This window comes from Elephantulus edwardii, unplaced genomic scaffold (assembly GCF_000299155.1).
Source record: "Elephantulus edwardii isolate Elephantulus edwardi_28Jun2011 unplaced genomic scaffold, EleEdw1.0 scaffold00016, whole genome shotgun sequence".
In the NCBI taxonomy this organism is placed as follows: Eukaryota; Metazoa; Chordata; class Mammalia; order Macroscelidea; family Macroscelididae; genus Elephantulus; species Elephantulus edwardii.
The window spans coordinates 17,454,437-17,526,525 of NW_006399766.1; the positions used below are offsets into that span (position 1 = coordinate 17,454,437).

The 72,089-nt window shown below is 41.0% G+C and overlaps 2 protein-coding genes across 2 annotated transcripts; one reads left to right on the forward strand and one right to left on the reverse strand.

The window, feature by feature from the left end:
* Positions 1–17,992: 17,992 nt before the first annotated feature.
* Positions 17,993–35,497, reverse strand: FAM122B (family with sequence similarity 122B). The gene is made up of 9 exons (XM_006881882.1): positions 35,400–35,497; positions 32,987–33,065; positions 28,196–28,239; positions 28,053–28,107; positions 27,695–27,796; positions 27,291–27,352; positions 26,562–26,623; positions 23,449–23,545; positions 17,993–18,137 (listed from the first exon to the last, which is right to left on the reverse strand). The coding sequence occupies exons 1-9, from the start codon at positions 35,495–35,497 to the stop codon at positions 17,993–17,995; spliced, it is 744 nt and encodes a 247-aa protein (XP_006881944.1).
* A 7,578-nt stretch (positions 35,498–43,075) lies between these two features.
* Positions 43,076–44,830, forward strand: FAM122C (family with sequence similarity 122C). The gene is made up of 2 exons (XM_006881883.1): positions 43,076–43,185; positions 44,821–44,830. Exons 1-2 carry the CDS (start codon positions 43,076–43,078, stop codon positions 44,828–44,830), a joined length of 120 nt encoding a protein of 39 aa, XP_006881945.1.
* The last annotated feature ends 27,259 nt before the right edge of the window (positions 44,831–72,089 follow it).

Sequence of the window (72,089 nt, forward strand, 5' to 3'; positions counted from 1 at the left end):
ATTTTTACATGTTGTTGTTTGCCTTCAAGTTGGAATCAACCCATAGCTGACTCTTCAGTGGGTATTCAGAAGCTGTAAATAAATCAATTGCACAGGAGGAAGTTGTCTATCCTTCTCCAGAGCAGCTGGTGGATTCCAGCTCTGTGCCTTTGGGATTGCAGTGCAGCTTGTTATCACTAGGCCATCAGAGTTCCCTTTTATATTGGGAACATTAATTTTTAATTTAGGATATATATGTATTTTCCTCCAGTTTGATTGACTGTCTTTCAACTTTGCTTATGTGCTTTCCACCATGCAAAATATTTTTTCTTAATTTTTATGTAATTAACATTATCTATTTGGAGTCATCCTTTCAAAAGACTCTCCCTATATCCAAATTATGTTGTTGTTTGTTGTTAAATGCCATTGAGTTGTCTGCAACTCATAGTGACCCAATATACAAAAGCCTTGAAGTTTGCCTTGTCCTGAGCCAGTCTCACTGACTCTAACACACCTACCCCCATTGCCCCAGTTACTTTATCAATCCATCTCATCGGGGTCTTCCTCTCCTGTGCTGTCCCTCCACCCTTTCAAGCATGATGTCCTTCCATAAGAATCAGTATCTTCTGGCCACGTGCCCAGAGTATGTAAGACAGAGCTTCAAAATCCTAGTCTCTAAGGAGAAACTTGGTTTTACCCTCTCCAAGACAGACCCATAAGAATCAGTATCTTCTGGCCACGTGCCCAGAGTATGTAAGACAGAGCTTCAAAATCCTAGTCTCTAAGGAGAAACTTGGTTTTACCCTCTCCAAGACAGACCTATTTGTTTTCTTGGTGGTCCATGGTATGTTCAAGACTTTTATCCAGCATCACAACTCAAAGGCATTGATTCTTCTTCTGTCATCCTTAGTCATTGTCAGGCTTTGTAATGTATAGTAAGGAATAGCAAAGACTATGCCTGGATCATATTGTTGCTTCTCAGTACTGTGGAGAGGATTCATGAAATGTTTTCTTCTAGTGCAGTTTCATCTTTTTACATTTAGATTAATTTGGAATTTATCCCTGTATAATGTGATGTATGGATCCTAGCTATTTTTTTACACAAACGGATATCAAGTTATCACAACAGCAATTTCTTTTTTAAATCTATCTCCTCTCCTACCACAGTGACTTTGATAGATCAAGTTTACTATATATATTAAATTTTCCTATATGCTAGGGTTTCTGAGCTTTCTGCTTTGTTCCATTATTTGTCTTGTCTATTCATACACCAACAGAAAAAAGATAATATTTATGCTACATTGAATGCAAAAAATAATTTGGAGTGGTATGGGAAGGATCTGGGTGAAAAGATAGGGTAATGAGGGGCAAGGTCCAATGGTGGTTGATTTTATAAAACATGATGTATGAGAATGACTGTATGAAACACAATGTGAATGAAGAATCATGTGAAACACAATGTATATAGACTTTGTAAAGCAAACCAATTTTTAAAAATTATATAATAAAAAGAAGGGTGTCATAAATTGTATTCCCCCCCCCAAATGCACTGTAAATACTAGCCCCCAAAATATGCCTGTAGTTATAGTTCCATTTGGGATTGTATTCTCTCTGCTATGTTCATGAAACAGGATTAGTGTAGGGTGTGCCCTTTGAGATATAAAAGACATTAAACAAACACTGAAGAGGAATAAAGATGACAAGCCACATGAAGATCACGTAAGAGTAGAAACTCAAACAAAAAAAAGGACCTTCCTCTTACTGACCGAGAGAGAAAACCTTCCCCTAGAGTCAGCACCCTGTATTTAGAATTCTAACATCCTAATCTATATGAGAAAATACATTTGTTTACTAAAGCCACCCACATGGTATTTCTGTGATAGTAGCATGGGATAACTAAGACAAAGAGAAGCTATTTTGAGGGGTTCTTCCCCAGAAAAAAAAAAGCTAACTAATAAATATAGAAAGAATGTTAATATTAGGAAAATATTATTTTACAGGCATCATCTTAAAAGCTAAGAAACACTGGTGGCACTGTGGTTGAGACTTTCAGCTACTAACTGAAAGGTCTTCTACTTGAACTCACCAGCTGACTAAAATGAATATTTTACAAATGGAGGGGGGTGAAGGAGGAAGTTGTTCTGTATTAGAGAGATCTCCATAGAAGAATCAACTAAATGAGTTGTATGACCATTAAGCTTTAATTTTGGATTCTGGATTTAAAGAAGAAAAACAAAAAGAAAAGGTCTAAAAGAAACTATTAGGACAATTTGGGAAGTTGGAATATGACCTGAGTGAAACAGATTATTTTGTTGTTGGTGTTATCAAGTGCTGTCAAGTTGAGTATGACTCATAGCAACCCTATGTACAAAAGATCTGAACCAAGATATGATCTTGAATCAATTCCATCTGAATTTCAAAATCATCTTAGGAATAGGTTTGAGGCACTGAACACCAAAGATTGAAGACCAGATGAGTTGTGGAATGATATTAACCATGAAGAAAGCAAAAGGTTATTACAAAAACAGAGGAGAAAAAAAAAATAGAAACAGATGTAAGAAGAGACTCTAAAGATTGTACCGGAACATCGAGAAGCCAAATCTAAAGGAAAACACGTCGAAGTGAAAGAGCTGAACAGACAGACAGTTTCAAAGGGTATCACGGGAGGGCAAAGCTAAGTATTATAATGGAATGTGCAAAGAGCTGGAATTGGAGAATAAAAAGGGAAGGAATCGCTCTGCATTTCTCAAGCTGAGAGGACTGAAACACAAATTTAAGCCTTGAGTCTCAATATTGAAAGATGTTATGGGCAAGATGTTGAATGACCCAGAAAGCATTAAAAATACATGGAACCACTATACCAAAAAGAGCAGGAGCCAATGGTAATGAAGAAGGAAGCAGAATCTGCATTGAAGGCACTGACCAAAAAATAAGGCCTCAGGAATTGATAGGATACCAACTGACTTGTTTCAATTCACAGATGCAGCCTTGGTTGCGCTCAACAGTCTATGGAGGGCAGCTTTCTGGCCAATGCATTGAAAGAGGTCCATATTTTGTTTTCATTCCCAAGAAAGGTGATCCTGATGTTCAATTTCTAGGTTGTGATAATTGTGGTGATGTAAACAAATGTCCTTGTTCTTAGTTGAGTAACTGTCTTGATATTAGCAACTTATTTTCAAATAATTCCTAAATATACAGAAAATTTAGAAAATGTACTGCCATCAAGTTGGTTCCCACTCGTACTGCCCTCCACCAGGCTTCCCAGGCTGTAAACCTCTATGTGGAGGAGACTTCCCATCTTTCTCCCTCGGAGCAGCTGATGGGCTTGAACTGATAAGCTCTGAGTTAGCAACCACCAGGACCCATATGTGTCTATATCTATATATTCAAACAACTCACTTGCTGCACATGCAGCTCTTCCATCATTGAAAAGGCTTTGAACTCTTTAATGCACTAAAGTAAGGCTGAGTAAGAATCTGTCTTGATTTACCTATAAATTCAACTTGAAACACACTGGGGAAGCACTCTCATTCATAACTCGAAGGCCGTCTTATTTAAAAATAGATAATTGTGTATATATGCATATACAAAGGAGCACTGTTGGCCTAGTGACAAGAAACTGCATCGCAATTGCAAAGGCACATGGTTCGAGGCCACCAGCTGCTCTGTGGGAGAAGGACAGGCAATCTCTTCTCATGCATTAACTGCCTCTGAAAACCTGCCAGAGGGTCAGCTATGGGTCAGCTCCAACTCGATGGTACACAACAATGAGAACATGCATATATACATGTATAAGGAACCCTAGTGGCACAGTAGAGAATTCTGGTGGCTTAGCGGTAAGGGGCTGTGCTGCCAACCCAGAGGCATGAGTTTCAAATGCACCAGCAGCCTTGAGGAAGAAAGATGGGCGATCTACTTCCATGTGAGTTAATGCCTCTGAAAACCCACAGGAGGGTCAACTATGCTTCTTTTCCAACTTGACAGTACATAACAACAACAGTGATACAGTGATGAAACACTTGGTTGCTAACTGAAAGGTGGGCAATTTGAACCTACCAGTTACTCTGCACGAAAAAGATGTGACAGTCAGCTTCCATAAAGATGACAGCTTTGGAAACCCAGAGAGGCAAGTCACTCTGAATTGGCATGGACCCTACAGCAAGGGCTTTGGGTTCTTTATAGATAAGATGGTGTCCACTGTGCAATTTATTTTTTTTTAACAGTTTGGTAGGCTTGAACCTTCCCAAAAGAAAAAGTTGGGGATGCATGAGAATGATTGTGTGAAACACAACGTGAGTAAAGAATAGTGTGAAACACAGTGTATATGAATGAAATATAATGTAAAGGAATTATATGAAAATCAATAAAAAGAATTTTTTTAAAAAAAGGTTGGGGAAATGTCATTACATTTGAAAGGATCTATCAAATTTATATTTAGACATACCCTTTGGCCCAACAGTCCTACATCTAGGAGTTGATCTGATGCATGCTTAATAGTATCCATTGTAGCACTGTTAGACAATACCAAAATATTACACACTATTTAAGAGAAGTAGCTGGCAGTACAAAAGGTGACATACTTCGCTCCTTAGTGAAAGGCTGAGGTCGGAGTCTACTCAGAGATGGTTCAGATGGAAGGTCTGATGACCTACCTCTGATAAGGGAACCCTGGAAAACTTTATGGAGCACAGTTTTACCCTAAAGCACACAAGGTCACCATGAGTCAGAAAAGACTCCATAGAGATTGGAAACAATAAAAATAAACAATGAATTTTTTCAAAATCCACATAATAATAAAAATTAAAAATTGCCTATACAATATGCAAAGTAGCTCTGGAAGAATGCCCAAAGTTGATAAACTTGGTTGCTTCTAAAGACGGCCCTGTGAGACTGAAAGTCAGAGATGGAAAGACTTACTTTTCCCAATGTAACTTTGCTATTATTTGAATTTTTTCACACTGAGCATGTATTATTTTTTCCAAAAGAAATATAATCAATAAAATGTGCATATCTGTTGACTCAGCAACTCGTCACTTCTGAGAATGTTTCTTGCATAAATACTTACAGAAACAAAGTACAAGAATGTTACTTATGAACACTAATAAATTATGAAGTACCTAAATGACCATTAATTGACCACTAGACAAAGACATTATGGTCCGATCATACAAAAGGAGATACATATAAATGCAAATATACAACTGTATCTGTATATATCTTTACAGTTGCTAACAGGAACCAAAATTTAATGTGAAGCTCAACAAGGGCGGTCTATGGTATTGTTGTTGTTGTTATGTGCCATCGAGTTGCTTGCGACTCATAGCGACCCTATGTACAAGAGCTCTATACGCTCTTCTACCCTGTGCCAACCTAGCCATCTCAAACGCACTTATTCCCACCTCTCTAGTCACAGAATCGATCCATCTCATCAAAGGTCTTCCTCTCCTTCGCCACCCTTCCATTCTGCCAAACATGATGTCCCTCCCCAAGGACCAGTCCCTCCATGCAACATGCCCAAAATATGTCAGACGAAGCTTCAGAATCCTTGACTCCTGGGAACACTCTGGCTTCACCCTCTCCAGAACAAACCTGTTTGTTCTCCTAGCAGTGCATGGTATATTCAACACTCTTCTCCAGCACCACAGCTCAAAGGCATCAATCCTCTTTCTATCAACCCTAGTCACTGTCCAACTCTCTGATGCATAGCACGTAATTGCAAAGACTATAGCCCAGATTAGGCGCACTTTAGTCTCCAGTCTGACATCATTGCTCTTTAGTACTCTTGAGAGTACTAAACCTAACCCTAACCCTAACCCTCACAGCCAACTTTCCCAATGCAATTCGTCTCTTGATTTCCTGGCTGCTGTTACCAAGAGTGTTGAGCGCGGAGCCAAGTAAACTAAAACTGTTAACTATCTCAATCTCTTCACCATTCATACTGATGCTGCCAATTGGTCCTTGATGTTGAGCTTCAGTCCATATAGGAGGCTGTAGTCCTTGATCTTCTGCAGCAAGTGCTTCAGGTCCTCCTCAGTTTCAGCAAGCAGGGTTGTGTCATCTGCATAATGCAGGTTGTTGATGATTCTTCCACCAATCCTGATGCCACATTCCTCTTCGTATAGCCCAGCGTCTCGGATTATCTGTTCTGCATACAGATTGAAAAGGTATGGAGACAAAATACATTCCTGACGAACCCCCTTCTTGATTTTGAACCATGTAGTGTCTCCTTGCTCAGTTCTGACAACTGCCTCTTGGTCCGAGTATAAGTTTCTCATTAGTACAATCAAATGTTCTGGGATTCCCATATGTTTTTATTTGAAAAGCAGGATTCAAACAAGATTCTTGAAGCATATTCTCATTTTGGTTTACATATATAATATGCATATGTGTATCCTGAACCAACTTCATCATCTCTGATACACCTGACCCCATTGCCCCAGATACTATGTCAATCCATCTCCTCCACTGACCCTCCGCCCTTCCAAGCATGATGTCCTTCTCCAAGGATTGATTCCTTCTGGAAACATGCCCAAAGTATGTGAAACCGAGCTTCAAAATCATTGTCTCTAAGGAGCAACCAGGTTTCAGGCTCTCCATGATAGATCTGTTCTCTTGGCAGTTCATGTTATGTTCAAGACTCTTCTCCAGCTCCACAACACAAAGTCATCAATTCTTCTTCTGTCATCCTTAGTCATTGTCCAGCTCTCTGATGCATAGCAAGAAACTGAGAAGATTATGGCCTGGATCAGTTGCACCTTAGTCTCTAGACTGACATAGTTGCTCTTTGACATAGTTGCTCTTTAGCACTCTAGAGAGGTCCCTGATTGTGAGCTTATTTCATGTCTGCTGATTTAGTGAACGAATTCAAATGGACACTAAGGGGCAATTCTAAAGTTCTAAACTCAAACTTGCTGACCTCTCAACTCATCATTATCAGGTTTCTGAGGCTGTTATTGCAAAATGAGGAGACTGTCCACCTTTATCCTGCTGGTGGATTTGAACTGCTGGAGAACTTCAGTCTTTGGATTAGCTGTTCAGCTTCATACAGTCTATCCTACCAGAGCTCCCCTCAGGAGTTCTGGCATGTTCTCTTCTGTCCTGGATGATGTTCATATAGGCATTATATTGAAGAGGATTGTTTCTGAAATGTTCTATGTAGACTTTAGTAGTGGTGTATGAGTATTTGTGATAATTCATAAAGCTACACACTTTCCTGTGTGCATATTATTCTTCAATTTATAAAAAGTTTAAAAATATGCCTATCTCTAATTTGGGAGGGACTGGAGAGCATTATGCTAAGTAAACTAACTCAGTCCCATAAGGACAAATACTGTGTAAGACCATTGTTGTAGAAATAGATAAATAGTAAAAGGAGTAGAGGATCCAAGGGGGAGTGGGGGGGGCATAATCATAGGGTTGCACAGTTTGATGGGTGGAAGGAAGGGTGGGTTAAGGAAATGGGAAAGATCCAGTGTGGGAAAACAATGTATATGAATTTTTTAGGTAAATCAGTATAAAATGAAAAGTTTATATTAAAAAAAATAAATATGCCTGTCTCCCCATTTGACATCTTGCATTTACAGTTGTTGTTGTTGTTGTTTTGCCATCTAATCAGAAGCAATTCACAGCTGAGCCTTCAGTGAGTGAGTTTTCAGAGGTAGTAAATTGCACAGGAGGCGATTGCCCACCCTGCTCCCACAGAACAACTGGTAGATTCAAACCTAGTGCCTTTGGGATTGCAGTGCAGCTTCTTACCACAAGTGAAAAAAAAATCTATACTTGGCTGTTTTACATATTAACGACATACAGTAAGGAATAGCGCGGTGAGAGGAAAGGGGATCCTTGACTGAGATGATTAAGGGTATGCATCCACTTGGCTGGGCTGTGATTCTCAGGGGTTTGGTGGTTGCCACCTATTTTGGAATCTAAGAGATGGTCATGCTCCATTTCTGCATGTTGCTGGTTTTCACCTAACCACCTGGTCTTTAGAAACTAATCATATCAGTAAGTGTGCAGTGGGCATGAATGTTTGCACAGGTATAGAAAAAAAAAGATAATTAGATAAACACCCCCAAACTATTACTTTATGGATGGGAATACTGTGGGGACATGCTTCCACAAAAGGTCAAACTTTTTAATAATGAGCAATCTTTTTGCTTCGTAATTACAAAAGGAATGAGGAAGAAAGCACGTTTTAAACATCGCTATGGAGCGCTATATTTTATCTCTGAGGAGAACGCACTTGGTTGCTAGAATCCTTGACTCATCGCCTACAGTAACCACAAACAATACAATATCCGTTCCTGGCACTGAAGGCGAGAGATGCCTCGAGCACGGAGTCCATTTGCTGCCTTGACTTTTTACCTCAAATTTCAGTGGAGTCACCTGATGAGTTAGACCACAGGCCCCCAGTGACCAGCCCAGGAGCTGCTCTACCTCAGGTCTACATTCCAGCCTCAGCTGAGGAGATCTTGGCCAAAAGTTTACACAGAAACACAAAAGAAAGGGAAGTGAGAACCCCCTCCTCGGGTCTCCGGGTTTGCCCGGGACGCCAACTGTCCGGTGAAGAGTCCAAGTGGGGCAGTGGTTGAACAGTTCACCTGCTGACCCAAAGCCAATGGCAGGGTCAAGGGGAGGCAATCTGCTTCTGTAAAGTTTTACAGCCTTGCAGACCCTCAGGGGCAGCCCTACTCTGTCCTGTGGGGATCAACTCATGACAATGGGTTTGCTTTTTTCCCATTTTTCCTTGTTTGTGCATGAAAGCTCCATGGAAACACCTCAGTTCGGAGCAAACTGGGACAGGATGGTCACGCTCACGCTGCCTTTAAGTTGTAGCCCTGTGGCCCAGCCCCGTCCAAGATCCCCCCTTCGGCCTTCAAGGGGTCATCCAAGACACTAAAAAGAGAGGTGCTAGACTTCAGAATAGTGAGATTCCAGGAAACCATCACACAAAAAAGCCACCAACACAACCCACCAAATCGGAACCCAGAACAGAACGTCCTTCACACACTGCGCAGCTCGTACGCTTCCCCACAAACAGGTCCACAGCCCCCTTGGTCATTAATAACTCTGCAAGACCACAATTCTTCTTCAAAGTCAACGTTTACGATTTTTAGCCCCTATCTGGACCATCTATTACCCAGACAGTTGTCCACTTAGGCTGTTGCTTTCAACCAATCCCCTTTGCCCCCCTCCCCTAGTCTCTCAGAAAAATTGTACCTGTAATCGGGATCAAGGCAAATAGACTTTACACAGAACATTGCATAGCAATCTCACAAATGCAATACAAAATCTGAGGCACAAAGAGATAGTCGTAGGTATATTGGGTACATATTAATAAATATTACCTAGAGGTGGTACTTCTCTCCACAAAGTTAACCTCCGGAAAGGCTGGACGGCAAGAAGCTTGACGGTCCTCCTGGAGGTTAGAGCATGTGGCTTGAGTGAGTGTGTTGCTCTCACTGGTTTTTTAAGTTCTCACTATAGGCTAACACTCCCCCAGATTTTCTTTCAGCTCCTTCTATAGGTTAGTAGTCTGTGTGCTTTTTCTTTCCGCTTCTCCTATAGGTTCACTCTGCAGCGGTGCTTTCCACCCTCCCTTCAGCTCCCTCTAGCTCTAGGGGATGGAGTTACGCTGCTCACCTAAAGGTGGCGCCCCTCCGTGGTTGAAATCCACCAGGCGCTCTTTTGGGATAAAGATGAGCTTGTCTCCTCCCCTGCAATTTACAACCTCCGGAAGTGAGCTGAGGAGGGTCAGCTAAGAGTTGGTTCTGTAATATGCTGGTTTTTTTCCCCTTCAAAGGGGTTAGAGTATGAAGTTAACATTCAATTTTATTGAGTGATTATTCTATTTTCAGGGAAGCCCTGAGCAGTGTAAAAGGTTAACACACTGGGGTAAAAAAAAAATAAATAAATAAAATTAAATATGGTGGCTTGAGTCAGCCAGAGGCACCCCAGAAGAACAAAAAAATCTATTTCTTAAAGATCAGCCACTGAAACTCCTCAGGACACGTGGGGTAGCCACGAGTCGGAGTCACTAAGAAACTGGACTGACTGGATTTACTTTCAGATACGATGTTCACTGCTGAGGATACTGAAAGAGAACTGGGAACGGTTCTGTGGTTTGTCTTCTGAGGAAGGACTGGGAAAGTAGGGATTCAAAGGATTCTGGACAGAGGCTGCCCTGCTCATCCCCCATTTCCTCGATTCCTGGTTACTGGAGCCCACGCAGTTCACTGTCTACTGCTCCCACCGTGTTAAAAAGAAACAGAAGTCTCCAGAAGCATCAGATCCTATGGGAAAGGCCCAACCCTCACCTTATTTAGAGACCACACCCTCCATGGCTTCACAGCAACGGTTCCGCTCCCGCCTCGGCGTTCTCGCTTTGCCCACCCCTTCTCTTCCACCTCACAAACGTTGATCCTTCTCAGAACTCTGGCTCCAGAACCGTTCTTCACGCTGTCTCCCAGTTCTAATATGTACCCATCGCTTCCACCTCCATAAGCCAAAGGCTGTCAAATCCTAAAAGCAGCCCATTTCCTCTCCACCCTCATTTCCTGTTTTCTGTGATAGTGCCCAGGGCTCTCGTTTGGGCCTTATTCTCCTCTGCCTGATTCTCGCCCTCGCCTCAAGTTTGTTCTTTTCAGATTCCACGTCAGCAACTTCCCTTCTGAAGAGCATTCCAGAACCCAGCCGAAGCAACGCCCCAGGTGTTCTCTTTTTATGTCTCTCCCCTCGCCCCGCCCCCCTTGCTCATCAATGCGCACAGTGGTCAATGTGCTTGTTGACTCCCTTCAGCTGCATTTGCTGTTCCCAGTTCAACAAATATTTGTTAATGTGGTGGATATTAGACATTCTTATGCTGTGGACAATTAAACAGAGGAAATGGAGCTGGGGGGCGGCGGGGTCAGGGTGGATGTGAGCCATAGATGTTTAAAGCGTGTTTTGTAGAGGCAGCCTGGACCAGCAAGGCTGGAGGGAGGTCTAGGGTCAAACCTAAGATGGCTGAGACTGAGGGTGCAGCCAATTGATGGCTAGAATGAGCACTGTGGGTTTGAGCTGGAATTGGGGGCACTAATTTAAACAGAGGGAGCTCTAGTGGCCTAGTGGTAAGAAGCTGTGCTGCAATCCCAAAGGGACTTGGTTTGAATTTGCCAGCTTCTTGGAGGGAGAAGGATCTCTTCCCCATGGAAGAGATTTACTAACTCTGAAAACTTGCCAGAGAGTCAGCTACAAGTCATTTCAGACTCTACAACACACACCAATAACACCAACTGTTTAAACACACAGGAAACACTGGTGGTCTAGTGGGAAGGAGCCACACTGCCAACCCAGAGGAATGCCGGTTTGAATCCACCAACTGCTCCACAGAAGAAAGATGGGCAGTCTCCTCCCTTGGGATTTACTGCCTTTGAAAACTTGCTGAAGAGTCAGCTATGAGCAGATTCTGACTTGCTGGCACATAACAACAACAGTCTAAAACAATTTTTCATGTAGCTCTACAGTTCCGAGTGTATATATATATGTCTTTGTATGGTGTCTACTTTCTCCTGTCTCTGAGAAAGCCTTTAAACTATGATGCTTAAAGTACCAGTGACCACGCTTAGTTCCTAGATCTTGGTTTTGAAATACCGTGCTCCTTAGAAGAAAACACAACAAATTATAGGGATTTATCAAAAAGAAAACAGAGGCTAACTTGAAGGGGTTTCTCTTGTTTCAGTCTTAGGCAATTTTAATATCCATATAATCCTGGGATTAATCACTCAGGAGCCACTACACTACCATCAGGCAAGAAAGATAGCTCAGTGGGGCTTAAAGTTAATGGGTGAAAGTTTGGTGAGGAAATGAAGAGGTTTCAGAGGCTACAAATTACATAGGAGAGGTTGCTTTCTCCCTCGGAGCAGCTACTGGATTCAAACTGGGTGCCTTTGGGTTGGCAACACAACTCCTTACCACTAAGCCACCAGAGCTCAAAAGATAGCCATCTAAAAAGAATTTCTTTCTAAGGGGAACAGTGGAGGAACATGGTGGATACCACCTTAACCAGGCGATCACCAGCAAAAGGACAGAGTGTTGTCACATGCCTCCTGAAATGACATGCTGACACACGTCAGTTCTGTGGTATTTCTGCCCCACAGGCATAACCTGAATATAACCATGGCCAAATATACAAACCAAACTTGAGGGGCATTTTCCCAAAGAACTGCCTATAATTGATATAAAAAATAATAAGGGCACAAATGACAAGGGATTTTCTTTTTGTCTTTTGCTTAAAGGGAGCTCTCCTGGCATAAGGTGCTAAGGAGTTGTGCTCCTAATGCTCTGGCGGCATGAATTCAGCAGTGGCTCCAAGTGAGGAAGAGAATCGCCCGTGTGATTTACAGCGTTCTGAAAATCTGCCAGAGGATCAGCTCTGAGTCAGTTTCAACTTCCATGAGTTCAATAAAAGACAAAATCTGAGTGCAACACATAGGTGAGTTGCTGGGAGTTTTGTATCGAAATCAGTCTCTTGATTTTGATAGGCACAAATGGTGTGCAACTGTTTGCTGACCTAAGGTTAAGGGTTCAGTGCCATCCAGCCAGCCTTCGGAAGAAAGGCCTAGCAAACTACTTTCATGAAGATTATAGCCAAGAAAACTCCAAGGGCACTTGCATGGAATCATCATGAATCAGAATCAATTCAACAGCAATGGAGTGTTTAAAAAATTTTGTTTTGCCTATAGAATTAGTATGCATCATGTTTCATTCATGTACATTGTGTTGAATGTGTGAATTCCTTCATATGATCCGCCTTTGAGTTGTGGTGCTGGAGAAGAGTTTTGAACATATCATGGACTTCCAAGAAAACAAATATGTCTGTCTTAGAGAGGGTGAAACCAAGTTTCTTTTCAGAAGCTGGGTTTTTGAAGCTCTGTCTCACATACTTTGGGCATATTGGCCAGGAGGGACCAGTCCTTACAGAAGGACATCATGCTCAGAAGGGTAGATGGACAGCACAAGAGAGAAAGACCCCAGATGAAATGGATTGATACAGTAACTGGGGCAATGGGGGTAGGAGTGTCTGAGTCAGTGACACTGGCTCAGGATAGGGCTGGCTTCAGAGCTATTGTACATAGGGTGATGATGGCACATAACAACAACAGCATTGATCGATGCCCACTATCCCCCCCCCATCGTTTCAAGTCCCCAGTAGATCTATCCTAATTCTTTCTCTCCCTGCCTCCGTCCACTAAACACTGTGATTATCCACCTTTCTCCTTCAGAGCTTCTGGCAGATTCAAACCACCACAGAGGAATGGCCTTTGGCTTAGCATTGCAGCTCTCTATGGACCATGCCACACGAGGGCTCCCTTTAGTTTTCATTTATTGATTGATTTATCATTAGATAAGAATGTCTGTCTTGGGGAGCTCTGGTGGCCTAGTGGCAAGAAGCTGCACTGCAATCCTAGAGGCGCACGGTTCGAATCCACCAGATGCTCTGCCGGGGAAGGAGGGACAATCTCCTCCTGTACCAGTCAGATCTGATTTGACGGTACACGCACACACACAAATAATAAAAAATTTTAAAAAAAAAGAATGTCTGTCTTGAAGACGTTTATACTGAAGCATCTAGGGGTAATGGGAAATCATGTCTGCAATTTATTTTCAGATGTTTTAGAGAAAGAAAAGATAAATACGCGTGTGTTATTGTTTTTATGTGTCACCAAGTAGGAACTTACGTATAGCTGACGCGTCAATGGATTTTCAGAGAATTTAAATGGATTTGAACCACTTGCCTTTGAGTTGGCAGCAACAGAGTGCCCACTGGAGGCAAAAATGATGAAGCTTCATCTGACATACTTTGGGCATATTGCTAGGATAGGCTGTTCATTGGAAAGGGACATCATGCTTGGAAAGACGGAGGATCAGCGAAGGAGAGGAATGGTCCTCAACTGGGGGGATTGACAAAGTGACTACAGCAATGGGCTCGTGTGAGGATGGCACAGGACGGGGAAAGGTTCAGATCCATTGTTCACGGGGTTGCTACAAGTTGTCATGGATTCAATGACACCTAACAACAATAGCAACAGGCCACCAGAACTCCCTATGCATACATGTGTTGTTGTTGTTGCTAAGTACTGTCAAGTCAGAACCAACCCACAGCTGATCCTCTCACAGGTTGCTGAGGCAGTAAATTGTTCAGGACGAGAGTACCCATCTTTCTTCCACCGAGCACCTGGTGGATTCAAATCACATACCTTTGGGTTGGCAGTGCAACTCCTTACCACTAAAGCTACCAGTGCTCTCTTGTATACCTATTTTGTTGTTTTGTACTGTCAAGTTGGAACCAACTCATACCTGACCGTCCAACAGGGTTTCAGAGACATTTTATTTGCACAGGAGGAGATTGCCTATCGTTTTCCCATGGAGATAGGGATACTAGAGAAAATGATCATGTAAAAATGCTAGTGTTCACTACAGGGAACCTGGGTGAAAGATGTATAAGGAATCCTTTGGGCTATTGTTGTAACTTTGAAATTTGAAATTTAGCAGACTGAAAATTATTTTAAAATCAAATATTTTCAATCTAGTCTTTTAGTAAAAGAACTGAGTTATGTATATTCTGAATCCTGTACAAATGGCTTTTTTTAAAAAAAAATTGGCATACCATCTTTCTCTAAAACTAATTTATAATGGTGTATTAAAAATCCCCAAATCAACACAGAACTCATGGCTGTCAGAACCCACCAACAGGTTTTTGGGAGGCTGTAAAGTCACAGCTGACCTTCCAATGGCTGTAAATGGCATGGGCATAAATGGCCCATGTTTCTTCCAAGGAGAAGCTGGTGGATCCAAACTGTGGCCAGAAAGGTGCCACATTGGAGCTCACAAATATGTAAAAAAAAGGAGCAGGATGGCAAGTTGAAATCAAGTGTGAACTATGTGTGAGCTTGCACAGTCATAACCTTCCAAAGAGCTGGCCTGCCATGATGCTCTAGAAAAGGTGCCAAAATCGGGGGAACAAAATCTGTCTCTTTGGAAGAACATCTCAATCAATATAGCTATTAGTTCTTTCGTGTTTCTGGTATCCTTTGATTGTAAATTTGACCTATAATCTAGACATGGCGAGTATAATATTGGGATTGGGAAGGAGAATGTAATTATCAAGAAGAAAAAAAGAGATGAGGAGGGAGGAAATTGTGCAGCAAGAAATGAACTTTTTAAAGAGAAAAGTGGACTGCGAGGGGTAGGGAGGAGAATGTGCAACAATGAATGAGTGGGAATCCAAGTTTTCTGTAAACTTTCGTTAAAATCACAATACGACTATTATTTTCAAAAGAGAGAGACTCAAAACCATTTACTGCATTTTCAGCATGTGTACATACTTTATTAAATTTGTGTTGTGAGAGATACAGAAGGGCAGCATTTCACAAAAGGTCCAAGTATTCAAAAATCAGTCATGGTGAGACACGTTATAAATCAGTAAAGCAAAAACACTATCTATAGATTTCTCTCTTATCAGCGTTTATACTTATTTTCTAAAAGTAGCCTTACATAGGTGATAGAACATCAGAATAAGAAGAAAGATTTTTATTTAGAATACTCTTCATTTTTCAAATATCAGATCTTATATAAAAATGGGGTATTGTCAGCAAAGCTCATCTAAGGTGAATATATCCTCATTTAAAAACAATCCCTGCACAAGCAAAATTTTCCAATCAATGTAGACAATAAAAATGAACGAGAGTCTAAACAATAAAGGTCATCTTCCTTCCTAGTTTGTATCCCAACTGAACAGCTTCAATTTCCCCCCCTCCCAACTATTAGTCCACACTAACTTACTACAATTTTAAAAAAGAAACAGAGCTAACATTACATTTCAAAGGCTATTTCATAATAGTCCTAAATTAGAGCCCAAAAAAACGTTGGCCACAAGTGTCCCTTTAAGGCAAAGACGACAGTAGAGTGAAGGTAAATTAATATCGTGCAAGAAGAAACCACCTTTTCTGATAGAAACAGTCTAACATGGTTCTTACAGAAACAGAATAGATACATCACCACCACCAGAGTCATTTCCCTTTAAACGGGCATAACTGGGACAAACCTCATCATTTTGCATGCACAAGTTGGTTAAGTTTAAAGGGTTATGGAACTCTGCTTAGGTAAAAGCAACACAACAGAGCATGGTATCAAAGGGCCTGATGGCGCCATGACAGCTTCAAATGACGAACACGCCTGAGGCTGGAATCGAACTGCCACTAGCTGAGTGAAGCTCTCCGATACCTTAAAGAGACTAGGTCTCCCTTCAGGCTATACAATGGTTCCTGCCCCTGAGCACCTCCAAAGCTTACCACCTTCCTTTAATGTTCAAAGAGCTTTCTCTTCAAATGATTCAGATGTAGTTGCTTTTGCTTCCTGTGATCACTGAAGAGTGGATGAGAAGCCTAGCAGGCACGTTTGTATATTAAATACAGACAATCTAATCACTCTGGCGGCCCTTCAACCGCCTCTGGCCTTATTCCACAGTTAAAAAGAACAAACAAGGCCATAAGAAATTATAGCTTTTTAAATAGCTCAGTTGTGATTTTCCTCTTTGGCAATTTAAATGGCTTCTGATATATCTCTTATCTGCACTCTTCACAGTCTAAACGAAAAACCCCAAGCCTGCTGCCACTGAGGGGATTCCGAATCAAAGCAGCCCTGTGGGACAGAGTAGAACCGTCCCAGAGGGTTTTCAAGGCCTCACCTTTTGTCCACAGAGCTGCAGGTGGGTTTGAACTGCCTGCCCTTCAGTGAACGGCCTACCCTGGTGAGCAGCCTGTGCACTCCCAGGTTCAAAACAGCTTGTTGGAAGCATAGTGGGGCCCTTCCAGGATTCCTCCTAGATGTCAAACTGCTTGCTGCCTGTTAGGTAACATGAGCAAGAACTAGGCTTCCATTCTCACGGCCACACCCTGACTAACTCGGATGGCTTCAGAGCAGTGTCAGTCACTGCAGGACAAGACAGACAAAACCAGGGACAAATGGGAACTGAGAAAAGAAAAGAGCCCTCAAAATCCAGCAATAGACACACTGCGTCAATCACACACAGGAAGGCCCCCTTTCCGTCCCACCCTCTGACATGCATGCCTTTCAGCTTAACAGTGCTCCCTTGTACCTAGGGTCTCCTAACACCCCCCCGCCCCGAACACTGAGGGTCATTAACATCACTCATTCATTTGGAGATGCTCCACACATCTGGTCAAGGCAGGGATTTCTTCTCCTTGATAACACCACCTAGAAATATTTTATATATATTTTAGAGACACGTTTTTGCTTTTGATTCCTCTGGAGAGAAAAAGCTAAGCAGCTGAGTCGCGAGAACCGGTGGCAAGTGGGAGTCCAGTGACACTGTGAACGCTAAAAAAAGCTGATCCTCACATCAGACACCCCAACAGTGAAGAAGCAAAGTCGAGAGTGAAGGAAGCAACTGTGCACTCCTTCCCTTGGTGAGAGATGGCAAGTGGCTCACACAGGACAGGAAAGGAGACAACGTAATGGACTTGAAGCTGATGCAGTAAAAGGAAAAAACAAACACACTCAACATAATCAAAAGCACGTCTTCCGGCTTGATGAAAAGAAAAGATTGCAAACCATGTCGTCAACAGGACACAAGGAGAAAAACTCTCCACTCTACTTGTCAGATCACAATTGAAAGAAATATCTCAATAGTTGGTTTAAACTTATAGGCTCTAAAATAGGTTCCCTTGAGGCCTCAAGGGGGGAGGTGGATAGAGATACTAAGCTTTTTTTTTTTTTTCTTAAAAAAGGAGTATTTGCAATTTAATTGTTAAATTCAAAAAGTTCAGTAAAACCAGTCATCAGGAAATCAGATTTAGAGAAAGGAGATGTCGAAAAGGCAGTGGCATCCTGGGCAACTATTTAAAGCTGTGAAACTTTAATCCTTACTGTGGCTCAAAGCCCCTTTCTGTGTTCCTTACGAAATGAAAGCTAGGAAACAGCAATTGGAAGCCTGCATCAGAAAACGGTCAAGTCACTTGCGTGACAGATCATCCATCAAGATGAAGGAGGCGCCTGGTTTGGAGCACGCTCCGGGAGCCTCTGCAGGAGCGCTGCCTTTAGCCTGGGATTCTGAGGACAAGCCACTGCTGCTACTAGTGTCATCCAAAATATCTGAACTGAGGACAAAGCAAAAAGAATTATGAGCAAATGCATCTCTCAGGGTCAGAACCATCATATGCGACGACATAGCTTCAAGAACTCACAAATCAGTAAAGCGGTTGTAAATCATAAAAAGCGACAAAGCAACACAATGAACAGCATAACATGCTACTTTACAACACCTGTGAAAGTTGAACGTGATGGGAAACCAAATGACACGGAGCACTGCTCTGGGCCCGGCCTGGTCTTCCCTGGGGCCTTCATTCCCTTTCCCTTGAGCTCGAGGAATTTCAAGCTTTATGGTTTCTTTTCTCTTCCCTTCCCACCAGGCTTGGAGTCAGAGGGATGGTTACTTCCTGGGGCACCTCGGACTGTCTGGAGCAAGCTATCAAGTATATTACTTCACAGATCCTAGATGTCACCACTTCCCTACTCCTAAGAGGCCGTCACTTCCAGTTGCAGTCCTGAGAGTCTTCTGGTTCTATAACTTTCTTACACTGTTTCTTTTCATTTTACTTTCAAAATCCAAAAGATACCCCCTCTACTTGCTCTAAAGTCTTCTTCTATCTCCTCAGTTACCATCCAGTTCAGCTTCTAAAATGAATTCTCTCCTCTCCCACTCCCACTACCTCATCTTCCACTGCCGTATTAATCCTGACAATTGGCTTCTGCTTCCAACTCTTCCCCTAACACTCCTGATCTGAGCATCAGGAGGGAATGAATTCTATAATGTACGTGCCGGCCCAGGACTTGACCTCCCTCACATGCCCAGATGGAAGTAAGAGCCTTCACAAGTTGACATCAGGCTGGTTTTGATTCCCACAAACCTATATAAAAGCTCTACACACGATGTTTTCCCTGAATCCTGTTGTCCATTTATTCTAATATTTACTGTGTGCCAGCCAAGTGCAGGAATCTTGCTTGAGATTAAGAAAACCAATCGTGTGTAAGGCAGACAAGATCCTGGCCCTCACCAAATCTACGGTGCAGTGCAAGAGACAGACACGAAATCATTAAGCTAATAAACGGATATTACAAATGGTGGCAGTGATGAAGAGAAGATGCAGTGGGCCATGAGGATATATGACATGGGTAAAGTGATGTTAGTTGGAAGAACATGGAAAGGCTTGCCAGAAATGGTAAGGAGGCACCTGCCAGTTGGGAGGTGCTGGAGGAAGCCAGGGTAGACTTAGAAACCCAAAGTAGGGAGAGTGGAGTGCAGTGCTCCGATAAAGAGGTCATGGTGTCCCAGAAACCTGGAGAGACAGTCAGGCAGTTTCAGGATTTACACATATATACTTTTTTTTTTTAAATTTCTGAAAAGGAAAACCCACAACATTTGGAGAAAGAATCATGAGGAAAGAAACCTAGTGATTAGTTTAAGCTTGTCGTTAAGCTCCCTTGTAAAAGCCCCTTCTGAGCTCTGATTTAAGTGTCTTTAATATTATCATTTCATAAATTGCCAAGTGAATCCCCCCCCCAGTGTTAAGCATCCTATGGTACATTGGAAGTTTCTGGGCCCTACATTACTTTTTTGGGGGGGGGGGAAAGAGAGTATTTCCCCTTACCCTACCCCCTGCATTTCTGCACTTCTAATTTTCTTCTTAGTTCTCGCAGAATTTTTCATTTTCTTTAAGGTGGGAACAGGATACAAATAGGCTTCGGAAAAGTAAAAATAAAACTGGAACCAAGTATATTCCACAGTAATCCTACTGTATACTCACTGCCGTCAAATGCATCGTTAATCACTCTGCTTTTAAGTAAGAAGTTTGGAAAATTAAGGTGGCTCTTGTATTTATTTTTTTTAATCAAATGGTAAAGCAGGTCTAAAGTATAAATTATTCAGACTACTGAAAGAAAGTTGCACAGATAATCTAAGACATTGGAAAAATCAAAAGACCTCTATATTTGCCTTTGGAACATACATGATTTCCCCCCCCCTCCTGCAGCTTTTTTGCCTAAACTAATATGAAAATGAATTTACTTTCCTAAAGAACATACTGGCTGGGCAGCAGCAACACACGATCTGTATCCACTTGACAGGAAGAAAGGGGCTTAGATTAAAACTTGGCCACCATGTAGATAATCTGAGTATTAATAAAGACCTTCTTATTCTGACCACCAGACTTTTGGTGAACTCTGAGTTAAAAGATCTCATTTGTAATAAGATCCTTCGCTTAGGTCATCCGTAGTCATTTGAAAACACAAAATTTGATTTGTGCAAGGAAATCTCTCTCCTAACAGTCTCGCTGGCCTTAAGAGAAATAAGCTAATGGAGAAGTTACTAAGAAATTGTAAAAAAATCAGTAAGAACCCGAACATTTCGTTTCATCTCGCTTCAAAAATGTCTTTTCCACAGCTGAATGCAAATATACACAATTTTCTTCACTAGCGGTAGGGGGGGGACCCCAGTGCACTTCAGTCTCTATTGCAATTTAGATTCAGAACTTGGTAAACCTTTAACCAGACATTTCCCCTAAACTAACTTACTATAATGATTTTTAAAGATTATTATCTAGAGAATAAACTTTAAAAGTTAAACCCTGTCTCTTCTTTGTCTTTGAGGAAGGGCACAAACTTCAACTATTTGAAAGCTGAGATAACATCTACTAATGAAATTATTAGTTTTCCTGCTTACTAAGAGGTCCTATAAAAACGGCTTCCTTGGTTGAATCACCAAGTAGTCTGGTATCCTTAGCAATAAAAACGAGAAGGCATCTGGTTCCTGTTTCTAACTCTATGTCTACAAATATGGATGCATAATCAAGTAGAGTGAGCTAAAGAGAAAGAAGAAAAAAGTTTCTGCAAAGGCGAGATCCAATTTTTGTACGAAGGGGGAGACACATTTTCATTTCTTCACTGGGAACGGCACTGCCAGCAATATTAGGGCAGAGGACTCCATGTCTTGGGCCAATTTTCAGCTTTAATCACCTTTAATCAGATATATTATAAACTTACCCCTAAGTCTCCATTATGTGAACTTCAAACTGTAAATTTCTTGGGTTTTTGAGATTTTTTATTTGTAACAACAATTCTTTTTTAAAAATTATTTTTTTTTTTAAGAATTCAGGATTTTTTATTTAAATAAAACTCAATACACACCTAAATTTTTTAAAACGAAATTTTTTTAATGACATTTTAGAAAGAATTTAGTGTGAGGGAGCTCTGGTGGCCTAGTGTCAAGAAGCGGCTCTGTAATCCCAAAGTCACACGGTTCGAATTCACCAGATGCTCTGCTGGAGAAGGGGGGCAATCTTCTCCTGTGCCAGTCGGATCCGATTCAATGGCACACAACAAAATTTTTTTTTTAAAAAAATAAAGCTTAAAAAGTAATTTAGTGTGAGTAAAACATATACTACCAACATTTTGTTATTTTACCCATTTATAAGGGTGTGCCTCAGGCCTAAGGAATACGTGAGCAGCAGACTCCAACCACAGGCAGTATTACAGACAGCCGAGGTCCTGCTGCTCAGGGGAGGAGACGGCTAAGGAAGGGGAGAAAATCCTTTCCTTTCTCACTTCTTCAGTTGAGCCAGGTTATGGCATCCTGGACAGCCACTCAGCCTGAGACAACATGAAAAGAAAAAGGCCCTCACTCTGTGTGCTGTAGGCAAAGTGCTCTCCTATCTTTGACCTAACTTGGTTACTTGGTTAGTAACTCGGGAAGCAGCCCTATTTATAGTCACATGCCTACGTTGAAAAACACTTTACCATAAAAGTGACATGTCGTTTCAACTACGTCTACAGTTTCATCCACTAGTCCTCTTGACAAGCTTCAGAAGTTTCCCTCTGCAATCATCGACATACCTGGACAGGCACTCGGTACCAAATTTAGCACACGAGGCTACCAAGGCCGGGCAGAGTGGAGAGGGAAAGTGATCGTGGGGCTGAAAATAGACGGAACAATCTCAAAGGCATCTGTGCCACGCTTAGAGCAGTGCTTAACAAACTCAGATAGCCTGTGACTTCGTATCAACTCTGTGGATTATTTCACACAGAATGATGGGTGAGTGATTGGGGAGGGAGGAATCGTCTGTCAAGCCTCACCCCTTTACATGTAGCCTATATGCATCTTTCACTCAGGGGGGACCATCCTCTTATTTTTCAAATGAGTGCTTTGGTGGACTTTTCAAAGACTCTCATGGTAAAACTCAGGGAACAAAGAAAGTTCTAAAAACTAGTGCACAATTGCACCTAAGAACATGGGTACTTGGGTTAGTGGATTTCAAAATTCTAGTCAGCCAAGGTTACTCCCTTGTTGTCTCTTCCCGTCCAAGTGCACTAGATCTAAGTGCTCAACTTCAGGGACGGGAAAAGATGTTTCTCATAAAAACCTAGCAGTGCTTTAATCAAAGACCTAAACTAGGAGAAGACTTTAAAAAGCATGTATGTGACTAGGGCATAAGAATCAGGAAGTGGTTCTAGCGGGGGGAAAATTTAAAGCCCTATGACGGAATATGCTCGGATTTTCTAACAAGAGGTAATGCAATGTAAAGAATACCAAGCTTAAAAGATTCTGGTAATCTCTGCTGGGTTAAAAGGGTTAAAATATAGAATGTATTATAGCAGGCAGAGCAGCTATGATCAATGAGCATATATAAATGAGCAATGACCAAAAAAACTTCCTCACACCATCCAGCGTCTGACATTCTACCACCCCAATAACCTCAACTGAGGCTGGCTTAAAACATTCTCTGTATAACAGGTTATGGATATACTCCTATTAGGAATGAAAGTGAAGGTGCCAAAGATGAACACACTTCCAAAAGAAGCACTCAGGACTTTCTCCAATTGTTTTGGGGTGTTTTTTTTTTTTCTTTTCTCCTTCTAGATACATCTTCATGGAGATTTGCCCCCTATGTTGTTATTCTGTGCCACTGAGTCAGTCCCAACTAAAGAGTGTCCCTATCTATGTACATTCATTGTTACAGTCACTGTGTCTGCCTGCCCTGTTGAGTCTTCTGCTCTTCCTCTGACCCTTTACCTTTCTCAGCAAGATAACTTCTTCCAGGGACTGGGCCATCCTGACAACATGCACCAGGTATGTGAGACATCCTTGCCTCTAAGGAGCACAGTGGTTTGGGCAAGGTTCAGATCTGCTCTTCACAGGGTTGCTATGAATCATAGTCGACTCAACAGCACCTAACAACAGTAACAGTAATACACAACAGAGCAAAACCCTGCCGGTCCTATTCTGGCCTCACAATCCCCTCCACGAGCACAGATGGAAAGGTGAATAGATTTCAAATGATCACAATCTATGCTTGACTTGACACTTTTCAAAGAGAAGGTAACCTAATGCCCTCTTGAATTTGTTCTTTTATTTACCCAGAAGTGAGGTCAGTCACATGGGTGGCCTCGGCAGGCGGCTCGTTGGTCGCACCCTGGAAGAGTCTCTTGGGCTGGCTTTCTGTCTCCATCTCACCTAAACCGAGAGAGATGATGTTGAATGTCAAATGGTACAGATACTGGCTCGGTGCTAAAATGGATCTTCATTTACCCAAAGCTTCGAAGCCTCTTCAAGCCATCACATAAATGCTGTTTTCCCTTTAAGCACTACACTACTGCAAAGCCTCAGTCAAACTTCACAGCGTGGGTTTCTAGTTTTGAAAATATTTGTCTTTTTTTTTTTTAATTTTACATTGGTTTGCATACAAAATTTGGGTACATCGTGTTTCACACTATCCTTCATTCACATTGTGTTTCATACAATCATTCTCATCCATTATGTTTTATAAAATCAATCACCATTGAACCATGCTATGAAGTTTATTAAAAGTAGATACAGATAATATAAAAATGGGGGGAAGCTGTGAGCCCTAAAAAAGTCCTACACATAGCATGCTACAGATAGATTAATGTTGCTTTAAGAGTACAACATGGACTGTGTCCTTCCAAATTAATCAAGATAGATAATATACCGCATTTAAAAGAAGAGGTAATATACCTCCCTAGGATTTTCATGTCTACTGCTCAACTATAAACTGAGGGGAGACAGAGAAAAAATAAAACCAGGAAAGCTTTCCCATGACCGGTGAGGGTAGTCAAAGATGTAACAAGTCACAAATAACACTAATGATAAAACTGATTTAAGAAGCCACAAATGAACCAAGATTAATCACACTAACAAAGAATTCACAAATAGTTGATGTTCTCTGTGAATACCATCTTATGGTAGATGACTGGCAAAAACGACTGATTCTGTACAGTTGAAGCATTTTCTGAGTTGAAGTTAAATAGGTTTCCAAAAAAATGCAGTCTGATAAGCAGAACACAAACAAAAGATCACTTTGGACTTGTTAAGGAGCCCCAGTGGCACAGTGGTTAAAGTGCTGGACTGCCAACCAAAAAGGTTAGGACCTACTGGTCACTCTGCAGAAGGCAGACGTGCCAGTCAGCTTCCAGAACGGTGACTGTGTTCCGTGCCGTGCTCTTGAGTCGGGACTGACTCCTAGCTGACCCTCCAGTGGGTGTGGGGCCCACGAAGATTATAGCCTTGGAAACTCTGCAGGAAGTTCTGGGCTGTCCTATGGGGTTCCTATGAGTCAGAATCTACGTGATGGTAATCGATTTGGCTTTAGGCTCTTTAGTGAAAGTGAATGAATTAAAAGGATAATTTTGCAAGCATATGTGTGATTTAGAGCAATTATTTATTCCCAAAAGTGGCATTTTATTAGCTTCGTCAATGCCCAAGGACTGTCTGGGAACCGGTCATAGAAAGTCTCCACACTAATAGGAATAAAGTAAACATTTTGCCACCAGAGGTACATACACAACGCTAAGTTTGAAAGGAAAAGTTCCGTTGGAAATAAGCTATGATCTGACTTAAAACATACACACTCCTTAGTTTTTAAGCTATTTAACTGGCCTTCAGAATGGAATGTTAAAGACAATTTAATGCGGGAGCCGATGTGGACTCCAGTAGAAAATTAGTGACTTCAAACACAAAACCGCATGAGATTCTCATGATAAAAGAAGAATTAAAAAGAACAAACGCAACATTCTTTTTTTTTCATCTATTACTTATTAATTCATAGTCTCTTTTCTCTGGAGCTATTCCAAAAAGTCCAGAAACTCAGAAACAGCTACTCTGTTATTTGCTTTTTCAATGCTTTTACATGTAGCTTCTAAAAACAGCTGCCAGACTTTCAACTCAACCTTGTTAGCAAAAGACTTTAGCCTTTTTTAGCAAAGAACCTCTCCATCTGCTGGTATGTTCTGGAATAGCTATGGAACGGAATATTCTACTAATTTACTTCCTCCGACACGTTTGATAATAACATGAACAAGAAGAGTTTTCGTTTCCAAGTGTGATTTTCACATAATGGCTGTGAAGGTGTTTTGGATTGTAAATATTTCCTTGTGACATTAAGGAAACACACTAGGTTTATTTCTTCAACTTAATTTATTCACTCACTACAAACATTACTGCCCTCAGTATCTAGGGTACATCAGTTTCGGGCTTCAGCCCTTTTAAGGATCTGCAGATGAAGCTGCTGCTGGAAGCCACAGGAACTCATTCTTTTACCATTAGGAGTATTAGTTTAACAGCCCCAAAGGTGATCTTAGTGAAATGCTTTAAAAAAAATCTTTTTCAAAGTCTGGTCTAAAATGGCATCCAGCACTCGCAGCGGTGTGGCCATATCCCCAGGGATAATGACAACCTTTGCTAGCTTGCACTGCCTTTTTTAAAAAACAGATTCTGGCAGGTGGATATAAGCATGTAAAACTAGTATTGATTGCGATCCTTTTTGCTTACTGCTTTGTGAATCTAAAGAAGGTAATTAAGACAGTGCCCTGCTGTATCAAAAACACCTTTAGAGGCCTGATTATTAAAGGAATTTCCTCTTTGCCAAGGAGTACTGTGGTGGCGGCGGCAGTGGGGCTCAACCTCACTGTGTGAGCATTTATGGATTTATTTGCAAGGACAAAATGTATATGTGCTTCTGTAACATATCAACTACACATTTCACATTTGAACCATTTAGAGGCAATATTTTAGGGACATATGCTAACAAAATGAATTTTTAAATAAGATTTTGTTGTGGAATATAAAAATGATATGCTGTTATTCTAAGGTACCATCGAGTCGAGTATGACTCACAGCGACCTTATGAACAGCCAACCTGAAATCTGCCCTCTCCTTGCCATCCTCATCATCTCTGAGACACTAGAACTCACTGCTGAAGCCTCAGTGTCAATCCACCTCGCTTCCTCTCCTTTGCCGACCCTCCATCTCTCCAAGCACAATATCCCTTTCCAAGGAATAGACTTGCCTAGCTACATGTCCAAAGTATGAAAGACGAAGCTTCTATCAAAGAAACAATTCATAATATAGAGAATTGATAAAACATACATTCACATTCAGAAACAAGGACAGTAAGACTTCTAGTTTTTCTTTCAAGCTCTACTCAGCTTATAATCAGAAATGTAAAACATACCTTTTCTCTTAAGAGGACCAATGGCACTGGGCTTAATGCACTTTCCGGGGATTTGACTGCACCTGCTTGAATGAATAAGCAAACAGGATAACTTGTAGCACTGACAAGCTATGTTATGGCCCACCAAATAGATAAGGATAAATAAACGCAAATGAATGAATAAGGAAGCTTGACATTTCTGTAGGGAAAGAAGGAAAACGCTTGTGTTACTAAGTGAAATACCAGTGTACAATCTGACCTGGCAATCTGGATTAACAAAGTGCTGTAAGCAATTTCTACGTTGCTATCGTGCACCATCAAGTCAGAATTGACCCATAGCTTCAGTGGGTTTTCAGAGGCCGTAAGTCACGTAGCAAGAGACTGTCCATCTTTGTCCCGCAGAGCAGCTGGGAGATAAGATCCTTTTGAGATGGCAGCAGAACTTTTCCCCCCGTAAGCTACCAGAGCTCCTTATCTTCAGGATAATGAAACAAAATTCCTGTGATGGTTTTAAAAATAATGTTCCCTAATTAAAAAGTTGTTTGGATTTTGACTGAGATACGACCCTTAAAAGTTTCTTCTTAATCCCTAAGACAGATAAATGATCTCGTGCGCGTGTGCGCGTTTCCTCTCTGGATATAAGTCAGCTTTAGGTTTCAGTAATAAAACGTTGAGGAAGAGTGAGGAGAAAGTGACACACGTAATGAGGGGCATTTAACTAATCCACATGTAGAATTCCGGTTCACATACCTCGAATAGCGTCTTGGACTGGAAGTAGGGCTGGATGACAGTCCACCACCGCTGACAAACATCTGCAGGGATGGTGAAAGGCTCTGCCAGACAACAGCATAGTATATCAAATACTTCTACTTCGTCAGGTTTTACAAGGCTTTTTATACATCCTTCTTTGTTATCTCAGGGATGGACAGATATCCTTGAGATGATAATCTCTATAACCATGCATATAAAATGATATATAAACACACATATTTTCAAATTACTGTCAAAGATTTTCATGAATTCTCTTTCAGCTCACTGGATTCTTTACGGGGGGGGCGTGTGCAGGGGTAGAGGGGTGGAGGGGTAGGGGAGTGTTTTCAAAAGAAAACAGTTCAGTGAGTGAAAGAGAGTCACTATCTTGTCCATGGTCCTACCTTTCCAAATCCTCTGGTGGGTGATGGTGCTGGAGACACGGGTGTGAAATCAATTCTCTTAGGAGAATACAGCTTCTGGGGCTTGTTGAAATCAGCTTCAGTCTGCAAACATAAAGTGTTATCTCTTCATGACAATTCAGGGCTTACTGCTTAGAACACCCCCAAATTCTTAAGTGCATAAATGTGTAGATCTTAAGAGGGGCTCTCCACTACTCTGCTGGAAGAGCGGAGATCAGAAAGGAAGGGGAGTTTGGAAGCAGGAGGTACGGGAGGAAGCATGTGGAAAAGTTAAGGAAGCCAGGGAGCAATGTATAGCTTTCTAGAAAATCAAAAGCAAGCGGGCATGGGAAAATGTTACCAGGCTCAAGCTCTCTTCCCATGGTTGGCTTATCTGCATTGCTGTTTGAAGTTCCCTAAAGCAAATAAAATGGAATTCTGCTATCAGTACTTGCAAACAAGACACATTGGGCAAGCTCTGTTCCACTCTCGTGAAGCACTCACCTGTCATATGCAAGATCGCTGCTCGTCTCATCCACCCCTTCTTCCTGCAAGGAAAACATGTGCTGAAAACCAAAATATTGGCCCATACAGTTCTCTAGGGAAAATCAAATGAAGCCTGCTTTCACCCTCATTTGGCAAATTGCAATGTGGCCGCAGGGATGTTCTAAGATGGCCACATGTGTCATGTCTCTGTTTGATCTCCCAGCCGAGAAGAATTGGCATCAGTCTGGCACAGACCAGCTCTGTGACCTGCCTCCTTTCTCACCTCCCAAGAGATTTGTTGTTATGTGCCATCGTGCTGACCACAATTCATAGTGACCCGATGAACAATGGATCTGAACCGTGTCCTGGCCTGCGCCATCCTCATCAGCTCTGACATACTGGAGTCCATTGTTAACAGTAAATCTATCTTATCGAGAGTCTTCCTCTCTTTTGCTGACCCTCCAACTTTCCAGGCAAAGTGACCTTTTCTGAGGACTGGCCACTGCTAACAACGTGTCCAAAGTATGAGAGATGAAGCTTCCCAAAGAGAAGACACTCAAAATGGAGTAAAATGCAGACAGTGCCCAGCTCTGAGCTACACAGAAAGCCTGCCCTTTTTTGGATGCAGTCTATTGATAGGAATACAATTAGGTCCGAATGACAGGAACTGGAAAACAAAAGCACCTGTTTACGATTTTTCTGGAACACACAGCAACAGTCTGCTGTCAGCATTAATGTCCAAACTGTTCCTAGATACCCCTTCTTACTCCTCTTAGAAATGTAACTTTTTAGTTCACTAATGCATGAAGAGGCAATACATTCAGTCATTAGAAAGTGCGCCAGGTGTCCAATCGCCAAGCGCCATCTGTCACTAACAAGGCACCGACTTGAGCACTTCTCCCTCAAATGAATGCAGAGATGAATTTACGTAAAAAGACCCCCCACTCTCTGAAATATCCATAACCCTACTTGTTTCCAATAAGGAGCTCTATGTGTAAAGGGTAAGGAAACAACACTGATTTTTTTGAAATTATTGTTATGCACTCATTTTAAAGTTCCTTCAAATATACCAGTTAACTTCTAGGTGACGTGACTATTATATCCTTCCATTTTTTAAAAATTGGTTTGCAAAAAAAAAAAGGGGGGGAGGAAAAAGAAAAAAAATAAAAATTGGTTTGCAAAAAAAATTGGTTTGCATACACTCATGCATATACAATGTGTTTCACTGGCGTACATTTTATTTCATACACTCATGTACACTGTGTTTTATACAATTAATTGCTATTGATCTATGACTTTCACCCCCTCCACCATCTCATTAAGTGCTTACTGGACTTTACCTTTTCCTTCACACACACCCCCATCCGCCCACTAAGCTCTGCTAACTTAGTGATTTCCCCTCCCTTCTGCTGCCCTCTCTTCCTCTCGTCTCCCCTTGATTTTATATCCATTTCTACTACCAGTGAGGGAAGAGAGGCTAAAAAGCTGAGGATAAAATTTGGGTCCAAATAAGATTGCTGTTTCCTTCAAACATCTTAAAAATTGCAATTAAAGGGAGCTTGGACAGCCTAGTGGCAAGAAGCTGTGTTGCAATCCCAAAGGTGTGTGGTTCGAATCCACCAGATGCTCCACTGGAGAAGGAGGGGCAAGATCCTCCTGTGCCAGTTGGATCCAACTTGACGGTACACAACAAGAAAAAAAAAATTGCTGTCAAAAGGTTTTCCTTCTGCAATCTAAATCTTTTCTGAAAATGCATCCCTAATGCCATCACCACAAATCTTGCTTGGTAAAAAGAAAACCTGGGCAAATGCACGGTTTTTAAAAATAGCTGCTTCTACCCCTTTGATTGTCAGACTTAAAAACGAATCCTTAACAGTATTTTTAAATGGCCAATCTATATTTTTTTAAAAGGATCATGAGCTGATCCCTAAAAATAAGGTATATTTCCTAGCAATAGATCTTCTGAATTGTAATAAAATGTAAATACCTACAATTTATTCCCAAATGAGATATGAGTGAGTTTGTAACACTCAAAGTAGACAATTGCCCTGTTGCAAGTGATAGTGGTCTTCTTATTTTTCTTGTTGATTTGCCTTGAGTTGGAACCAACCCATAGCTGATCCTCTACCAGGTCTTCAGGGTGGTCCCATTAGGTGCAATAACTCAGCTCTGACTCACTCCCCCTATGTACCACAGAACAAAATTCTGTCCAATCCTGTGCCAGCCTCACAACCCTGTAGCTACACCCATTGTTGTAGTCATTGTCAGCCCATCTCATTAAGGGTCTTTGGCTTTTTCACTGACCTTCTACTTTTCCAAGCATAATGTCCTTCCCTAAGGACTGGCCCCTCCCAAAGTATTTGAGATGAAGGCTCATTCTTGTTTTTCTAATGAGCACTCTGGCTGTACTTTCTTCCAAGACAGATTTGTTTTTTAACAAATTTATTACACCAAGAGTGTAGAAAATCAAAGATACATAGAAGTAATTCAAAACTAATGGGCCACACAAACTTCAACTCCCACCACTATCGTGAGGCTACAGGAAACTGTGGAACAAAATGCAAAACCACATCTTTCATGGTGGCCATAGTTCAGGGATGATTAATTTTATAAAACATAACGAATAGAAAAGATTGTATGAAACACAATGTGAGTGAAGGATAGTGGGAGACACAATGTATACAAACTTTGTAAGCAAATCAATATAAAATAAAAATTTATTTTTAAAAAATAAATAAAAAGTAAAAAAAATAGACGAAGCTAGAATACTAAAACTAGCACGAGAAAAAATAAGGGTAAGCAAACAAACAAACACACAACAAACTCAAAACCACAAAATTGATTAGGCTTGCAGGTAGAGATTGGTAGTATCCCAAGACCTGGGTAACTCTTTGAGGCTAGAATTCAATTCAAACCTGTGGTTCAACTTTCAGCTAAACAACAGTCAGGCCTATAAGATGATAGCATCCTATCATCTTGTTGTTGTTGTTATTGTGTACCATCGGGTTGGAACTGACCCACAGCCCACGCTCCAGTGGGTTTTCAGAGGCTGCAAATTGTGTGGGAGGAAACTACCCCGCACAGCAACTGATGGATTTGAACCATGTGTGTTTGGGTTGACAGTGCAACTTCTTACCACTGAGCCACCAGAGCTCCGAGTTATTATCTTATAGGCCTGGCTGTTGTTTGGCATGGGCAAATGATGGACAGTCTCCTCTCGTACAATTTACAGCCTTTGAAAGTTAATACAGTCAGCTAGGAGTCGAAACGGACTCAAAGGCAAAGAGTTTAAGTCACAGGATAGAGACTCATGCGAATTTATGCGAAGATTTATGCGATGAACACTGTGATCTAACGTGTACAGATGACTGTTGCCGTTGGTTGCAGTCAAGTTTATTCTGACTCATGGTGACCCCATGCCATGTGCAGAGTGGAGCTGCTCCTTAGAGTTTTCAAAGCTGTGACCATTTGGAAATAAACTGACAAGTCTTTTTTTTGAGGAGTATATCACTATGAACTTTGAGAAATGAAGATGGTTATAGAAAGGTTTCAGGTCGTTTGTTCACAGGGTCGCTATGAGTTGTGCACGACTGGAGGGCAATCAACAATAACATATCACTAACTGCAATATGGGTACAGGCTGGCTGTGGCCCTCACCATTGGACAGAGAGGAAAGGCTTCACCTTGGCCAGTGGGAGAGGGGCGTGGCCTGGAGGGCGTGGCCTCCTTGACCAGGAGTGGGAGGGGTAGGAGCTGTCCACTCCCACCCACAAGGAGGTGGGGTTACAGACAGGCCCCTCCCACAGGGCAGTGACACATCTGATTGTACTAACTCCTTTAGGAGACTAGTAGAAAAGGGACTAAAGACAAAAGGATACACCCTTTCTAGGTAACTAAGAAACAAACTCACAGCATTCAAGAGCTAAGTGGTGACCTTAGGCAAATAACTTTTGTCAAAACTCAAGAGCCCAGAGTAGAGGAGCCCTGCTAAGAAAAAGATGGGCGATGTCTTTCAAAAAAGATTTAGCCTTGGAAACCCAACTGGGGAGGGGTCATTATGAACTGGAATAGACACATCAGTCAGTGGGTATGGGATGCCCGGTTACAATTACATGTTACTTTTCACTTACCTCACAACCCTCCTGTAAACAGCAACTAACAATTTTTTTAAAAAAATTTTAAAATTTGTAAAAAATTGTTCTACGGGGGGAAAAATTTCACCAAGTCATCCTTTTGCACTCTAAGTGTACACAAGAATATGCAGCCAATAAAAGGCAAAAATATATGTTTTACATTTTTAAAAGCCCTCCATGCCCAGTATATTATTTTCAAAGGCACTCTGGCAACAAAGTGCATAACTGATAGCCAAAAGACTAGTGGTTCAAATTTTTTTTTTATTTTAATTATTTGTTAGACTGAGAACTCTTTGAATGCTGGGGTAAGGCCACATTCTTTTTTAAAAATTTTTTATTATTTTTTATGTGTGTACCATCAAATAGGATCTGACTGGTACAGGAAGAGATTGTCCCTCCTTCTTCAGCAGAGCATCTGGTGGATTCAAACCATGCACCTCTGGGATGGCAGTGCAGCTTCTTGCCACTAGGCCACCAGAGCCCGCCTAGTGGTTCAAATTTACCAGCTGCTCTTCAGGGAGAAAGTCAGGCCGTCTTTTCCCATAAAGATTTACAGCCCAGAAACTCTCACCAGCGGGTCACTAAGAATTGGATTGGACTCAGCATCATTGGGGGTTATGATTTGCAGGAAATCTTGTGACTGTCTCCTAGCCAAACCACTTACTTCTTTTCTTACCAAGCTCTGGTGGCTCATCATCATGTTACTATTCCTCCGAGTCCTCAGGTTGAGCGGTTGAAAAATCTGCTCCATGTCGCTGGAAAAATCAGAATAAATTTGTGAACGTCTGCACCCCTCTTCCCCTTTCCTGTTAGCATGGATTCTCCACCACTCAATGGCTCCACCTTTCCTATCATGTCATGAGTAAACTGACTTTTCTCATCACAGACTTCTCAGCTACGCTGAAGATTACAAGTTTGCCCAGATACAATCTCGTCCTGCAAGTGGGGAACTGGGAAAGGTATGGGGTGGAGCTCTTAACTAGTCACGTCCAGCTACCTCTGGTCAGAGCACAAAGCCCTAAAGGCTTCTCACTAGATAAGGCTGTCTTATCTGTTTACCCCTCAGGACCTACAAACACGTGTGTGAGTGTGAGTGTGTGTGTGTCCCTGTATGTCTGGACCTCAACCAGCACATCTCCAGGAGTGCTTCAAATGTGTATTCTGCCTTTGAAGCCCACTGGCTAGCTGAGTAAACATGCCTGAGTGTTTCTCCTGTTGCCCCTTCTGTTTCAGCTGCCCTCCTTCTACCACCATTTGTCAAAAGCCTTACTCTCTTTCCATGTCCAGCTTAAATGCCATGGCCCCCATAATGCCTCTCTGCACCCTACAAGCCTAATTTGGTCTTTCAGCTCTAACACTAGAGTCAGAGATGAGATGCTGCTTGAGATGCCTACTAAACCTAGCCTTTTTTTTCATGTGAGTATGCATCTTAAGTCCCTTAGGAAAGAGACTTAAGTCCCACAGGATAGAGACTTAAGTTCCTTAGGATAGAGACTTAAATCCCTTAGTATAGAGACTTAAGTTCCTTAAGATAGAGGCACTTTGCTCCTCTTTGTATAGTGGTCCTGCAGGGCTTAGCAAAGTGCTAAGTCTATGATACATGTTCAAGAAGGATTTTCAGAATTGAATTGGGCTTCAAGGGAGTGTTGAGATCACCTAATTCAGCCCTCTTGGTTTTTTAATGAGAAAAACTGAGACTCAGAAAGGTCAAGTAAGTCGCTCAGGAGCATAGGGAATTAGTGTGAAAACTGGGATGAGGTCTGGCTTGTCATCAAATAATTACTTAAATCATCACTTAAAAAATAATATTTTTAGAATTGCCTAAGTAACAATTGCTTTCTTGCCAGATTTCAAAAGACAACAACAAAACCCCCTATAGCCTCAGGAAAGCAAAGTTTGAGATTGTTAACAACAATAAAAACCACACCAAGTAGGTCAGGAGTTCAAATCCTGCAGTTGTTCCATGGAAGAATGATGTGGCAATCTGCTTCCATGAAGACCTACAACCTTGGAAACCCTTTACTCAGTTCTACCCTACCCTACAGGGTCTCCACAAGCCAAAATTAACTTGATCACACTGGGTTTGAGTCCGTAAGAAAAGAAAAAAGTCATTCAATCACTCCTTCTGCTTGAAAACATTATTTAACAAAAGAAAAATGTAAATCAGCTTCCCCCCCAAAAACACAGATTTTATAATCAGTGCAATAGCCCAGGATTGCCTTTTCCCTTGCCTTCACTATGCGTGATTAATCTGGTTTTGGCTAATTCTCTTCCTACCACTTTCTCTGGATGAATTCCATTTCAACAGGCTTCCCCAAACTGGCTCTCTCCATACGATTTCCACAAGGAGGTGAGTTCGCCTACCTAAAAGATTCTACCTCAGAATTGACCCTCTGGTGAACTGCTCCCAGAACTATCCAAGACCCTGTCCCTAGAAATCATGGGTGAATGATTTCCACTGTTTTCCAAAACCTGTGTTTTCAAGGATCTAAACCACATGCCCTTAATTAGCCCGCCCTCCTTTGTATTTTTATTCACAGACATGCATTTCAGGGACTTATAGAATCTGAATATAGAAGAACAAACCCAAACCGTTGAGTACGACAAGAGCACACCGCTTAATGACACGCGATTGGAGAAACTGTGATTTATTAAAGAAGACCTCTGTTAGGGGCAGTGTTCCTAACCTAAGCTTAGAAATAGCAGCTCTTGGGGCCAGGTATCAGGTTGCAAGCCCAACTCTAGGGGCTTCCTTCTGGTGATCTGGTGATCAGTGGTATCCATAAGAAAGAGCGAGCAACCTGCGGGAAGAGCCAACAGCTTTCTGGCCGTCCGGTCCGGTCCGTTCAGCGCGGGACCTCAGGTAGAGGGTTCCTTCTCCACTCCCTCGTCCCTCTCAATTACCCCGAGTTTAGGGCCAACTTTCACGCCACCTCGAGATCCAAGTCACATTGGGAAGCAAGTAAACCCCTCAACCCCTCCGTGTGACGAACCCAGTGGAACTCCAGCTCTTACTTGAGGTAAAGAAGAATGCTTGCCTGGGGAGCCCCAGGACCCCTTACTCCATCCTCCCCAACCCCGCTGCTCACCTGAGCCCAAGGATCAGGGGAGCGCTGCTTGCTCGTCTCAGGGAAGCCGCCTCGGCTGTTTCAGCCTCCAAGTCCATATCCAGGGTCTTACGAGCCATGTCCAAAACTTGCAAGCAGGCAGAGCGGACAGTGTTCAGCTCTAGGGGCTTAGCTGTGGACTCCCAAGACGCTCGCTGCAGGACTGGGCTGCTGGGGACTGGCAGCTGGAGGTAGAGGCTATAGGGGTGGAGGCTTGGGGGCGGGAGGGGGCGGGGGCGGAGGCGGAGAAAAGTGGAAAGGAGGAGGGAAAGAGGAGGAAGATGAGGATGAGGAGGGAGGGGGGAAGGATGCCTAGATGGTGGTGGAGGCTGGGAAAGAAGAGGATGGAGCAGAAAAGGGGTGGAGGAGAAGGATGGAGGGAAGAGAGAGAGAGTGGGAGAGAGAAAGGGAAAGAGAGGGAAAAACAGTAGATGGGGAAGCAGGGGTCAGAAAGAGTAAGAGGAGAAGAGGAGGACAAGGGGGAGGTAAAGGACTAGGTGTGGGGAGGAAGGAGAGGGATAACAGAGAAAGAAGAGCGGGGGAGGGGGAGATGAAACTAGATCGTGGGGAATTCATTCTGTTTTATTACTGGCCATTGACCTCCAGCGGGGTCTGGCTACGCGCGCCGTGGCCGCCCGCGCAGCCTGAGCACCAAGGGGCTGGTAGCCCGAAAGCGTGGGTGACTCCAGCCCCCATGTTCCAGGTCTCGGTCCCAGTGACTCTGCAGCGTAGGATCAGTGTTTTCTCCCTCCTCTCGCCTGGAGGACAAGTGGAAGCTCAACCCCGCAGCTGCTGCCAGGGTGCCCTTCTAATTATCTGGGTCTTAATGGCTCCAGGGAACCTATGGGGCCCAACCAAAGCCTACAACCTGGCTGACGCCCCCTCCGCTTTCTAGGCTAGGGAAGCGTGAGCCTCAGTAGCACCAGGATTCTTCCGCATCCAGGCACCCAGTGGCTCGTGCGCAAGCGCTCGGCGGCTGCTCCAATAGGCCCGAGGGCAGGGAACGTGCGTGCAAGTCCCGCCCATCTATCCGTCACCTCAAAGGGGCGGGGCGTTTCCAGGGATTTGCCGCCACGGCATTGGCCAGATGACCCTGGCGCTCGATTTCGAAAAGAGCCAATAGGTCGGAGAGTGGCTGCATCATTTTTTAGGAGGAGTTTGGTCCAATACTGAAGGGAAACCAAAGCATGGGACTATCGCAAGGCTTTTCTTTCCCAGTCTGTGTGTTACTGAGCCCCTTGAATTTCTTAACAGTGGCGTCACTGTAAGAGAGGGTGACCCCAAAATGCTCTCCAGTTCGCTGCACCCTGCCCACCACATTCAGCGTACCAAGGCTGCAAGCTCCAAATGAATAATAAAGCAATGAATAACAAAGCGAGCTTTTCATTGCCGCTGCTCTCTCCAGGGCTAATTAGGTGCGTTTGTAAAGCACTTCAAAGACAAAACCCTCCTCAAGTGTTTATTATCATTATTGTTGTTAGGTACCCTCCAGGTGGTTCCTAATCATAGCTACAACAGAAAGAAACAATGCCTGCTCTCGCTCCATTCTCCCATTCATTGCCGCATTTGAGCTCATTGTTGCAGCCAATGTATCGTTCCATCTTTTTGCTGACCCTCTTACTAAGCATGAAGTCCTTCTCTATTCCTAACCCCCTCCTGAAAACCAGCCAAAAGTACGTGAGACAGTCTCACCATCCTTGCTTTATAAGGAGCAGTCTGGCTGCACTTCAGCCTAGATAGATTCATCGTTCTTTTGGCAGTCTACATTATATTCAATACTTTTTGCCAACGCCACAACTCAAAGGCTCTTGAGTCTTTCTTATTCATCGTCCAGCTTTCAAATACATGTGAGACGGCGGGGGGGGGGGGCGGGACTTAATCCTCAAAGTGACATCTCTGCTCTTTATCTACCCTTTAAGCAGATTTGTGAGAAGTCATTTGAATTCTTGGGTTATTCTACGGGTGTTGGTTGTGGAACCACGTAAAATGAAATCCTTCATGACTTCAGTCCTCTCTCACTATCCCAATGTGCTTCCCCAACAGCCCAGGAATGGTGATGCCCCCTCACCAGTCACTCTTGCAGAGGCCTGGTAGGACCGGGAATAATCCAGCCACCAAGGACCACCCCCGTTTTCCTGGCTGCCGGCCCTGTGCGGATCGGATAGGAGTCCAGGACAAGAGTGAAGAGAGTGGAGGAATACAAGACAACCAAATGTATGCAGGGTTTTCTCATGGAAGGTAAAGTTTAACATTTAAATGCACACAACACAATGTTCATGTTGTTCTTAAATGTATTTTTATTTCCAATTCGATTGTTTTCTTACCGAATTTTCATCTGAACCACATGAAACTATGTAAATACATGATGTAAGTTCTGCATACAATATTGGACTTTAAAGGTGTAAATTTAATTTTGGTACTCAGGAACTACAATTTACAAGAAACAATGGTACAAAAAATACTGACAGAAGGGTGTGTGTGTGTGTGTGTGTGTGTGTGTGTGTGTGTGAGAGAGAGAGAGACAGAGACAGAGAGAGAGACAGAGACAGAGAGGGAGACAGAGAGAGAATATGACTACTATTTCTTTAAGGCCTTGATTTTGTTGGTCTTTGTCTGATGGGGTTGATTTCTTTTTCAGATCATCCATATGGATGCAGTAGACAGAAGGGAACTGAGAAAACAAAAGCAGTGGAATAAAAGGAAAGCAAATCTAATGAGAGTGCATTTAAGCTTGTGAAAAGCACTCATCTCTGTTATTTGCGCTGTTACCTTCAACGATACTAGGAGTATACATAAAGGCTTGGAGGACAAGTAGCTGAACCAGAAATTTCTTCTTTTTTCTTTTTCTAAGATTTACAGAGATCCTAACAATCATGATTCCATGTGAATGAGACCTGGCATTGTTTCTTTTACTTAACAAACAATTTCTGTAGCATTTAATGTGTGCCAGGCACTGTTCTAAGAATTCTAGGAGTATTAACTAAGAGAATCCTCATCACCTAAGGGGGAAAAGGACATTGTATTATTGGTTAATAATGCATACATTGGTGAAGTCAGAGAACTGAACAGAGGATTTCAAATGTTAGCTTGAGAAGGCAAAACATTCTGATAAAATGCACAAAGACCTGAAGTTAGAGAACCAAAAGAAAATAATATGTTTGTCATTTCTCAAGTTGCAATACTTAAGGATAGATACTAAAGGCAAAAATGATGAATGATACAAGAAGAATAAAAAGTAGATGAAAGGAATGCACATTATTATATAAAAAAGAGTGGATTAAAAACATTTTAAAAAAGAATTGATTAACACTGAACCACGTCAGGAGATTGCATATGATCAAGAACACATGGAACTGAAGGACTCAAGATCCAAGCTGTACTGAAGCTTTATCAATAAAAGTAATAATAATAATAACAACAACAATGCTCCAAGACTTGATGGAATTCCAACTGAGATATCTCAAATAGATGCAGCCCCAGACATGCTTATTTTTCTGTGCCAAAATCTCTAGACTACAACTATATGCCATATTTTTGGCCATTAAAATTTTTTAAATGATCCTACTTAAAGTGGAAATGATAAGAAATTATTAATATAATATTCAAGTGAAACCTTTCTGAAGATACTTTTAAAATGTCTCAAGCAGTACATTGACAGAGAGTTGCCAGAAATTCAAGCTAGAGGAGACTGTAGAACAAGGGACACCATTGTTGACATCAGGTAGATCTCAATTACAAGCAGAGAATACCAGAAAAATGTTTGTGTTCAGTTTTTAAAAATTTTTTACTTCATATTGGTTTGCTCACAAAGTTTGTATACATTGTGTTTCACACTATTCTTCATTCACATTGTCTTTTATACAATCATTCCCATGTATCATATTGTATAAAATTAAACACCATTGGACTATGGCCATCATTATCCTATCATTTCAGGTTTATTTGTGTTGTATTGACAATGCAAAGGCATTCCATTATATGAGTCATAATAAATCATGGTTAACTCTGAGAAAGGGAATTCCAAAATACTTAATAGCGTTCACGTAGTACCTCTATACAAATCAAGAAGCAAGCCAGTTTTTTCCAAAAAGAACAAGGGGATAGTGCAGAGTTTAAAATTAAGAAAGGTGTGCATCAGCGTTGGATCTTTTCATACATATGTCCATCTGTATACTGAGCAGATAAGCAGAGACACTGGATTATTATATAAAGAAAAGTGGCATCAGGATTGGAGAAGGACTCATTAACAACTTTTGATATGTTGATTACATGACATAGTTTCTAAAAAGTGACGAAGATTTGAAGCTCGTATTAAAGAAATTAAAAAAAAACCCTACAGCCTTCAGTAATGTATCACACCTCAACATCAAGAAAACAAAACTCCTCACAACTGGACAACCTCATGATAAATGGAGAAAAGATTGAACTTTTCAAGAATTTAATTTTATTTGGATTTACAGTCATGGAAGCAAAAGTCAAGAAATCAAACAATGGATTACAATGGACAGATCTGCTGCCAGAGACCTTTTCAAAGGGCTAAAGAGCAAGTATGTTGCTTTAAAGACTAAGAAGCGCCTGATGTAAGTTGTGATATTTTTAAATTGCTTCACAGGCATGTGAAAGTTGGACAATGGTAAGGAAATTTGAAGAATTGCGTTTGAATTGTGTTAGTGAAGAATATTGAACATGGACTGAAAAAAAAAAAAAAACAAAACAAAACCCCAAGCAAATCTATCTTGGAAGAGTATTTCTTAGAAGTGAGGCTGGACACACTTCCTCTCACATGCTTTGGACATGTTATAGGGAGGCACCAGTTCCCAGAGAAAATTATCATACTTAGTAAAACAGAGAATCAGTGAAGGAGAGAGGAAGGTACTCAATGAGATGGATTGACACCGTGATTGCCAACAATGGGCTTAAGCACAGCAGAGATTGTGAGGCTGAAGCAAGATCCACCAAGGTTTAGATCTATTCTATTGTACATAGTTCACTTTGAGTCAGAGTCTACTCCATGGTACATAACAACAGAAAGTTCGGAAAATTTGTTACTAGAGAGTTCTGGTGGCCTAAGTGGCAAGAAGCTGTGCTGCAATCCTGAAGGCATGCAGATTGGATCCGCCAGATGCTCTGCTGGAGAAGGAGGGAGAAGGAAGGGCAGCCTCCTCCTGTGCCAATAGGATCAGACTCAACACAACAAGGAAAAAACCCACAACACAACAAACCTACAAACTCAGAAAATTTGTTACTGATGAAATGGATTTCAAAACTTACTAAAATGAATAATGCTGGCCTCTTTCAAGTCAATGACATTGATTTGCCATATTAAACTTGCCAAGTTAAGTTCTCTTTTCATCCTTCAATGTTTATGTTTTCTTCTTGTAATATTAAGGTTTTTTAAGAGGATTTTTTCAGTCATTTCCTTTAAACTTGCTGTATATTCTCTTGGCTAGGTTACAAACAAGAGGCTCTGGCTTTGAACAGTTCATGAGTTTCTGGTTTTATTTTAATCTTGAGATCTTATCTGTTCAAAAAGGTATTCTTTTGGCATTTTGTCCACAATAATACCAAATAATAACTACCAAATAATAATTTTTAACCATATTAACAGTCCCTAACTCTGAAGAGTCAAATAACTTAGTAGAACCCCTGACTGCCAAGAATTTAGTAATTTATAAGGAACTCAAAGATTTGTGAGAAGAAGGTTATAACTTCAGGTTTTATTCACATAATTCTTGGCTGCCTATTTTGTTCTATACTTAATGGAGGTCTTTTGAGAAGTTTGGGGGGCATTTGTGGTTCGTGGGCATGAATTTAACTTGTATTTAACTTGTTCTTGTAATTACTAAAGACTAAAATGTTGCCATGGCAACAAGTCCACTAAGCCTGATTATGACATACTTGTGAGATATATTCCATAAGTTAAAAAGGCCTGGGCCAGAAACCAGCAGACTGGGTCTTACGAAGGCCGGAACAAGCAGCAGGGCTAAGGTACATATCTAAATAAACCAATAGTCCAAGATCATGACATATTGTTATGAAGAAGAAAAGAACTTAACAGGAAATACAGCTAGGTTGGTGTAACAATGTATAGGTAGAAATAAAATAGGTAAAAATATTTTTTTCCTTTATAGAATTCATAATTGCGATTTTGTTACACTTTTCCTTTTGGTATTCCAACTTGTGTATTTTCTGTTAGAGGAACCCTGGTGGCTTAGTGGTTAAGGTGCTGGGCTGTCAGCCAAAATGTCAGTGGTTCAAATCCATCAGTCCTGCAGGAGAAAGATGTGACAGCCTGATTCCGTATAGCCTTGGAAAACTCTAAGGGAGTAGTTCTATCTACCCCACAGGGCCATGATGAGTCAGAATCCATTCAAGGGCAGCGGATTATGCGCTAGGAATCCTGTTTATCTTTACAGTGCTTGATTTCCTGACATGTAGCTGCATTTTAACAAAACTTTTCCTCTTGAATAATAGTTGGAAATTCATTCATTCCTATCTTATATATTGAGATATTTTATATCTCTGTCCCTTTTCCATAGTCTCTTAACTTCTCTTTCCTTGTTCTAAAATAGCTATTTTTCTTAGTATTAACACAGATTTTTTTTTTTAAAGTAGATTTCTGGATGCTCCAGTGTGTCTAGTCACTCAATATAATTTTGTTAAGCCTTTTTCTCTGGAAAAAATCTTAACTAAATCTTTGAAAAGTAAAAACAAAAAAAAAGCAATTCAGTATTAGATAGAGGGCAGAAAGGTTGGAGCTCCCACATAGTTTATTCCTTCCACCCTTTCTTTATTAAGTAATGTTTAAGGGTTTACTGAGCAATGTTTAAGGGTTTCTAATGTAGCAGTTAATAGACTGCCCACAGATGTGTCTTGGAAAAAAATGCAGCCACAGTGCTCTGTGGAGACGATCGTGGAACTTCGTCTCTCACACTTTGGGCATGTTGATCGGAGAGGCTATTCTTCGGAAAAGGACATCATGCTTGGAGAGGGGGAGGGTCAGCAAAATAGAGGAGGACCATCAAGGAGGTGGCTTGACACTGTGACTTCAACAATGGGCTCCTATGTCACAGATGACAGGGACGGCACAGGATAGGGCAGGGCTCAGGTTTATTTGTCATTGGGTTGCTATGAGTCTTACTGGACTCGGCACTGGACGACGACTGCTACAACAAAGTAGCAGTAGAGTGGGCTCCAAGAAGAAGGAAAGAGATGAATGTGAGTAGGGGGAACGGGGGAAGAGTTTAAAAGGATGCCAGCCCAGGATGAGAAACGCGCGCCTTTAATGACGCTAATTGCCTGAGTAGTAGGGCTGCACACAGGGCGCATGTGCACAGGGGCGGGCTCCAGTTTATTCTCAAAGACGGCAGCTTGTAGTTTTTGTTTTGGCTGGGAAGGCTTGCCCTGCCAGTGGCTGAAGCAAGAGAACACCCCCCCCCAAATTAAATTCTAAGCATGGGGGGCTGCTTCTCATCAGTGAGGATCTAGAATTTAGGGGATGAGAAATGCGTACCCACTGGTGTTAGGGGTGCTCCTCTTCCCATTATCCTCTTTCCCTTTCGCCTCCTCCTGCCCCACCGACTTGCCCATAAGTGAAAAGGAATCTGAGAGCTCTAGGAATTGTAAATTAAGAGCTTGTTTCTTCCTAGAACATTAACATGGCACAGGAGGAAATGGAACTGGACATGGAGCTGCTGCCCAGCTTGACCATCATGGATGGCAACATCCTGAGAAGATCTAGCAGCGCCCCTTCTATCAATAGTTTTAGGTGAGCAGGATTCAGATACTGAGGGAGGCAAGGGCCTGGGGGAAACCCCAGCTCCTATCCTCAGGGGAGTGGGATGGGCCAGCCAGAGGTAGAGAGCCACACCCACTCTGAGGATGACAGGCATCTGAATATCCTCTTCCCACTATCCTGGACTGAAAACAGCAACCAATTAATTAGGGAGGAGCATGATTCTTCTGGCTTCAACTTGCTCTTCACTTATACCTCTTAGAAATACTGAAGCAGCCCTGCTCTCTCAATCTACTATGGTATTAGTGCTATTAGATACCCTTGAGTAGGCTCCAGCCATTTGGATTCCACATACGATAGATCAAAGCACCATCTTCACAATTTCTTCCATGCTTAAACACTTTATCAATGGGTTTAAAACCCAGAGTCACTATGTTAACCCATCTCTCTGAAGATCTTCCTCTCTTTCACTGACCCTCTACCAGGCATGATCTTTTTCCAGGGTTTTGCCCCTTCTAGTAACTTCTCAATGCCTTTGAGTGGTGGTATTGGGGAAGAATACTCAATATCCTATGGACTGCTAACAGAACACACAATTCTGTCTTGGAGAAAATGTGACCAGGGTGCTTCTTTGAGGCAAAGATGTTAAAATGTGTCTCATGTACTTTGGACAATGTTGTTAGGGCGGGCCACTCCTTGGAGAAGGACATCATACTTGGAAAGTTGGAGGTTCTGTGTTTTAGGGAAGACCTTCAATAAGATGAATTGATATGGTAACTGTAACAATGGGCTCAAGTGTATCAGATAGTGAGGATGGCATAGGATAGGCAAGGACTGACTGTTATTCATAGGGTCCCTATGATTCACAGTTGATGGCATGTAAAAACAGTAACAACATCAGCTCCTCCAAAATTTGTGAGATCCAGTACCACCACCCTTGATTCTAAGGAGCAGTCTGGCTACACTTTTTCCAGGACAGAGTTTTAGTAGTTGTTGTTCTTTTGGCAATCCATGATATATATTCAGTATTCCTAACCAATATAACAATTTAAAGGCATCAGCTCTTTTCTGGTCTTCCTTATATGTATGTGACAATGTTCACATGCATGTAAAGGGACTGAAAATACAATGGCTGTGGTCAGGTGCACCTTAACCCTCAAAGTGGTATCCTTGCTCTTTATCACTTTAAAAAAATACTTTGAAATATCACAGTCTTGGATAGAATGGACAAAACATGTGAAACAAAACTCAAAACGATAAAGATGGCCAGGCTTACAGGTTTAATAGAAAGTGGTGGAACAATGGCTCGATTTTCAGCCAGACAATAAACAGATCTTTAAAGTGAACAATAACATCAGGGAGGTACACACTCCGTGGAATAGTCAACTATAGAAAGTTGCATATAGAACTATATCCAACTGTAGAAAAGGATAGCACTTGCCCAGGGAAGGGCTCAGAAGGCAGGAAGGAGGAAGTGGAAAGAGTGTCATTACATTGTGTGTAATTAATGTGATAAAACAAAATGTATACGAATGAGTTCACGATTGAGTGGAGAACCATTTGCTTTGGAAAATGTCAGTCAAATCCCAATAATAAGAAAAGAGATAGTTTGCAGGAGATTTGCTTAGTGTAATGGGCCATTTAACTCTTGCATGGTGTTAATTGTAGATCCAAGTAAAATGAAGTTCTCGACAACTCCAGGTTTTTCTTTGTTTATCATTATATCATTCATTGGTCCAATTGTGAGGGTCTAGGTTTTCTTTGTGATTAAGTGTACTCCATACCAATGTATGATCACTTAATTTTTATCATTTTACCAGGTGATGTCACCTCCCAAATTCACTTCCAGCACACTAGGCTTGGAAAATGGTTGTCAGCAAATAAACTTTGACCTTTTTTAATTAAAAATATTATTCCTCATTTTTATTTGAAAAGAAAGTTGAGATACCACAGAAATTTGATTCTTCTAAATTATGTGTTCCTAGTAGGGACAAAAATTGGTCTTGAGTGGGGTAAACAAATCTTAATTGTTTTGTCTATAAAGCATAAGTATGCCTGGAGAAATATTGAGTATTTCTGTGGTATTAAACTTCATGGAGATTTGTTGATTGTAAGGAATAGTGACACTTTGTACAATGAAATAAAACCCTGCCTGATCTTACTCCACTTTCACAGTCACTATTGCACTTGGACCTATTGTTGCAGTGACTGTATCAATCCATGTATTTCATTGAAGGCTGCCTTCTCATCCCACGAACCTCTAGGAAACGGGATGTTTTTCAGAGGCTCACCAATAGCAGCAACAATCCCACAAAAAGGTTTAGACACATTGCCCTAAGTGATGATTGCATTTCCTGCACACATCCAAAGATCTATTGTGGCTTTAGCTTTTTTTTTTTCTTAAAATCAAGTTTTAAAGTAAGGTCTTGGGCAAGAAAATTGAAGCAGCCAAAATGTCCATCAACAAACAAATGGGTTGAGAAATTGTGGTACATTCACATGATGGATGTAGAACTCAGGAGCAATAATTTTGAAAAATATTACATAATATAGAGGAGGTTGGAGAGCATTATGCTGAGTGAACTAAACCAGTCTCATAAGGACAAATACTCCCTAAGACCATTATTGTAAACATAGAAGGATTACCAGTAAGAGGTATACAAAAGTAAAAAGGGTAAAGGAGAGGGAGGCAGGGGCCTGGTGGAGGGGAATCTTGAGGACACAGAGTTATGTGGGCAGAGTGAGAGGTTGAAGAAATTAAGAAAGATCCTGTGGGGACCTGAAAATGTGGGGTAATGATGAGCATGGATCAATGGTGATTAATTTTAGAAAACAAGAAAACACAGTGTATGGGAATGATGCTATGAAACACAGTGTGACTAGAGGAATGAATGAGTAAAGCATAATCTGTGTAAACAAATCACAAGGTATATGCATTTTGTATGCAAACAAAAAACCCCTCGGTTTTCTGTGGCTGTAAATCTTATGAGAGGAGGCTGCTCATATTTTTCCCCTCACAAAAACTACTGGCTTAAAACCATCACCAAGGGTTTGGTTAGCAGTAACACATTACATACTCCACTGCTAAGGCTCCTTTAAATTTTTCTAAATATTTAAAAAAATATATAAAAGACTTATGTGGTCACCTTTTATGCTCCTGAGCATTTACTTCTAAGTAACTGATAGTTATAATTTACTACATTACAGACCATTAGAAGAAACTAAGAAACCAGAGCTACCTTTTTTGTCAAACATAAGAGCAAACTGAGGCCCAGAGACCTCTGAAGTGACATGTTGTTGTTGTTGTTAGTTGCCATCAGGTCTGCTACACCTCACGGTGACCCTATGAACACCAGATTTGAATCTTGCCCTGCCCTATGCCATCCTCAAGATCTCTGTTATGCTTGAACCCGTTATTAGTCACTGTGTTGATTCGTTGCATTGAGGGTCTTCCTCTCTTTCTCTAACCCTCCATTTTCCCCAGCATCATGTCCCTCTCCAAGGACTGGCCTCTCTTGACAACATGTCCAAAGTCTGTGTGACTAAGCTTCAACATCTTTGCCTCTAAGGAGCACTTTGGCTGCACTTCCTCCAAGTTTGGTGTTGTCAAAGTGACACAGTCAGTACTAAAGTTAATGTTGGAAACCTGTTTGCTTGTGTCTTAGCTAGTTCTGTCTATTAATCACCATCTAAGCTGATTAAGTTAAATCTGCTGTCAGGGATCTCTCCAGAGTACTGAGAAGCAATGATGTCAGTCTAGAGACTAAGGTGCACCCAATCCAGGCCATGATCTTTGCAATTACTTGCTATGTATTAGAGAGCTAGACAGTGACTTAGGATGACAGAAGAAGAATCAATGCCTTCAAATTGTGGTGTTGGAGAAGAGTCTTGAACATACTAGGGACCGCCAAGAAAACAAATAGGTCTGTTTTTGAGAGAGTGAAGCCAAGCAGTTCCTTGGAAGCAAGGATTTTGAAGCTCCGTCTCACATATTTTCGGCACATGGCCAGGAGGGACCGGTCTTTGGAGAAGGACATCATGCTCGGAAGGGTGAAGGGACAGCAAAGGAGAGGAAGACACCACATGAGAAGGATTGCTACAGTGACTGGGACAATAGGGTAGGTGTGTTGGAGTCTGTGAGACTGGCTCAAGACAGGGCAGGCTTCAGAGGATTGCTATGGGTCGCAGGCAACTTGACAACACATAACAACAACAACAACAAGCTGATTAAACCAGTCCAGCTTCCAGATCATCTGCAGTAGGGGAAAATACGAAGTTGCAAATTGAAAGGCAAACTAAGATGGACCAAAGCATAAAGTATTACCTTATTTAAACAGGCAGATAGAAAAATTGAGGGAGAGAGCTTTGGCATGTGGTACTGAGAACAGTAACATTTTATAAGCTCAGGATTTTGTGAATGAATGGATTGCTCTGGGACCCACTCTGTAGTGGAAGGAAGCAGTTGGGGAGAATGTTGGTTTTACTAGAGGGCCGTGTGAAGGTAAAATATACTTGAAGGGAAATGTGAATCTGTCTATTGTATTAAGCATTACCAGCCTCCCTTATCCAAGCCCAAAGTCCTGGGTTTGTTCCCCATTCAGAACTTGTTTTGTTCTGTAAAGGATGTGAAGGGGTTATGGTTGTTGTTGTTGTTATGTGCCATCGAGTCGCTTGCGACTCATATCGACCCTATGTACATCATCCCTAAACTCTGCTCTGTCCTGTGCCAATTGCACTGTCTCTGACACACCCACCCCGATTATCCCAGTCACTGAATCAATCCACCTCATAGAGGGCCTTCCCCTCCTGCGCCGTCCCTTCACCCTCCCAAGCATGATGTCCCTCTCCAAGGACCTGTTTCTCCTTGCAACATGTCCAAAGTATGCTAGACGGAGCCTTAGAATCCTTGCCTCCAAGGAGCAGCCTGGTTTAACCCTTTCCAGGATGAATCTGTTTGTTTTCCTAGCAGTCCATGGTACCCTCAATACTCTTCTCCAGGGGTTATTATTTTTTAATATAATCTTATGCATTAGAAAAGAGTTATGGTGTTAAATCTGGAACTATCTCCTGACACATGCAGCAAAATTCATCCAGAAAGGAATCGGTGGGGGACGGTGTCTGTGGAGGGAGCAATAGCATGTCTATCTGGTTTTGCTCAGTGCCAGCAAATCAATTCTAATCCATAGCAACAGAACAAAACGCTGCCTGGTCTTGTGCCATCCTCAGTCATTGCTATGCTTGTGCTTAGTGTTGGTCACTGAGGGGCTTCTTCTCTTTCACTCACCCTCTCCTTTACCAAACATCATGTCTTTTTCAAAGAACTGGCCATCAAGAGTAACAGGAACATCAGGAACAACAGATCTGAGCTTTGCCCTATTCTGTGCCATCCTCAAGATCTCTGTTATGCCCCTTTTGACAGTCACTGCACTGATCCATCTCACTGAGGATCTTTCTCTCTTTCTTTGGCCCAAAGTATGTGAGAAAAAGTCTTGCCATCCTCCTTTCTAAAAAGAACCCTGGTTGTGCTCTGTCCATGACAGATCTGTTTGTTTTTCTGGCAACACATGCTATACTCAGTATTCTTCTTCATCACCACAGCTCAGAGGCATCTCTTCTCCTCTTTTTTTATTGCTCGAGTTTCCCATGCAGGTGAGGTGACTGAAGATGCTGTGACTTGAGTCAGAGCTGAGAACACCAGCACCGTCTTCAGCGGGCAATGGTCAGCTGCAGGCCTTAGTGTTGCAAAATCTTACCATTTTTTCTATCAAAAGCAGGAATCTGGATGATTTATGTGAAATCCCCCAGTGTTTTAAACATGTACAGTGAATCCAAAATTGTTTTAGATACCATGGAAGCCAAGCAAAACACTTCCCTGAAAAGTCTCCATTCTTTTGACTCTCTTGTCCTTGTGCAGACTTGAGAGTTAAGGGGGAGTTGGTGCTTGCACGCTGCAACTCTGAGCAGACGTTGAAATACGTTACAGGTTTACACTGAAATAATATATTTCCTAGGTCCTAATAAATTATACTTTCTCTCAATAGTTTGATTAGAGCTTGATTGTTTGAGAATTCCTTGCCGTACATGGAAACTCGGTTAGGTTCAGCCAAGTAAAAGAGTGAACAGACAGGGTGTGTGTGTGTGTGTGTGTGTGTGTGTGTGTGTGTGAATTTCTACATCTGTATCATGGTCTTCACAAAGAAGCCCTCTATCTTGATAGCCTTACTGTTTATTTGAAATCTTATTTCTAGAAAATAATTTTGTAAAGAGTTTTATATGACAAATGCTTTTCTCCCCTTAGTGATAATTCACTGGTCTTCAGAATCGACACCTTAGCAACTAGAACAAACAGCACAAGCTCGATGAACCAACGCTCCCTGGTAAGGAATAGATTACGGTGGCCTCCCTGTCCAAAAATGTAGGTGACTTGTCTTACCCAATGGTTCTCAAACTTGAGTGGACATCAGAATCAACTTGGAAGGCTTGTGGAAACACAGACTGCAGGACCTCAAGACTGGAGGCTCTGATTCCACAGCTCTGGGGCTTGGCCTGTGAGTTTCTATTTCTCCCAAATCCTCACTTGGAGAAACAGAGCTCTCAACATTGCTGAAGGAAAAATAAACACAGTGCTCACCATTAGGATTGCTTTGCTGCAGCTGCAACAAAGTTCACTTGGCAATCCCATATGGCTTTAGCACGAAGATTTGTTTTTATGTATAGGGCCATCTGGCTTCAGAATTTTTGAAAGATCATTCAGACTTGGAAAGGCAAATTTACAGATGCTCCTAAGGGTAATTTTCAGAGTTTTCATTCTCTATGTCTCTTGAATTGTAAATAAAAGTTGTTTCTCATGTTGCCTTTAACAATAAATGAGTCTCTAAATGATAGCTCTTTTTGCCTAATTACCCCTCTAACCATAGAAATCACACTTGTAGATGAGTAAGCCAGGATGAGTCAGTGATTTACCATAGGAATTTTGTAGAATGTGATGGAATCTGTAGAGCACATTTAAGTAAAGTATTATTGCTTTTAGAAGAGAAAGCCAGTCCTATTTTGGACAGCTTAGGGTTGAGGTTCTTTGGAATATCTAAGTGGAAAAACTGGAGATACTAGTTTGAAGCTCCGTAGAGAGAGGTATTTAAAGGAGATCATATACGACAGACCTGCCCAGTGCAGGACATCCTTTGGTTCCTTGACTGCCTGTTCCCATGGGTGCTGACTGTGGATAACCCTAAAGTGGAATCCTTGACAATTTCAACTTTCTCCCATTTATCATATTTATTACCGGTCCATTTGTGAGGAATTTTGTTTTCTTGATGCTGAGGTGTGATCTCTTCATCAGTTAAGTAATTCACATCTTAGCTTTCAGGAGGAAGGTTGTGTCATCTGCATATCCCAGGTTGTTCCTCCAATATTCCAAATATTTACCTTCACCACTATGGTTGCCAGGAATCAGAATTGATTCAGTGACAACTAAGTAACAACACCACGAGATCCCACTACCTGACTTCTTCTGATGACCAGTTACTGAGGATCGCTTCTGATTAGGACTACCTTTCTCCCCCTAAATTACCTCTTTGCTATTGTTATTGTTACTCGGTGCCATTGAGTTGAGTACAACCCATACATTCCTATGAACAACGAATCCAAACCCTATCCCATGCCATCCTCACAATCTTTAACACGCTCAAGCCCATTGACCTGGGTGAGAGTCTTCCTCTCTTTCTCTTCCCCTACACCTTCCCAGGCATGATATCCCTCTCCAAGGAGAAACTTCTGCTAGTAACATGCCTAAAGTACTTGCAACAAAGCTTCATCATCTTTGCCTCCAAGGAGCATTCTGGCTGTTTGTTCTTTTGGCAGGCTACGTGATCCTCAGCACTCTTCTTCAACACCACAGTTCAAAGGCATCAATTCTTCTTCTATTGTCCTTAGTCATTGTCCAGCTCTCAGATGCATATCAAGTGACTGAAAAGACCTGGCCTGAATCAGGTTCACCCTAGTCCTCAAACTGACATCATTACTCCTCAATAATTTGGAAAGGTCCCCGACTACAGACTTTGTTGTTGTTGTTGAGTAACTTTTAGTCAGAACTGACTCATAGCTGACCCTCTGGCAGTTTTCAGAGGCAGTTAACTGCGTAGGAGGTGATTGCCCAGCCTTCTCCTGCAGAGCAGCTGGTGGATTCAAAGCACAGCTTCTTGCCACTAGGCCACCAGTGCTTCCTCTCACTGCTTTATTTCCTAAGAATTCTGAGCATAGAGAAATGCCCATTCTGAGGTCTCTGATGAATTTGGTGAAGTTTTTCTATTTCCCCATCTCCCTTCCTGTTGCAAAGGAAGCAAGAGAAAGGTATGTTTTGTCTTCCTATCAGAAAGGCTTGTCCTTTTTTTTTTTTTTCTACAACTGGTCAATTTGAATTTAATGGATGTTGTTGTTAACTGGTCACATTGATTCCAACTCTTGGTAGCCCCATGTGTACAGAATAGACTTGCTCTAAAGGACTTTTTTCTTGGCTGTCACCTTCCATGGTACCAACCTTCAATCTTTTGACTCGTAATCAAGCAGAATTTATTCTCTGGTTAAATTCTTTCCCTGCAGCTATGTTTTCCCCACTTCCTTTTTTTATGGTATTACGAAAAAGAATCACCCATGATTCAAGAGCTGATTCACATGCTGATTCACATTTAAAAACTTTGCTGTGGCTTTGTGATTCTGTGGTGCAAGTTCAAATCCTACCTACTAACATTACATCCTTGCTGATGTCATCAGTTTCAGTCAGGCAGACCTTATTGTGATTTCCTGGAGAAAGTTTTCCAATAGGAAATTTTGAGCCTTTGCCTGAAACTAAAGCAATTCTTTATCATCCCTTAGGTATCAATTAAAAATAATCTCTTCCAGGAAGTCTTTCGTAATTACTTTAGAACAGCTTGCCACAGCACATGGCTCCCTTGGTTTCCTAACATAGCATTACAACACAGTTAAAGTGGATCATTTCTGTATATAGAGACATTTTTGTATATTTAGATGTATTTCTTTTTACATAGAGAGATGTGTACATATATTTAAATCCAATTAGATTATAAACCTTATGCTTTGTACTGTGAACGTTTTGCACATTCAACTGATGAAGATATGAATATCAGTAGCATGAATTAAATGAATTAACCTCCTGTTCTTTCAAAGATAGGTCTAGTCAGGAGGGAGTTATACTGCCAACTCTAAGTCACATGGTTTGAATCCACCAGACGCTCTGAGGGTGAAAGAATCTCCTCTTATACAATTAATTTACAGCCTGCAGGAGTTGGTTGCAACTTGATGGCTATCAATTTGCGGGGTTTTTAATGGATTTTTTTTTAGTTCAAAGATGCACCCAAATCCAAACCCACTGCTTTCACATTAGTTCCCGCTCACAGTGGCCTTCCATGCAAGTGCCAAGGTTCTAGATCTTAACAGGAACAAACTGACTCATCTTTCTCCTGTGGAGAAGGTGGAGGATTCAAACTGCCAACCTTTTGGTTAGCAGTCCAACACGTAATGCATTATCCCACCAGGGCTCCTGTGTGGAAAGATTTATACACTTTGTTTTTAAGAAAATGGGAGTTTTCCCGATTTGGGGCATGCCACTGTATAGCCAGTTAGCAAACAGCTATTTATTAAAGGAAAACAGTGGTACAGAAGAGCTAAACTCGTATCTAAGGGACAACAGGAACTCTGGGGGCCTAGCGGTAAGAAGCTGCACTGCAATGCCAAACGTACACGGGTCAAATCCATCACTTGCTTCGCTGGAGAATGATGAGCAATCTCCTCTGGTGCATGCAATTCACTGCCTAGGAAAACCCACTGGAGGGTCAGCTATGGACAACACACAACAAGAAAAATTACAATATCGTCTCCTTGCCTAAGAGTGTTCTACAGTACAACTGAAGAATTAGCATACAAACTCATTAAGTCAGTAATAATGTCTAATGTTGTGAGGGTACGAGGTAATTGATAGTCTCACACATCTGCTGGTAGGTACGGTTGTATACATTTTCCAGAAGGCAGTTTGGCAATATGTATCAACAAACTTATGACTCAGAAATTCCAGGTCTGGAAATTTATCTTAAAGATTTCGTTTAGGATGCATGGAAAGATTAGCTTAAACAGTATCTAAGAGTTAGCAAAAAGAAAAAAAGATGTGGAAGCAATCAGAATACCCCACAATAAGGAATAAGTTAAATGAATGAGGCTTCATTCTGAGTTTGGATTCCATTTCCAGCTATGACTCTCTGTACTACCTTGGGCAAATTTTGAAATTTCTCTGGCTCTCAAATTTGTAATCTTTGAAATTACAATAATGTTTATGTCCTGAGATGGTTGTGAAAATTGAGTGAGCTAAAACCTTACAATAAGCACTTACTATTTTGATGTCTCCATAGAGAACCAGATTCCTGCATATACAATGGCAGAGAAAAATGTGGACATGAAAAAGAGTTCAGAATATATTAAATTTTAAAAGGAAGAACAACCTAGAATTCAAAATAGTATGTGGAGTAGGGATCCAGGCCTGGGTACATAAACACTGAGATATTAACTACAATTGTCACTAACGGTGTGTGGGGGGGAGATACTATTGTTTCTCCACCAATCACATTTTATGCTGAATCTACATTGCTTTTTTCCCCCTTTTCATTTTTAAATTGTGATTTGAAAGAACAAGGCACGTTGGGTTTTTAATTTAACATTTCAAGCACAGTTTTGTGTGCATTTTTTTTGTTAATGAATGAATTTTTAAAACTTGATTGTGATTTGAATGGAAGTTACTGGTTTTCCGTTCACAAACATTCATTTCCATTGTGTTTCATGACAATGAATTTACAATTCTCATGTGTAATCCCACTTTCTCCCTGTCGTTCTCCATCCCGTGGGCCCTTCTAGCCTGCCCCTCCTGCCTTCAGAGTCTTGTCCTTCTAGCCTGCCCCTCCTGCCTTCAGAGTCTTGTCCTTCTAGCCTGCCCCTCCTGCCTTCAGAGTCTTGTCCTTAGGCATATGCTGTTCTTTTAACCTTATATGGTTCCTCCCTTGTGTTCCTGGTTCACTTTATTGGTTTATTTATTGCTTAGCTGAAAGTTGAGCCAAGAAGGGGGAGTGTTGTTCTGGGTTCAAAGAGTCACTAATGTCCACACTCAAAGTGGTTCTGCCAGCTTCTGTGAGACCAGTAAGCCTGGCCTTTTTTTTGTTTATTTCATTTCCTCCTCACTCTATCCAGGACCTTCTACTGAGATTCCTTTTAGAGGGGTCAGCAGTGGTAGCTGGGTACCGCCTAGTGCTTCTGGTCTCGGGGTATGGACTTCGAGGCTCACTTGGTCTATTAGTCCTTCGGACTATTTGATTAAGTACATCTTTGGTTTTTTCCCCTCTTCTTTGTTCCGGACAGGAAAGGATCAAAAGTCTGCTATTGGAAAGACCAATGACAACTTGAAAGCTTTTAGAACTGCAGTTTACTCATCAAAATAGGATGTAGAGCAAATATTGTTAGTTGATGCATTACTTTAATATGAGAACAAATAAAGTCTGTTTCTGTTTGGGAAAAGATAGCAGATGAGGGATATCAGAAGACTGTTAGCCAGAAGAACCTTATTTTAGAAAATATATGATTGTCCAAGTTGTTGTCTATAGGCCATTAAACACTATATACCATTAAACAATTAAACAATGCTTACCATTTATTGAGCACATAATATATGCCAGGCACATGCACTATTACTGTTTCCATAGTTAATAGAACAGATGCTCAAGGTGAAGTGGTTGTTCTGTTCCACTGTAGCACTATTCCATACAGCAATGGAATGTCTATCCAGTGTATTCCATTTACGACTTTTCTCCACGAGCATTCCCTGATTTTTAGATCTTCGTTCCTGAATTTTGTGAAAGGTCAGCTAGGAGCATAGAGGTTTGAATTAGAAACGTTTCATAGAGTATCAATCAACCTTGGAACATGGTTAGTACTGCCAGTCTGAATTATCAACGAGTTGATGATAACCCACTGTAGCAGACATATCCATTCCTTGGCTAGGAACTGAATATCTGGGCATGCCTGTTCCAAATTCAAATTGATGGCACTGTTAGCTATAATCGGCTCTCCTCAGATAGTCATCAGAACAGATACTTTTTCCACACTTCAGAGCCTTTTAAGAACTTTTTAACTTGGCATTCAAGGCTTCCCAGCATCTTTATCCTCCCAGCCCAAGAATCTCCTGTCCCCCAGACACTGCCTTTCCCCCCACACAGGACAAATCACTTTTCCTAAAGTGCTTTCACATTTCTATTGCTGGTGCCATCAACTCCTCACATAGCCTTTGCATTTGTCATCCACCTCGCTCTTCCTTACATATTTACTTCCTTTCTGTTTGTGTGTGTCTCAGCCCACACTCATGCCTTAGTGCAATGTGCAGTGTCTGATTTCTCCAGTGAATTGTAAGGTCTCTAAGGGTAATAACTATGGTGTATTATTTGTTAAATTTAAAAAACAAACAAGCAACAAATAACCTCTTTACCCTCTAACCAGAAAAACACAGTGCCTTAAACATAAGGACTCAATATTAAAATACTTAAGGGTTGACCATACATCAATGACACTTAGCTATTGTTCTTGTTGTGTACCTTATCAGATAATCATCAGAGTAGATGACCCTCTAGCAGCTTTTCATAGGCAGTAAATCACATGAGAGGGGACTGCTCACCTTTCTCCTAAAGAGCAGCTGGTGGATTCAAACCATGTACCTTTGCTTTGTCAGCACAATTCCTCACCACTAAGCCACAAGAGCTCCCTCATTGACCTATTGCAGTATCCCATAGAGTGTGCAAAACTACAACCTTTATGGATGAAGGCTGCCATATCTTTCTCCTGTTAGGGGATTCAAACTACCAACCTTTATGTTAGTAGCCAAGAGCTTAACCATTGGGCCACTAAGGCTCTTGGTGAAGGAGTATTGTCTCTAATCATGAAATATAATTTATATGCAGAGAATTTTCAGTTATCCACTCTGAATTTTCTGATGTTGCTTTTACAGACTTGACTGTTGCCTCTACTTTCTGACTAGCAAGTAATTAAGAAAAACAAAGTGATTCTTACACTTGTTTAAGCAAAATATAATTAGCAAGGCAATCTGCTCCTTAAAAAGTCGTATGATAGGTTTTAAAATCCAATAAAATTCGGGTTCTCGTAAAAACCTGTTTTTGTTCCATGCCCATTTGTGGAGTACGCATCTTCTCCTTTCATGGCCTCTGTTGGCTACCATCCACCTCGGTGGTTGCAACTAGAAACCACAGACCTGTCGTTAACTCTTTCTACTCCTGCTCACGTCTTCCACCTGCTTCCTTCCTCTCTTTTCTCACTGCTCAGACCCTCCTCGCCCCTTCCATGACCTCTTCCATCCTTCCAGTTCCCCTTCCCCTCTCAGTGCGTTCTGCCTAGGCAGCTAGCATTCCCTTTCTCAGATAGGATCGTAAATACTTTTGAGGTGCATGAATTCAGAGGGAAGCTATGCTTTCAGTTTGCTATTGGGCTCAAATCCAAACCCACAAACTGGTGTCAGCCATATTTCCTCAAAGTTGTTTTTTCCTGCCATTTCCAAGGATTTCCAAGGATGCCATTTCCAGTCACTTCCACTCCTTCCAGTCCCGAACCTCCCTGTTCCCTGAACCTGTCTCTGTGCCTTAGTGTCCCTTCCCACCCCCTCCTCTTCTCCATCACTTACTGAACTCCTTCTTCCTCAGCAAAGCCGTCTTTGTCCAGGACCCTCCACAGAGTTCTAGCCTCCGGTCTATGGCTCCCACAGACTGTAACTCTCTTCAGGCACTTCCCTGTGCCCTGTTGTTGTGCAGCCTCGGGTTGGAGCTGACCCAGTGGGTTTTCAGAGGCAGTTAATTGCACAGGAGGGGACTCCCCATGCATCTCCTGTGGAGCAGCTAGTAGATTCAAACCAAGTGTCTTTGGGATTGCGACACAGTAGGCCGCCAGAGCTTCCTTCCATGTGGACTCAGAAAAGTGTTTTCTTTTGGGATCCTCAGGGCCTAGCACATAGTAGATGCTCATTAAACATTTTTAACGGCCAGCCAAGGCGCTTTCATGATAACATCAGAAAGTTGCCGTTGTTAGCTGCTGTGGAGTCAATTCCAACTCAGGCACATGTGTGCCGAGTAGAACAGCTTGATGGCATTTTCAAGGCTTCCAGAAACAGATCACAAGGCGCCTCTGGGAGGGTTCAAATTGCTAACCTTTGACTAGAAATCAAGCACTTAACCATTTGTCCCACCCAGGGACCTATGCCCCAAAGGGATGATATAACAGCATATGCCCAGAGTGAAAGGGAGCTCTGGAGGCCTAGTGGCAAGAAGCTGCGCTGTAATCCCGAAGGCACGCGGTTCGAGGCCACCACCTGCTCCGCGGCAGAAAGCTGGGCAATCTCCTCCCGTGCAGAAAGCTGGGCAATCTCCTCCCGTGCGATTAACTGCCTCTGGAAACCCGCCAGAGGGTCAGCTATGGGTGGGTTCTGACTCGATGGTAAACAACCACCACCACCACCACCTAGAGTGAATAGTGGTGTTGTTAGTTGCTGCCTAGTCGGTCCCATCTCATTTGGCCCTAGGTACAACAGAACGACAATGGAAAGGATGGAAGTATTTAAAGTTAAGTGTGAAAATTAGGCTTGAGGATCCCCAAACCTAATTTCACACTTAGCTTTAAATACCTCTGTTCTTTGCTTTCCCCCTTCTCACCCTCCTGCTCCCTTTTTACCTTGTGTGGATCATCAGAAACTTTGAGGAAAGAGTGAGAGGGCTGAACAGGAGGCATTTAAGCCACCGGCAGGGAAGTGGACGAAGGGAGGGCCAGCGGACTTACGCCATTTCACATGTTCTCCTGTTCGCTGGAGAGCTGTAAGAGGGAGAGATTCTGTTTGCACGTTTCCTTTGTGCCCACCTGGAATGTTAAGTGCTGATTTAAAGAGTGTTTCAGCTTTTTGTTCTCGTTCTGCCTGTCACTAAACTTTAACAATGGGCTAAAATTGGCAGGAAAAATGAGGTGATGTGAAGATTTAGTGCCTATGAAAAGGTAAACTAAATATTCTACTCATGTTCTGCCTCATGGTTTCTGGTTAGCAGCGCAACATACTAGACTACAACACAACGTTTCTTTGATGCCACATTTTTTATGTTAACAGCTTTTGTTCTATTTTGGTAGATAAGGACTTTGGATGGAAATTTTCAGTCAAGGTTCAATTGGACTTGTAATTTTTTTTTTTTAACTTAAACCTTAACTAACGCCATTGTTGGCATAGCTTGGGAGCTAAAGCAATCATGTTAGGCCGTTCACCATTGACTTTTATCATTTCCATTTCAGCTCTTTCCACCTTCACCTCCTTATCCTTCTATCAACCATCTTGATCAAATCAAGCAGGTAAGAGTACAACCTACAAAATGGACGACTATGGCCTTAAACATTGATTTGATTTTTCTCTTAAAGAAAAATCTGTGGGGTTCAGCAATTCTAAATGAGCTCACATGTGATTAAATTTTAATTCCAGGGATGGTTTCTTTTTCTTTTTCTTTTTTAAAAAAAGAGTAACAACTAAGAAGCTCATTATTTATTATTTTAATAATTTGATAATTTTCAGTTATAGCTTGTTCTTTCTAAGAAACCCAGAAAATGCCATATAGATAAAATAATTTTCAGGCTTATAATAATCATATGTCGTTGTTGTATGCGTGGAGTCAGAACTGACCCACAGCTGACTCTCCAGGGGATTTTCATAGGCTGGAAATCTCATGGGAGAAGATTGCTGGAAATCTCATGGGAGAAGATTGCCCATTTTTCTCCCACAAAGCAGCTGGCAGATTCGAACTACATGCCTTTGAGATGCTAATGTGACTCCTTACCAAGAAGCCACAAGATCTCCCTGTAGTTATCACATTTTCCTGAACTCCTCAGGTGGGCAAATTTTATTTGACAGACAAAAAATGTCTTTGCACTGTCAATGTTATGCCCACTTCTGAGTGATTCAAGTTTGAGGACACCTTGTTCCTAATGGATTTATGTTTTGTGGATTTGTGCTTTGTGTGTATCTAATAGCACAAGCCTAATACAGAATTAAACCTTTTCATTATCCCAGGATTAGCTACAGAACTCGAAAGATCAAATCACCACTCCACCACAGGTGGTAGGATTTTTATTCTATTTCTTTTTTACCCAACTGCAAAAAGACTTTTTTTTCCAAGGGGGACTTAACTCTTCACAAGCACTCAGAGTTTTAGTGCCTTAGCATCTGTGGTCTCATTTCATCTCGAGACAACCCTACAAAGTTGGAAACTAGAGATGAGAGAAGTCTAAGCATTTAGCGAAGACCCAGAGTTAGTGAATGGCAGAGCCAAGATTTAGCCCCAAATTACTAGAATCCTTTCCAGGCTACCTTTTCCTTTTTTCGGGAGCAGAAAACCTGTGTGTCTTCTGACTCAACTTTTTGTCTTCTAGCTCTTGCTGCTTTTCCTTCCCTTCACCCCCACACCCTGGCTCCCCTATGGTCACGATACCATCACTAGCAAGAACCCACCATAAACCAAATCCATTGCCACCAAGTCAGTTCTACTCTGTGAGGTTTCCAAGGCTGTATATCGATGTAGAAACAGACTGCTACATCTTTCCTCTGTAGTGTGGTTGGTGGATTCGAACTACTGGCCTTTTGGTTAGTTGTCATTGTTATGTGCCATTGAGTCAGAACCAACTTAGAGCTGACCCTCCAGCAGGTCTTTGGAGTCAGTAAATTGCATAGGTGTAAATGTCACAGCAGCCGGTGCATTCTAACAATGAGCTTGCAGCGCAAATCCTTATAACTAAGCTACTAATGCTTTAGAACTAGCTAAAAGCTTTAATCACCACACCTCAGGGCTCCTTGATGAAAACCATTCTTTTACTTTTTTTTTTTTTTGGTAGACAAGGCATTCTTTTACTGTTATTATTATTTGTGATTTGTGTGTGTACCGTCAAATCAGATCTGACTGGTACAGGAGGAGATGACCCTCCTTCTTCCAGCAGACCATCTGGTGGATTCGAATCACGTACCTCTGGGATTGCAGTGCAGCTTTTTGCCACTTGGCCACCAGAGCTCCCTTACTGTTTATTTTTATGAGTATGTAGTTATTTTGGAAATCCCTAAAGAACCTAAAATCAGTAGCTAATGGCAGCTCTGGTTTATCTATGCCACTTGGATTTTATTTTTCCACAACTAGTTTAACATTTGAAAACTGGTTACTGCTCCCCCACACACACTCCCCAGCACCTCGTTTAATACATAAAGCTGGGGTTTGGGGGTTTTCCCCCATTCATTCATTCATGTACCTTTCCCACCCTCCCTCAATTCCCTTTGTAATGTTTGTCCTGTTTACATGTTGCTTTTCGATCATAAAACTTGAAATACAAATGAACTCAGCCATTAGCAGTGCAATTGTAAATCTGCTTATTATTTCTATAATGACATAACATATGCATATTAGAAATCTTTTCAATGAAACACGAGTGAAAAGTGAGCAAGGTAGTAAAAGAGAAAGACTATAAACTTTTCAGCCTGAAAGTTAACAGTAACTTCCAATCTGGCTGCTGATCAAATGGGAAATTTTCACTTGTCCAATGTGTATCATAAGTGGACTGTTTCTTTATGTGCATTCTTTAGCCATGATTTTTTTTAGGTATTGAATTTAACCTTGTAAATGTCAAACAAACATCTGCCTCTTTCCACATTATGTCCTGGGCTTTCATTTTAACAGCTAGAACCAAAAAAACCAAGCGTGCAGCTGTTGAGTCAGTTCTGACTCACCACGAACATGTAGTGCAGAGTAGGGCAGCCCCATAAGATTTCCTAGGTTGTTATCTTTTTTCTTTTTTTAAAAATTGGGGATTGAGTAAAAATGGACAGAGCAAATTTGCTTCCAATCAAGTGTAATCTTTGCAGATCACCAGATCTTTCTGCCTTACAATGGCTGGTCGTTTTGAACAGCTGACTGTTCAGTTAAGTAGGCAAATGCTTATCCATTGATCCAGAAGGGCTCCTTAATAACATTTTAAAAGGTGTGTGTTTGATTTTGAAGGAGCTCTAGTGGCCTAGTGGTAAGGAGCTGTGCTGCCAAATGCAGTTTGAATCCACCAGCTGCTAAGGGAGAAAGATGGACAGTTTCCTCCCATGAGATTCACTGCCTCTAGATTTACTGCTAGAGGGTCAGATAGGAGTTCGTTCAAAATCGACAGCACATAACAACATTTAATTGCTAAGGAAAATGTGAAAAGTAACAGTAGGCACTCTATGGGGTTGTCTTAAGGATGGAAAGACCATGTGCACAGTGCTTCAAACATTCAAAGAATCTATTTACTTGGAAATTTTAACCATACACAAAGTAGAACCTCCATGTCACCAGCACCAAGCTTCACAGTGGATGCCATTTCTCCTCTATCTCCTTTTGTGTGTGTGTGTGGGGTGGGGGGACAGAATGCCTTTAGGTGGGAGAAGTGTTGTTTTTTTATGGCTTTTTCTTTTTGTGGGAAGGAATACTTTTTTACTTATAAAATCTCTGAGGAGGACTAAAACACCACCACATAACCCGAATGCTATCATTGCATCTAACATAATTACCAGTTATTCCTAAATGCCATCTAGCCCCAGTCTGTATTAAATTTTTATTAGTCCTTAAAAAATATCTTTTCTAGCAGCTGCTTTGTAAAACAGACTGACATTTCTTCTAAAAATTAAACATCAAATTGCTGTATGAAGGGAAAGGAAACACACAATAAGGGGTTAGTCAGACATTCTCATTAATTACATGCATCAAATACAATTAGTCTTATAAAATAAAATGTATAAAATCCAAATTCTCTGTAAATGTTCATTGAAATTATTAAAAAAATAAAATGTGTATAGATGGCAGTATGAAAAAACAATGTCATCTATACACTATTGCTCAAATCATAGATCCAGTGTGAAAAACAATGTATATGAACTTTGTATGTGACACAGTATAAAAGAAAATAAAATTTAAAAAAAGGAAAAGAAAGGGGAAAATCATGATAAAAATGAAAAAGTTTTTGAAAGAAACACTTATATTTAACAAAAACAACAGCGAAGAGAAGACCTTGCTTCTACAAAATGCACATAGTGGACAGATATGAAAGGGAAAGTATAATGCGTTCAGATTCTCCTTAAGAAGAGGATGTAGTACAGCACATGAAACATGACTTATCAAAGTGAAAACTCTGATAGCGCTTTTACATCAACATCTGAAACATGAGTTGTGTATGACAAAACTAAAAAAATGTTTTAAATAAATGTGAAGTGTGCATTAAAAAAATTGCCATAATTTTTTTTTTAATGCACTCTACTCCTAAGTATAGACCTCAAAGAACTAAAAGCAAGAACTACATTTTGCTGGAAAGATCGCTATGTTTTATGGAAAACTGCTCCCCTTTTTTTCTCATGTCATCAAAATTGTCCCAATCATAGAGTTATCAGGCTCAAAGCCCTAAATTCATTCTTAATTCTTCCTTATTTTTCTATTCTCTCCACTTACCCATCTAATCCTATTAATTCTTCTTTGGCAATATTTTCTCTGTTCTCTATTCCTTCTGAAACTTGCCTTTTTTATTATATAGGTCCAAATAATTGTAATAATATCCTAAGACATTTACAATCTCTCCCTTCCTAATATGACTTTTATACACAACACCCAAATACTTTTTAAAAATTGTTAACTTTAAAAAAAAATGTTAACTTTAAAAAAAATCCTTGTACAAAATTTTACAGTACCTGCCTATTGTTGTTGTTGTTGTTGTGTACAATGGAGTCGGAACCGACCCATAGTTGACCCTCCCGTGGGTTTTCAGAGGCAGTTAATCACACAGAAGGAGATTGCCCATCCTTCTCCCACTGCTTCCTATGACTTATTTAAAATGAGAATAACTTATACCATATTTTCCACGTATACCACATGACGCCCTAGGAAATTAACACAAGGTGATTGCAAGGATTGCAAAAAAATGGCATCATAATTTTTATGTATTAAGAACTATGTGCCAGGCAAAGGACCCCTGATGGCATAGTGGATTAAGTGCTGAGCTGCTAAACAAAAGGCCTACAGTTTGAACTCGCCAGCAGTGCCAAGCAAAAAAGATGCACTCGTATGAAGATTTAGTACTGCAGAAACCCCGTAGGGTCGTTCTGCTCTAGAATATATAAAAATATGTATATAATATATATATATATATAAACACACACAGATATACACATATACATATATATACACACATATACATACATACAAATATAGCATCACTTTGTGTTGGAATCAACCTGATGGCAGTGCACTTGGTTTTGAGTAGCATGTGCCAGGCCCCATGATATGATAATAAGTGCCTTATTACACAGTTTGTGGACAAAGAAACCAAGGCTCCCCTGAGAGGCTAAGCCACTTACACAGTGCTGCCCAAGTAGTAGATTTCAGAGCTGGGATTCAATTAAGTTCTCTTGGGCTCCAAAGCCTGTGGTCCTAAAAAAAAAAATCCAAACACACACAACACCTCAAACTCATCTTCCTTGAGTCAAAACCAGCTCCTAGCTGACCTTCCTTTGGGTTTCTGAGGTCCACCCAAACAATAAGTTTATGACACCAGTGTATATATACTATATTTACAAATGCATTTGGATGTTACTTTTTTTGCTGGCTTCTTATGAGAATTATAGAGTAAGTACAGAACAAGACTAGCAATTGGATATGATCAAGATCAAAGGATTTTTTTTTACAAATGTTTCTATTTTATTTTCTTTTGCGTTTTTATACTTAAAAAAATTTATACTGGTTTCCAGATATTTCCCATTTCCGTCACGCTCCCCCCATCAAATTGTGCAACACTGTGATTCATACCCCCCCCCCGCCTCTCCTCACCCCTTTGATTCCACCCTGCTCCCTTGGATCCTCATACTCGCTCTACATTAATGGTTTTATACAATATTTGTCCTTATGGGACTAAATTAGTTCACTCAGCTTATATAATGTTCTCTAGCTCCTCCCACATTAGGTAATAATTTACAAAATCATTTCTCCTGTGTGCTGCATAGTGTTATATTGTTTGAATGGAGCATAACTTCTCAATCCATTCTCTTATGGTTGGACATCTGGGCTGTTTCCATGTTCTTGTGATGGTGAATAACACTGCTATGAACATTGGTGTGCAAGACTCTGTGCCTCAGTTCTCATTTTCTCTGGGTATATTTCAAGCAGTGGAATAGCTGGGTCATATGGAAATTCTGTGTTCAACTTTTGAGGAAGCACCAAATTTAATGTGTTAAATTTTGCCACTGCTGCTTGAATAAGATGGTACCTCACTGTGGTTTTGATTTGCATCTTTTATTGCCAGTGATTTGGAGCATTTCTTCACATGTCGGCCTTTCTCTGTGAAAATTCTTTCCATGTCTTTTGTCCATTTTGTAGCTGGTTAACAGTCTTTTTCTTGTGGAGGCCTACGAGTATTCTATAAACTTTTGTTATGAGACTCTTTTCTGAGATGGTATTGCCAAATGTTTGTTCCCAGTCAGTAGATTTTCTTTTCACCCTGTTGAAAAAAGTTTTTGATGTGCACAAGGATTTCATCTTTAGAAGTTCCAATTCATCAATTTTCTCCTCTTCAGATGGTGCATGTCTGGCTGTGTTTGGCCATTTCTTTATACCATAGACTAGGCCTTCTAAGCTTGATCCCAGTGTGTCTCTTATGACCGTTATGGTTTGTGGCTTTACTCCCAGGTCTCTGATCCATCTTGAGTTGATTTTTGTGTATAGTGTGAGATGTGGATACTGTTTCAGCTTTCTGAAGGTGGCAGTCCAGTTTTGCCAGCACCATTTGTTGAGGAAGTTGTTGTCATTTCCCCACTTGATATGTTTAATTTATTTGTTGAATATCAGTTGACCATAGATAGCTAGTTCTATTTCTCATTTCTCAATTCTATCTCATTGGTCTATGTGCCTATCATTGTACCAGATGGGGTGGGTGAGTTTGGAAGCAGAAGGGTGTGGATGTGCAGGAGGAGGGAAGGAACTAATCATCAGGAATTTTTTTGAATTTATCTTCTAATTTTTTAAATAAACTAGTAGAAAAATTAAATTCTTTTTTTTAAAAAAAGGCAACATTGGAGCGTGCAGTTTTGGTTACTACCGCTGTGTAGTAGGTTTTGAGGTCAGGGAATGTTATGCTAAAACTCCCAGGTCTCTCCAAACAAACAAACTTGACAATTTCCCTTTCAATTTCCTTGTAAAATGAATTTGGTAAATGGATTGGGATTGCATTGAACTTGTAGATTGTTTTTGGTAGGATTATCAGTTTCACAATATTGAGTCTTGCTATTCATGAACAGGGAACATTTTTCCATTTCTTTAGGTCTTTTACTGTGTCTTGCAGAAATATTCTGGAGATTTCTTTGTATAGGACTTTCGTATCTCTGGTTAGGTTCACTTCCAAGTATCTCAATTTGTGGTTGGCTATTGTAGATGGTATTGCTTTCTTGTTTCCTTCTCTGAGTTCTCTTTGTTACTGGAGAGGAATTCCCACTGATTTGGGGGTATTGATCTTATATCCTGCCACTCTAATAAATTGTTCTACTAGCTCTAACGGTTTTTTTCTTGAGTTTTTTGGGTTTTATGTGTACACTATCATATCATCTGAATATAGTGATAGTTTAAACATCTCTTTGCCAATCTGGATGCCTTTTCTTTCCTTCTTTTGTCGTATTGCCCTAGCAAGTACTTCCAATACAATAGTGAATATAAGTGGTGACAGTGGGCTTCCTTGTCTGGTCCCTGTTCGCAAGGAACATGCTTTTAGTCTTTCTCCATTGAGGATGATGTTGGCTCTTGGTTTTGCATATATACTTTTCACTATGTTGAGGAAACTCCCTTCTATTCCAATTTTGCTGAGTGTCTTTATCAGGATGGGGTGTTGGATTTTGTCAAATGCCTTTTCTGCATCAATTGCTAAGATCATATGGGTTTTGTTATTTACTTTGTTAATATGGTGAATTACATTGATTGTGTTTCTTATATTGAACCATCCTTGTATACCTGTTATGAATCCCACTTAGTCATGGTCAATTATTGTTTTGATGTGCTTTTGGATTCTATTTGTGAGGATTTTGTTAATTTTTGCATCTGTATTCAGGAGAGATACTGGTCTGTAGTTGTTTTTTAAAATATTTTTAATTTTTTAATTTTATTTTAATATTTTGTGTGTGTGTATGTACCATCAAATCAGATCTGACTGGTACAGGAGGAAATTGTCCCTCCTTCTCCAGAAGTGTAGTTTTCCAGCAGTGTAGTTTTCTTTCTTGGTAATATCTTTGTCCAGTTTTGGTTTTAGAGTTATGCTTACTTCATAGAATGACTCTGGAAGTGTTTCTTCTTTTGCAATTTTTTGAAATAAGTAGAATTAGTGGTAGATCCTCTCTGAAAGTTTGATAGAATTCAACTGTGAAGCCATCTGGTCCAGGAATTTTCTTATGGGGAAGTCTTTTTTATGATATTTTCAATTTCTTCTTTTTTTGATGGATCTGTTCAAGTGTTCTACATCTGTCTTTGTTAATCTGGGTAAGGCATGAGTTTCAAAGAATTTGTCCATTTCCTCTAGGTTTTTTAGTTTATCAGAGTATAGCCTTTCATAGTATTCTGATATTACTGATTTAATTTCATCTGGTTCTGTTGTGAGGTTACCTCTGTCATTTCTTAATCAAGTTATCTGTGTTTTGTTTTGTTTTGCTTTTGCCAGTGGTTTGTAAATTCTGTTGACCCTTTAAAAAGATCAGCTCCTGGTATTATTGATGGCTTCACTTGTTTTTCTGTTTTCTCTCTTATTGATTTCAGCTCTTATAATTTCTTTTCTTCTAGAGGCTGTAGGATGAGATTGTTGTTCTTTTTCTAGTTGATAAAGGTGTTGAGTTATATTTTTCTTCTTCCTTTTTCATGTGTGTGCTTATTGCTATAAACTACTCACTGAGGATTGGCATAGCCTCATCCCAGAGGTTTTGGTATGTTGTGTTTTCATTTTCATTTGTTTCAAGAAACTTTTTTGTTTCATTCTTTATTTCTTTTATAGCCTAATCATGTTGCAGCAGAGAGTTACTTAGTTTCAATATGGATGGTTTTGTAAGCTTTACTCTCCTCTGGTTAATTTCTAGTTTTATGGGGTTGTGGTCTAAGAAGATACTTTATATTATTTCAATGTTGTTGTTTTGTTGGGTTTTTTTAAATTTGTTGAGGCTTGCTTTATGTCCTAATATGTGATCTATTCTGGAGAATGTACCATGTGCACTTGAGAAGAAAGTGAATTGAGTTTTAGTTGGGTGCAGTACCTTCAATACAACCACAAGTTTGGCTTGGCTGATTGTATAGTTTAGATCTTCTTTATCTTTGTTGAATTTCTTTTGGGTTGACCTATTCTTTGGTGATAGTGGTGTATTGAAATCTTCTCCCACTATTGTGGTGCTATTTCTTTCTTCAATTCTGTTAACCATTGTTTTAAGTGTTTTGCAGGTCTATTATTTGGTGCATAAGTGTTGACCAAGGTTATGTCTCCTTGATCAATTGTGCCTTTAATCATTATGTAATGCCCTTTCTTATCTTTTATGGAGGCTTTTATTCTGAAATATATTTTATTACTGTTGCCATTCCTGCTTTTTTGAGTTTGCCATTTGCTTGGTATCCACCCCACCCCCCAGGCTTTGATTTTGAGTTTGTCTCTATCTTCTTTTTCAAGATGTGTCTTTTTGCAGGCAACATATTGATGGGCTTTTTCCTTTACTCTGTTCTGCCACCCTTTTGTCTTAATTGGTCAATTTAGTACATTCACATCAAGTATGATTATTGTCAGGACAGGTTTTACTTTTGCCATTTTGCTGTATTTCTTTTTTTTTGTTTCTGGTCATTATGGTCCATCCACTTTCCTTTGGGTTTCCATGTGAAGGACTTTACTTAAAATTTCTTGTAGTTTTGGTTTACACAAATTCCTTAAGTTCCTTATTTTTTTCAAAGGATGTAATTTCTCCTTCATATTTGTTGGAGAACTTTGCTGGCTATAGGATCCTTGGTTGGCAGTTGATTTCTTTCAAATTTCTGTATATGCCATCCCACTGTCTTCTAGGTCACATAGCTTCTACTACGAAATCAGAATGTAATCTAATTGTTTCCCCTTTGTAGGTAACTATTTTTCTCATGCTGCTTTTATTATTCTCTCCTTATCTTTTAATTTGGAGAATTTGGTATGTCTTGATGTTTTTCTTTTTGGGTCTAGTCTATTTGGTGTTCATTGTGCTTCTTGAAGTGGATTTCTCCATTCTTCAGAATACCTGGGAAGTTTTCTTCTAATACTTCTTCCACAATTTTCTCAGTGATTTTCCTGTCACTCCCCTGTTCTAGATTTCCACTCATATGTATGTTATTTCAGTCTATGTCATCCCACATGATTCTAATGTTTTCTTCATTTTCTTTATATCTCATCTCTGATTTTCCTTCTGGTATGTTTTCAGTGAGGCTCTTGTCTTCCATCTCTTCAGTTTTACTTTTTTTGTCCTACCCACATGTTGGACACTTCTGCCATTTTGTTCTTAATATTCTGGATTGCATTTTCAAGCTTTTCTGTTATTTCAAGTACTGTGCTGGTTGAATCCTCTCTGTTTTGGGATTATTTTTTTGAGTTCTTGTACTTCTTTATCTGTACTATCAATTCTTTCTTCTTTTACATTTTCTTCCATAGCTGTTCAAGTTGTTCCTCATCTTTGGGGTATTTGCTTTCTTAATTGTTTCTTCCATCATTTGTATCTTCTTCTTCTGTAGCTGTTCTTATAACTTCACATTAATGTATTTCTTCTGGTTCTCTCCATCTGGAGTATTCATTAGGTCTGCTTTTTTAGGAGAAGGGTTACTTTGTTATTTCATGATGACTGAGGCAGACTGCTACTTTCTTGACATTCTGTGAGTCTTTTCTTAGTAGATGTTAGATCATTGTAACTATATAGTGACCCAGAGTCTGGCAATGTTTTTGAAGGACCTGTATATTTGTGCTCTCTTCTTTCCCTGTGGGACTCAGGCCTAACAGCTTTGATTCCCCCAGAACTGGCATCACCACCTCACTCCAGCTACTTGAGCTGCCTACTCCCTTCTGCTTGAGCTTAATGGGTCCCAGGTGGTGTAGCTAAACAGCAGTATTTCCCCCAACGTACTGTGGGCACAATGCTTCTTCCTGCCTCACTGCACCTCTTCCTGCAGCTCCGCCTCAATTTTATTTTCTTGACTGTAGATAATTATTATGTGTTCATGTTCCCAATGGTCTTCATAGTTTGAAAGTGTCAGTTCTATTGTATATGAGGAGTTGACATAGTAGCACCTAACAAAACAACTGGCTCCATGGGATGAGCTCACCCTGGTGTTTTCCCAATAGAGAAGCAGATGATGAGCTGGCCTAGTAGTTGCACAAGGTGTACCTTTGCCATTTTCCTCTTCTACTTAGGCTTGCATGACCAGGGTTACCTCCTGTCCAAGCTTTCCTTGTAGGACTCTTGTTAAGAAACATGTCCATTCTGTGAGAATTACTCTAGTTACAACTAGGTACCTGTTGTTGTTATATGCTATTGACCCTATGTCTCTGAATCCTGTCCTATTGTTAGCCAAACTCATAGTCTATGACAGACCTAATCCCATTGCCCCAGTTACTGTGTCAATCTATCTCATCCTGCATCTTCCTCTCCTACACTGTCACTCTACCCTTACAAGCATGATGTCCTTTTCCAAGAACTGGTCTCTCTTGGCCACATGCTCAAACTATACCTAGATCATCCCAAACCCCACTACCATTCCATAAATGCTGACTCATAGTGACCCTCTGGGACAAAGTTGATCTGTCCTGTAGAGTGTCCAAGACAACCAGGTGGGTTGGCACAGTGACTACAGTAATGGGCTCAAATATGTCAGAGTGAGGATGACACAGGATAGGACAGGGTTGATGTCTGTTGTTCATAAGGTCTCTATGGGCCATTCTCAACTGCACGGCACCTAACACTACCACCAAAAGACTTTTGGTTCACAAAGTGAATGCTTTAACCATTCCTCTTCCTAGCCAACTTGGCACAAGAAAATAGCACACCATTTATATGCCCTCCAGACACCACAGACTGACTGAAAGGCACCTGCACTGATCTGAATTTCTATTAGCAGCCCTTCATTTCTTTCTATTGTGTATTGGGGGAAAAAAGAAGTTTGGTTTTTTACGTATTCTGTCTGCTTCTGCACAGATCCTCCTGTGCACCCTTGGGCGCCTTTCACACTTGATTCTAAGCCTCTTTATGGAAAGAACTAACTTACCTGCTGCTTACACTCACTCCACCTTCCTGAGTACCTACCAGTTGCTCAGCATTGTCTGTGTTATTTTGTTTTATGCGAAACACGTTTGGGTTTTCTTTTCTTTGCTATTTGTTTATTTATCTGAAATCTAAACTTTACAGTCACCATTTGTTTCAATGCAATAGAAAGTGAATGGAGAAAAGTCTTTCAGGTCTTTGTTTTGATCTAACAAAGGCTCAGTTATCTTAATAAAGAGAAATTATACGATTACACACACCCTTCCCAGATATGACAGCAGCGTAAGCACACCTTACATGAACACATTAAATTGCCTTTTCAACACAACAATTTGAGGCCTCTTTTCTTTTATTTAATTTTGTTTTATATTGGTTTGCTTATAAAGTTTGTATACATTGTATTTCACACTATACTTCATTCACGTTGTTTTTTATATGATTATTCCTGTGCATTATGTTTTATAAAATTAATCACCATTGGACCTTGCCCATCATTACCTTTTAAGCACATTTCACAGTTTTGTAAAATATTATATAACATTGGAGAGGCTAGAAAGCATTATGCTGAGTAAACTAACTTGGTCTCATAAGGACTAATACAGCATAAATTCATTATTGTAAAAATAGGACAATTAGTATATATATTATACATTAGAACATGTATAAATGTCCAAAGGAAAATGAGGTAATGGGCAAGGGATGTAAAGGGGGGGGTCACTAGAATGACAGACTTTGGTGAGCCGAGGGAGGTGTGAAGGCATTAGGATGGGGACCTGAAAAGACAGAATGATTGTGGGCATAGATCAATGGTAATGAATTTTATACAATGCAACATATAAGGGAGTAACACACAGGGAGCAATGCACAGGAACGAGCAGGATAATAGGAATTTGAGTGAGAATAATTAGTTTGAGAACTGCAGGAACACTGAGCCACAGCAGGAGCCATTAGCTGAGTCCTGGTGGGAGCCACAAGCCAAGCTGCTGTGGGTCCGGCCCACCAGAAACAAACACGACAGCAGGCATTTGTGTTTTCTTAAGCCCTACTAGACCCAGAGCCCTTCCCAACCCAGAGCCCCACTGGGTGAGAGCCACCTGGCGAGAACCTGACAGCTGGAATTTTAGTGAAGTCACCAAATGAGCAAACCTGGATAGCTAGAATCTGAGTGAAGTCCCACATGTGCCCACCTCACACCTGTCCCTACCCCACATCCATTCTTCCCTGAACTCATGCCTCCACAACCAATCAACTAAGTTGCCTTTAATCCAGAGCACCTTGGTCTGACTTAGCTGCAACAAAAGGCTGCTCTCACAGGTCCTAAACTGAAACTTCCCTTGGGTCAGAAGTTCAGAGAGAAACACAGGCAGTATAGCTGCCCCACCCTCTTTTAGAGCAGTGACTTCAGATCAAGAACCTATCATTGCCTCAGGCATGAAAAACTCTACCATAGCAATGTCACATAAGAAGCAGGTTACCTCACATCCTACCCAAGATGTCACTTCCAAAAATCGACACAGTATCAATGGAT

Excerpts from the sequence above, each read along its gene's own strand:
- FAM122C (XM_006881883.1), top strand. The coding sequence starts at position 43,076 with ATGGCACAGGAGGAAATGGAACTGGACATGGAGCTGCTGCCCAGCTTG.
- FAM122B (XM_006881882.1), bottom strand. The coding sequence starts at position 35,497 with ATGGCTCGTAAGACCCTGGATATGGACTTGGAGGCTGAAACAGCCGAG. Across the intron at positions 27,797-28,052 it reads GGGAAGAGAGCTTGAGCCTG|ACTGAAGCTGATTTCAACAA; the intron begins GTAACATTTTCC and ends TTATGTTTGCAG. Across the intron at positions 27,353-27,694 it reads CCACCAGAGGATTTGGAAAG|ATGTTTGTCAGCGGTGGTGG; the intron begins GTAGGACCATGG and ends CCATCCCTGCAG.